General features: G+C 38.3%; 5 protein-coding genes and 1 non-coding gene across 8 annotated transcripts in view; 5 read left to right on the top strand and 1 right to left on the bottom strand.

Moving 5' to 3' along the window:
* LOC136233213 (probable LRR receptor-like serine/threonine-protein kinase At5g45780) overlaps positions 1-2,457 on the top strand; it is a 4,440-nt gene extending 1,983 nt beyond the window's left edge. For both annotated transcript variants that reach the window (XM_066022819.1, XM_066022820.1), the window contains 5 exons: positions 399-472; positions 546-692; positions 791-1,129; positions 1,351-1,742; positions 1,884-2,457. In XM_066022819.1, coding sequence (XP_065878891.1) covers positions 399-472; positions 546-692; positions 791-1,129; positions 1,351-1,742; positions 1,884-2,201 — 1,270 coding nt within the window. In that variant the 3' untranslated portion in view covers positions 2,202-2,457. The remainder of the gene's footprint in view (positions 1-398; positions 473-545; positions 693-790; positions 1,130-1,350; positions 1,743-1,883) is intronic.
* Positions 2,458-14,871: 12,414 nt separating this feature from the next.
* On the top strand, positions 14,872-17,749 carry LOC136233962 (uncharacterized). Its single transcript, XM_066023700.1, has 2 exons — positions 14,872-16,070; positions 17,193-17,749. The coding sequence occupies exons 1-2, from the start codon at positions 15,397-15,399 to the stop codon at positions 17,422-17,424; spliced, it is 906 nt and encodes a 301-aa protein (XP_065879772.1). The 5' UTR covers positions 14,872-15,396; the 3' UTR covers positions 17,425-17,749.
* An 11,551-nt stretch (positions 17,750-29,300) lies between these two features.
* TRNAE-CUC (transfer RNA glutamic acid (anticodon CUC)) lies at positions 29,301-29,373 on the top strand. The gene has a single exon. It is a non-coding gene; the product is annotated as a tRNA-Glu (tRNA).
* Positions 29,374-29,450: 77 nt separating this feature from the next.
* Positions 29,451-31,465, top strand: LOC136232280 (large ribosomal subunit protein uL5). The gene is made up of 5 exons (XM_066021339.1): positions 29,451-29,570; positions 29,656-29,763; positions 29,867-29,909; positions 30,020-30,215; positions 31,099-31,465. The coding sequence occupies exons 1-5, from the start codon at positions 29,568-29,570 to the stop codon at positions 31,295-31,297; spliced, it is 549 nt and encodes a 182-aa protein (XP_065877411.1). The 5' UTR covers positions 29,451-29,567; the 3' UTR covers positions 31,298-31,465.
* Positions 31,466-31,562: 97 nt separating this feature from the next.
* On the bottom strand, positions 31,563-33,358 carry LOC136232279 (SAP-like protein BP-73). 2 transcript variants are annotated; one of them, XM_066021338.1, is made up of 3 exons: positions 33,234-33,358; positions 32,304-32,594; positions 31,563-32,061 (listed from the first exon to the last, which is right to left on the bottom strand). In XM_066021338.1, the coding sequence occupies exons 1-3, from the start codon at positions 33,325-33,327 to the stop codon at positions 31,694-31,696; spliced, it is 753 nt and encodes a 250-aa protein (XP_065877410.1). In that variant the 5' UTR covers positions 33,328-33,358; the 3' UTR covers positions 31,563-31,693. The 2 variants fall into 2 exon arrangements, with proteins under 2 accessions (XP_065877410.1, XP_065877409.1); XM_066021337.1 differs by having other exon boundaries at positions 33,174-33,339.
* A 166-nt stretch (positions 33,359-33,524) lies between these two features.
* On the top strand, positions 33,525-36,543 carry LOC136232278 (pentatricopeptide repeat-containing protein DOT4, chloroplastic). Its single transcript, XM_066021336.1, has one exon. It carries the CDS (start codon positions 33,556-33,558, stop codon positions 36,178-36,180), a length of 2,625 nt encoding a protein of 874 aa, XP_065877408.1. The 5' UTR covers positions 33,525-33,555; the 3' UTR covers positions 36,181-36,543.
* Positions 36,544-71,714: the final 35,171 nt, after the last annotated feature.

Raw genomic sequence — 71,714 nt, 5'->3', positions numbered from 1 at the left:
TTAAGTGAGGATCACTATTTATTCAATTGATTATCAATTACTTAATCTATTGTATACCTCTCTGGACCATGTAATCAAAATCATCAGCGCTCTCTGATAGATATATGATGTTGATTTTGTGTGCCTTGACTTCAGGATTCGTCTATATCTGTATTAATTTGATGTTATCTAGCATACTCCCTTTCTGTCCTTAGAGAATGTTTTGATTCTAGATTTTGTTATGTTTTCCTCACTTTTAGTCCAAAACAAATCTTGTTACCCTGCTAGCCATGGTTTGATTGTGCTTAATAACTATGAGCCTATTTATTTTTAGCAGTACGTACCTATCTGTTTAGAATTGTAGTGTTACATATTTTCTTCTTCATCTGCATGAACATTTACATATTTTCTAATTGCAGTATTACAGGGAATAGCTTTCTTTGTTCTTCCTCACCTTCAAAGAATTGTTTGGCTGCTCCAAGGCTGATGAATGGTAAATGCACCAAACCTGTTGAATAGTTTTATTAAATTTCATTGAATCTAAATGCTTGATGTATAATTTGCAGAAACTGTTCCATTGCAGAAGGGTAGCAAGCACCATCATTGGGTTCTTTCTCTTGCTATGGGCGTCAGCTGCACATTTGTGATTTCCCTTATGCTGCTTGTTTGTTGGGTGCATTGGTACAGGTCTCGCCTACTGTTTAATTCTCACGGTATTTTCTACACCTGATTCTTCTTTTGCTTTTGTTTTTACTTTTATGAAATGACATGATTGACCTATGAGAAACTGTAATATGATTTCAACTTGCAGTGCAGCAAGATTATGAATTTGAGATTGGTCATTTAAAGAGGTTTCCATTTCGTGAACTTCAACATGCAACGGGCAACTTCAGCTCTAAAAACATCTTAGGTCACGGTGGTTTTGGAGTGGTTTATAAGGGGTGTCTTCAAAATAAGACCTTAGTGGCAGTTAAGAGACTGAAAGATCCAAATTACACTGGAGAAGTGCAGTTTCAAACTGAAGTTGAAATGATTGGCTTAGCTTTGCACAGAAACCTATTGCGTCTATATGGCTTCTGTATGACACCGGAAGAGAGGTTGCTTGTGTATCCCTATATGCCAAATGGCAGTGTTGCTGATCGCTTGAGAGGTTTAAACTCTCTCTCTCTCTCTCTCTATATATATATATATATATATATACACACACATGCATATATGTTATGTACATTTGTATGGATATCCTCTATCCATATGGAGTTTGGACTTTTTGTTCTTTTTAGTACTCTATTGTAGACTCAAACACATGTATAGTGTTTCTTTTTCCTTTCCTTTTCTGAGGTGCATCCTCATTAGCTGAATTCTCTTTAGCAGAGACTGGTCAAGAAAAACCATCTTTGGATTGGATTAGGCGACTTCACATTGCCGTAGGGGCATCCAGAGGACTTCTATACTTGCACGAACAGTGTAATCCAAAAATAATTCACAGGGATGTCAAAGCTGCAAACATTTTACTTGATGAAAGTTTTGAAGCTGTAGTTGGAGATTTTGGTCTTGCTAAGCTGCTGGATTGCAGAGATTCGCATGTCACTACGGCAGTGCGGGGCACCGTTGGACACATTGCTCCTGAGTATCTTTCAACAGGGCAATCCTCTGAAAAAACAGATGTTTTTGGATTTGGCATACTTCTTTTGGAACTCATAACAGGGCAAAAAGCATTAGATGCTGGAAATGGTCAAATTCAAAAAGGAATGATTCTTGATTGGGTTAGTAGTTTCTCCATATAGCTCTAGTTTTTGTTCTTACCATTTATAGATTTTTAGTTCTTCCATATATGTTACTGGTTATTATCAGATAGTCGTAGAAATCCGAGCATGATTCATTTAAGTAATGGTTATATTTTGCAGGTTCGGACCCTTTACGAGGAGAAGAGATTGGAGGTTATAGTAGATAGGGATCTAAAGGGATGTTATGATGTTGTAGAGCTGGAGATAGCAGTGGAGTTAGCTCTGCAATGTACTCAATCGCATCCGAACCTCCGTCCAAAGATGTCTGAGGTCTTGAAAGTCCTTGAAGGGCTTGTTGGGCAGTCAGGAACAGATGATCCACAGCTTGCATCCAATACTTATGAGGCAAGAACTTGCAGTTTCTCAAGGCATTACAGTGATATCCATGAAGAGCATTCATTCATCATCGAAGCAATGGAGCTTTCTGGACCTCGGTGAGCTAATTCGACTTTCACTTCAATTGTAAATCAGTTTCTCATTCACAAATGATACAAAATTCAGATTAATTGGGTATATATCAGGTAAAAATGAGTTTGAGAAGTTGTGGTTGTGGATATTGGGATAAATAACAACAGTTGTTACCTTAGTTGAGGCATTTTCTAATTTCTATTAAATGTATAGAGCATACTGAAACTAGCATTGTATTTTTTAAACCCTTCGGTATCCTAAACTGACGGTCCAGCCTAATCCAGATTTGAACCGAATAGTTGTCTTTGAAAGGTAAACATCCAAATAGGGCTGGGCACAGTTTGATTCAGTTCGGGGATTCAAGAATCTCTAGGATTGGATTGAACTTCGGGGATTCCTAAAAATGAATCTCCAGGATTGGATTGAAAATTTCGGTCCGGTCCAATTCGGAGATTCGGGAATTCAGTTCTGATCCAATACAGTACAGTTATTTGACGAGTTAAATAATAAAATATCTTTACTTTTACCAAAAATAAATTAAAAACATAATTTAAAAGATAATAAATATATAAAATTCTTAATAAAAAATAAACATGTGTTACAATACCAAATATTAATTTCAACCTAAATAGAACAAATGAGTGACTTAGTTTCAAAATTAACAATTTTAAGAAATGCACAACTTAAGCTAAACAACAACAAATTAAAGTACAATATCAGAAAATACTATCAGATTCTACCAAATTAATTGATTTATTTTGATTGTCATATGTACACAAATTTTAGGATTTAACCAACAACAAAAAGAAATAGTAGAAGAAACAATACCTGAAATTGAAATCGCAAATAATTAGATTTTACTTTAGAAAGGAAATAGAGGAAATGATGTATTCTGGTGAACTAGGATTCTCGTGAACTAGAATTTTAGAATAGGAAGAAAAAAGAATGAGAATAGAGAGAATAGAGAGGAGAATATAGAAGAAAAAAAAAAATTCATTAATCAATTGCATAATCAATTAGTACAAGATGATTCTATTAAATAGGAAACAGAACAAGAAAAGTACAGTTGGTCTAACAATTCACCGCCCTAAAAATTCTAATATACCTTAAATAAGAATAGGAAATATAACCTACTTTAAATCACCCTAATAATTCCAACCTACCTTAAATAAGAATAGGAAATACAATCTACCTTAAATAAAAATAGGAAATACAAACTTCACTAAATAGGAAAAAATAAAACTTCATATAAAATATAAATTTAATATGATAAATCTTCAATTCTTTCACTCCAGTTCGGTCCAATCCAATCCAATTCGGTTATCGGTCCAGTTCTGGATAATTTCGATCCAGTTCGGTACAATTCTTTGATAAAAAGTCAACAGTCCAGTTCGATCAAGTTCTTAAAAAAAAGTCAACAATTCAGTTTAACTCTGAATCTTTTTACTCGGATATTCGGTCCAATCCATTTTCTCCAAGATCCGCGTCCCAGTCCTAATCCAAACCAGTTGTTTGGCTGTATCGGTAGAGTTGTAATAACTAAAAGACAGCTACTTTTGATTGATAGAAACTTGAGTGAGGACAAGAAGCTTTCGTGGACCCTGAAATTATTCCTCTTGTTGGATTTATATGAGAAGCACAAAGAGAGGACTATATCTAATCTTCAAATTACACTAATATCTAATAATTACATACAAGTTGATCTTTACTACTATTAAATATTAAATTTTGCATATTCTTTCTTTCTGATTTCAATTGGTGTAAAAGTCAGGTTCCAGCTATCAATTAAATCATAATTCAATTCATAATTTGTACTTGTGGACCTTACTAGTATTAATCCTAAAATTACTCTAGCCTAAATTCTATATTAATTGCTCTTAAGCTTTAAAATCCATTTATCTTCTTCCCTCTCATGTAAGTGTTCTATTAATTTTTTTTTTTAAAATCTTAAAACTTTTTTTTTTATTATTATTATTATATCTCATCTTGCATGAAACTCCTTCGGTTTTCTTATAATGAACTCTCGGCAAACTCAAATAATCAATTTGAGAAGAAATTATATTCTTTTTATTGCAATTTTTGCGATCCATTTCTTTAAAAGTTTATACATTATGATGGATTTGTAATAAGTTTTCTTGATTATTGATATCTAAACATCCAAAAGTTTATACATTATGATATCTACTGTATTTATAAATAATTGGGATGTTCTTGATAATTGGATTAACAACTTAACCTAAACATCCAAAACTTTGATCTAATCTCTTTAAGAAATCCTAAATCCGCTAATATCATGTTGGGATCATGTAATATATTTACATGTCACGTTTAATTTAATAGAAATTACATATAAAACTATGGAAGTTTCAAGTCGAATTTGTAGATAATAACTAATTTTATTAAATTTATCAATTAAGGTGGTGTAAAAATATAAGAAAATATAATAATGATTTTAAATATTGATGTCATTTCTTAGTTAACGAGTCAATTAAACTCAATCCAAAAATTTATGTATAAAATTAATATGTGAACCCAAAAATAACTCACTATTTATTAACAATAAACTAACCTATTAAATTAATATTAGGATAATTAATTTATTACTCTGTATTTTGACAAAACACATTATTTAGTTCTTGTGTTTTCAAAAACACATGGTAAGGTCCCTAACCTTTTTCTCGGTGAACTGTTTAGTCCTTCTGTCTGTTTGTTAGATTGTTTACCGTTTATGAATTCGAAAATGACTAAATTACCGTTTACTATTTACCTTCAAATTTCAGAAGAGGAAATCCAATTTAGAAGAAGAAGCTATTTGTAAGGAGAACAAGAAAAAGAACAAAGTCCCAATACTTACGAATTTGAACGATTAAAAAGAAAATCAAGAAGAAGAACACTCAAAGTTGATTTTAGATGCAGTAGAGTCTAAAGGAAAGGAAAATAAAGGAAAAGAAGAACGCAAAGATTCTTATATAAAAAAAAACGCATAGATGAGAAACAATGAAGATAATAGTCTTATATATTTGATTTTGTGGTAAAGGGTAGTTAAGACATTACATTTTTATTTTAAATAGATTTTGACTCAAATCCAAATTGACTAACAGAATCTTCATGAGAGTCTAACGGCAAGGATTAAACAGTTCATCGAGAAAAATGTTAGGGACTTTACCGTGTGTTTTTGAGAATACATAGACTAAACAGTGTGTTTGATCAAAATATAGGTACTAATAAATTAATTACCCTTAATACTAGGTCCTCATTGTATTATTGAACGGTGTATATAATTATCACCTCTCATTTAAATGAATATCTGCTTGGGATTTTTGGATATGCAAATTTGTTATTGTCAGCAAGTGATTGGAGTTTGGTTAAAATGATGTCAACAATTTATTCTCTTTATTATCTACATATAGCACCAATTAATCTTAAATTTGGAATATAGTGCAATTTTAGACTAGAAATGGAAGAAAGGAAAGCAATTGTTACAAGATTTTCTCAGTGAGAATTGTATACCCCAAAATTAGAAAGAGTAATGTTTCCATACTATCCAGTGAGAGGGGCCTCAAAATGTTTTTTACAATTCTTGCAAATAGTTGGTGTTCATCTGTCCTCTAGATTACATGGCTTTTACCAAATGATTTAATCCAAACCTGAAATTTTACGGCTACAATAAGCGTTGTAATTGATTCATGAACTAAAAACGCACATCCCATAAGGGGAGGGGGAGAGGCTATTGAGGAGAGGGAGCAATGAGTTTTATGTGATACTGATTATGATTATGTTAAATTTTATATTTAAATATGACATTATGTTCTATTTATATACCATTTATTAGGATTAAACCTAATCCTAATAGTACTATACTTGGCATATTCATGTTACGTACATATAATTAATTAGGCCTATCGACTCAATTAATTAATTCATACATCTCCCACTCGTATATAACAGAAATATATACCTTACATCATCTTGTTCGTTTTGGCAAATAGTTTATGCGATCGACATACTATCAAGAGCTCTAATACTGTATACTCGTTGGAGATATACAGTCTTGCGTATACCATGTATCAAACCAAGTACTATACACTCGTTAGAGATATAACCATTTTTTGATGAACATGTGTTATAGAATATAGTTGTATGCTTTATCCTAGATTATACATCACATTCAATGTAATCAATCTTATCTTGACAGTTTTCTATTTTCACAATTATGCCACTAAGCATAACTGTTTGGACTGTGCAACATAGAACGTTGAAGATGTGAACATGTGAAATATTTCCCTCTTATTATGTTCTTTCCATCATAATTTAGCTCGCTTGTATAGTCGGTCTATTTCCAGACTGAATTATCATATAGCCCATGAGAGCATCCTTCTAAAGTAGCCATTTTAATTTATACTTCCAGAACTAGTTAAGGGTTTTGATGATAACATATTGAAAAATCATAGTTTCACAGTGAGTCTCACACTAGGAAAATGTTGATATCGTTACTTTTCCATCTCGTGCTCGGTAAGCATATATGATATGCAAACATGTGTTATGGTGTTCATATCCTTCCATTTTAAAGAAGCGCATGTCTTTTAATCAAATAACATTATATCAAAGCATCGGTTTAGATGTGTCAGAACATCTAACCTTAGTCCATTCTATTGAAGGACTACCTTCGGCCATAAGGAAAGAAAGGTCCAAGTCACGTCGCAGCTTGACCTTGTAGATTGCACGTAATCTCATATATACAAGCGTCCTTATGCATGTAAACAACACTCTTGTATTTTAATTAAGTCATTTTCATAGTTTAACAAGATGACCTCTATTATTGAACGAGCTCTCGTTTGTTGAAAAACAACTTCATCTTTATCTTTGTCATCATGAGACAAAATAAGGGTAAATACCCGTATGAGTGAATCACTTCTCTGTGCAACATGCATAATAATTTGTAACAGTAAACATTAACAGATAACATATCACACATCTATTATAATGAATTTAAAGAATTTATTGGATAATAATGTTCATAAAATTACATGAAATAGATGTTTAGATCCTACAGAAATCTTAGATCTAACATGTTTTACATAAACATCCCTCTTGACATGTTTTGTCAGAGGATCAACTACCATGTCAGGAGTCAAAATATATTTCATACTAACTTCTTTGTGGACAATTAAATCTCTAACAAAGTGATACTTTATCTATACATGCTTGGCTTGCTATAGAACCTTATATTTAGCAAAAGCAATATCAGATTGACTATCACTGTAGTAACATTCAGGTGATCCAAGAACCTATTCAACCAAGAGGCCTCCTGATCTACAAACGAGTATGACACACACTCGACTTCCATAATGAATAATGCTATACAAGTCTATTTCTTACTTCTCCATAATATGACCCCATTTCCTAGCAAGAAAACATAGCCAAGCGTGGATTTCCTTTCATCTAAGTCTTTCACCCAATCTGCATCCTCTTATCCTTTCCTTGCTAACATATAGAATAATCTCCAGTTCCTTTGTGATACCTAAGTATTCTCTTTTACAGCAGTTCCATGTGTTTTTCTAGGGTTGGACTAATATCTACTCACCATACCAACCATACGACAATATCGGGTCTAGTGCACAACATAACATACTTAAGACTACCTGAAACACTAACATAAAAGACATTTTTCATCCGCTCAATTCTTGTTGTGTTTATGGGCACACCTCAGAGCTAAATGTTAAAATCCTTGCTCATTAGGCTATGAATGGGGTTACAGTTTTGCATATTGAATCACTTAAGACCTTTGTTGATATAAGACTTTTGAGACAAGACCAAAAATTTCTTGGAACGATCTCTTGTGATCTTAACTCCAATGATATTAGCGGCTTCACTTATATCTTTCATCTCATAACTTAAGCTGAACCAGGCTTTGGTTTGATGTACGCAAGTCATGTCAGTTCCCACTATGGGAGTGTCATAAACATATAATGATAAAATGACAAACTCAATTTTGGAGCGCTTGGTATAGACATAGTGGTCTTATTCAATGAGATTGAAGTTGTTTGATATCACCTCGTTCTGAAATCAGATATACCATTGCTTTGAAGACTTGTTAAGTCCATTGATCCATTTAATCATTTATAAACCTTTTGTTCACATCCTTTTTCGATGAAACTTGTTTTCCCATGTAGATTTCCTCGTCTAATTCTCCATTGAGAAAAGTAGTCTTTACATCCATTTGATGTAGCTCCAAGTCCAAACTTACCATAATGGATAATATGTGCCTTATAGACATAGCTCTCACAATAGTCAAGAAGGTCTCTTCAAAGTCTATCACTTCCTATTGTATATAACACTTAACGATCAGGCAAGATTTGTACATTTTGATACTGCCATTATCCTTTCGCTTTATCTTGAGAACCCACTTGTTCCCAACCGCCCTTCTACCCTCTAGTAAACCAACCAATTGTAAAACGCGGTTGACTTTCATAGATGTCATTTCTTCTTTCATTGCTTTAACTCATTTATCCTTTTCAAGTCATGAGAGAGTCTTCTTAATGTTTTTAGGCTCAACATCATCTTGAGGAGTTACTAAAAGAGCCGAGTCTTTGACACTGAACCGTCGATAATTGTTTTTTTTTTGTCTTTTAATATGACACTACTCTTAATCTTGGTAAAAAAAAATAATATGAGCTGCTATATACCACAACTTTTTTTTCATCCACCGCACCCTTTTGACATTTATGCCCTTCTCATTTTATTTTTTTCAAAAACTCAAATTTTTTTCTCTCTTTCTCTCCCAAGCCTAAAAACCCGAATTTGACGAAAATGGACCCGAGTATTTTCGAAGACCATGATTTCGAACACGAAGTAATCTTACGATATAAATTTAAATTAAAAATTCGTTTTTTAAATTTTGAATTTTTTTTAAGGAATAAGCCTAAACGGATGCGCCACCCGTTCCACCATCAGGTGGAACGAGCGCGGAACCCAGTTCCACCTTACGGTGGAATGGGTGCGCCACTCGTTCCACCTGATGGTGGAACGGGTGCGCTATACTTTCCACCTTACGGTGGAAAGTATGGCTGACGCCGTTGCCACCACGGGCGGAACGAACAGTTCGTCCGTTCCGCCCGTGGTGGCAACGGCGTCGGAGTTCCGTTTAGGCAAAAAAAAAATGGGTTCCGCCTCCGATTTCGGAGGCGGAACCCGTGATTTCGGACATATTTAAAAAAAAAACTTATCGGAAGATTCATTAAGCCTTTTTCCCTTCCGTCCTTTGGCGGCATGTCGTTTTAGGTCGGGTTTTATGAAAAGCTTCAAAAGCTAGAGAGGATTTGAGAGTTTTTGGTTATTGGTTTGAAAATGTGAGGAGGACATAAATGTCAAAAGGGTGCGGTGGAAAGTATAACCTTTGCGGTATATAGTAATACCCAAAAATAATTCATACATTCATCAAGATTCAAAATGCTTCCACTTGGACCAACTTCCATATACTCATTGTAGTTGGAAATAACACTGTGGCTGGAACTCGGATCTATATCATTTATAATGTTTTGAGGTACTTTATCTTGTTCCTCAAAATGTTGAGATACATGAACATTTTCACATTCTTTAAAAATTCCCCCACTCGAATGGAGAGATCTGTCAGAATCTAGTTCCTCATATATAGTGTTTCAATGGTCAACATCATCTAATTTTAGAAACTCGTTCTCCAAGAAGACAACATATCATGATTTGAACTCTGTCACTATTCTGTTTACATTCTCTCTCACTAGGATATGTCCATTTGATGCATCCAAGTACCTTACAAAAATACACTTTTTACCTCTTGGGCCTAGTTTACTAAACTTGTTTGAGGTATCGTGAAAGAAAATAGTGCAACCCCAAGGTTTAAGATAATGTAAATCGGGTTAGTGTCCTATCCATAACTCGTATGGAGTGGAAGTGACAGACTTATAGGGCACTTAGTTTAGGACATGTGTGGCTGTGAACAAGACATCTCCCCAATAAGAAATAGATAAATTTTCTTCATCCATCATTGACCTAACCATATCAAGAAGAGTTCTATTTTTCCTCTCGACAACACCATCTTGTTCCAGAGTGTAACAAATTGTTGACTAATGTTTAATTCCTTTTTTATCACACAAAACTTTAAATTCATCTGAGAGATATTCTCGATCATGATCGATTCTGAAAGCTTTCATTTTTCTTTCCAATTGATTCTCAGCTAAGCTCATAAACTTTCTAAAGCAATTTAATGCTTGAGACTTGTGAGACATCAAATACACACTACCATACCTTATATAGTTATCAATAAAAGTGATGAAGTAGTAGGCCCTGTGCCTAACCTTCCCATTCGTTGGACCACATACATCTGAATGGATTAGTTGTAAATGATAGTTGGCTCTAGTAGCATTTCCAAAAGGTTTTCTAAATATTTTCCATTTTAAGCATGATTCATATAGTGACAATTCAACTTTGTTTAAACTACCTAACATGCCTTCCTTAGCTAATCAATACATTCGATATTAGTCTATGTAATTTAATCGAGCATGCCATAATAAAAAATCTTTACCATATGTAGAAGAAGAAGTAGTATGAAAGGAAACATAATTGATATTATAATTGCTAAAATCAATATCAATAACAATTAAACTATTTGAAAAATATTCAAATCCATAAGGGATCTTGCAAACATAATTTTAAACTTTTATCATTGAGTTTTTTTTTGAAACCTGTGTTCATTAAAGTGAAACAGAAATGATATTTCTTTAAATCTCAGGACCATAAAGAACATCATACATGAGGAAAACTCAATCATCTCGTAGATTCAATCTATAGGTTTTGATCCCTCGAACTTCAACCTCAGAGTTGTCTCCCACATATAGCCACCTGGATCCGATTGGAATTCGATGAAGGCATCTTGATCCTTTGTCACATGGTTCATGGAACCTGAATAGAAATCCATAGAGGATTAAATTGGATTAGAAGAATAGTACGTAGTAGATACACAAATTTGACTCACGCGCGAGTTAATGGAATGTACCTTAGGACAATGCAGTCATTTGCATCATGCCTTTTCTACTAGTAACTGAAACATTTCACATGTAAGATGTTATACGTTTTCTTGTTCTCCGACCTTTTGTTCTTATTCTTCTATGGTTTATTGGGCTCCTTGGCCTGTTGTTTTCCCTTTTTATAAAAACACTTGCATTTCTTATCTTGATCGTTGGATTTATGTCCAATTGAGTGTGAACCACCATAGTTTAGAATTGATCCTAAAAGATGCTAATTGGTCTTCCTCAAACTCAAGATGATGATTCGTATCCTCAAAATTCTTGACGGATGTAGAGTGAGTTAGGTGCACCTTCATATGCTCCCAACTATTAGGCAATGAGTGGATAACAACCTGGACTTTCTGCTCATCGGTCAACTTATGACCTCCTATATTAAGCTCACTAATCATGTTGGATAACTCCCTTAGATGCTTTCTCATAGTGCGACCAACTTTCTTCTTGTAAGTATCGAACTTAATCATTAAAGACTAGAGATTTATCAAAGATGAACCTTCGAACCCGTCCTTCAAAGAAGTTCGTAGGTAAGTCCATCAGTTTCTGGTATGATACCTGGATTGGAGACAAACCGTTATTAGAGGTGTGTAGCTCCCCCCCCCCGCCTAGTAATGTCCGTAACTGGAGAATTGCCGATGTGGTGGACTCTGAGGGGGACTGGATCTGGTCAAAGTTTGATACTTTCTTTAGCCTGGAGACTCTCCTTAGAATTAGGGTAGTTAAGATTAGTAATCATGAGGAAGACAAGGATAGGCATTACTGGGCCCTGACTAACAATGGTGCTTATTCTTGCAAGTCAGCATTTGAAGCTTTTACCCCTAACAGGGCCGATCCTCTCTCGGATACTTGGAAATCCATTTGGGCCCTTAAAGTCCCTTACCGTATTAGGAGTTTCCTGTGGCTGGGAGTCAAGGATAGGTTGCTTACTAATTCGGATAGGCACAGACGGCACTTGGCGGATTCAGGAGCTTGCAGTAGATGCAGAGGCCATGATGAAACTTTGTGCCATGCTCTGAGGGATTGCTCTAAGAGTAAAGAGGTGTGGAAGAAAATTCTCCCACACCACATTCTTTCTTCCTTCATGGCCCACTCTGAGTATGACTGGTTCTCTGATGGTGTTAGTGGGAAATTACTGGCTAACATGGAGCATGGTGACATTTTCTTTGCTATCATCTGTCACCAAATTTGGAAGTGGAGGAACGAGGAGATTTTTGCTGATAAATCTGTCTTTATTCCTGACTTACCTAGTTTCTTCTAAAAAAAACTCTCTATTATTACTGAGAGCTTCAAAGGGGATCCCCTTACCAGGTCTACCCAGAAAAGAGAGGTCCACCTTGTTGGATGGAGCAGGTCGAGAGAGGGGGTGGTAAAGTTGAATACGGATGACTCCTATCTTAGCAATGGCAAGATTGCTACTAGAGGAGTTCTTCGAGATGCGGGTGGCGCCTGGCTGTCTGGGTTTACCCAGAACCTGGGGTTGGGTTCTTCCTTTTCAGTGGAACTTTGGGGTATTCTCTCGGGTATCAAGCTTGCCATTAGCCTGGGTGTTAAGAGGTTATCTGTGGAGTCTGATAACATGGAGGCCATCAATTTGATTTCTGATAATCAGGCTATTTGTCTTAATAGCCGAAACCTTATCAAAGCTATTTTAAGGCTTCGCCCTTCCTTTGAGTTCTTAAAGTTCAGCCACATTTACAGGGAACATAACCGGGTCGCGGATCGCTTGGCGGCAGCTGGGCATGAGGGGATGTTAGGTGTTTCTACCCTTTCTGATCCTCCCATCTTTCTTTCGTCTCTTCTTTTAGAGGATAAGATTGGGCCTTCCTAGGCTGATCCCGGGTTAGTTTTCTTTGTTTGTTTGTTTTCCTTTCCTGTTTCTACAAAAAAAAAAGAATCATCAGTTTGAAACTCCTAAGTGAGGTTATGCATTTCACTGAGTAAGATGAGACGAGTTGTGGAATTCTTCTTTTTCCAAGCCACACACGCTTCTTTGCCCCTCATATTATGAGCATTAGCTCCATCCGCAAGTTCATCTAAGGTCGTTTCTAAGGTGTCGAGGACCTCAAAGTCTTCCAACATTAGTAGAAATCTTCATTCTTCCAGAAAACGAGCCTCCAAAATTGACAACAAACATCCCTATTTAAAATAAGACCCAGATTCGAACAGAATTTATGAAGGGCTAGCACCTCCAGCCCGAAATTTGATGATAATTGATTAGGGCTTAGATGAAACTCTTCTAGCACTGCCACAATAGGTCCGGCAAGAGGGAAGATCATCCCATATGACAAATTTCGAGTGTAAATGCCAACAAAATCCTAATCATCCTTACAGAGCCATCATTGATACGTTGTCCGAGGCCAAGAAGATGTGGCGCCAAAGCCTCAAGGAACGGATACTCCACCGATAGATTGGCCAATTAGGTAGCTGTTAGACTCGAGCCTTGGTCCTAGGCTTTAGGGTTTTGTTTCTTTTCACTGGGTACCTTCTTCCCCTTATAGGGCCCTCCTTTACTCTATTTTTGAGGAGCCATATTCTCGTTTTCACTAGAACAAGAATGGACAAGTTTCCTTGAAGATGAAGGTTTAAGGGAGTTCTTCCATTTCAGAGCTTTTGTGAAGTAAAAAAAAAGAAAAAAATGGAAGAGGAAGAGGAAAAGAACTTACCGTTGCTAGAGATGGATGAAGCTCTTCATTTAGAAGGAAATGACAGAAATCTTGAAAAGAATAACCGAAAAACCCCTTGAAAATCGCAAATCCCCCCGCTTTCTCCTACTTAGCCTTGAGCGTTGCAATTACACATGTCAAACTTCAAGTGGAGTTAAAAGAGCTACCCATGCTCTTTAAAGGAATTTTTTTTTGTAACCTTGGGGATAAAGCTGGGCCAAAAGCGCTTGTCATACAAATTATTTTTTTGGTCTCACCAATCCCTCCTCCGTGTGCCTCAGTTTCCAATTTAACAAATTTAACGGGGATAATCACTGTTGTAACCAAAAGAAGTAACAAACTATAATTAGTAACATCTGTCATAGTGATTCGTCACAACGAAATTTGCTAAATAACAAAGAAGTTAGCTCCACTAGAGCTGCTCTAATTGTTTAGCTTATGAATTTGTGGTTTTCACTTGGTCAATCATTGTTAGATCAACTTATTAAAATCCGATGATGGAAATTAAAATCATACGAAGTCTAAATTTAATGGCAATTGACCAAATTAATTTAGTCACCGATTGGGTGAAAATTACCAACCTCCGAACATCTCAATCCATCCAATTTTCCAACAAACTAGTTTGAGAGATGTTATGATTTAATAAAGATAAATTAGAGTTGTATGAAACACAAACATTCTATTTAAAACTTACGTTATACACTAATACATTGATAAGATGCAATTAAATGTTACTAATTAATGCGAGAATTGAAATGAGAAAAAGACATTATTGTGTTATTCCTTTCTTCATAATCAACAAGGAAAGGAAACGTATCAACAATGGCAAACTACAAGTAAAGAATTTCTAGGTTCAATATGAACAAAGTCAAATATTACAAGGAAGACAAACTCATAAAACGACATCAACATCCAGATATTTTTATATTTTGTCCTTTATCCATTCAAGATATAATCTTTTTCCTAAAAAGAAATTAGTTATTGGTTGGAGCTATAATAATGGGATTGAAACAAAAAATCTCCCTAAATTTTGTTGTTAGCGTTTACTTTATCTTTATCTCATTCATACGCAATACACTTGTAATGTCAAGGTGAAATTTCTCCCACAAAAACAGTAACTATATCTCAATCTCAACTGAAGAAGAAGAAGAAGATAGATCCATTTATCAATATTTGTGTGTGTTTGCGTCTATTTCTCATCTTTTCTTTATTATCTCATATGATTAATAAATTATCAATCACAATAATTCCCTCTTTTTAAATTCAGATCCCATTTCTGTTTTTTAATTTATTCTCACTCCACCTGTTCTTATCTTCCTCACTATATCCACTCACTGCTCTATTATTGAGGTTTTATTGTTTGTTTGGAGTAAGTTTTAATCTGGGTTATCATTATTCTTTCATAAAGCAATGTCCTTTCTCAATTAATTTCTGTTTTTAGGCTTGTTTTTAATTGATTCAGTTTTATGGAGTACTTAGGATGATTTGTTTGTTGGAGATTCAATAATGGATGTTGTCAATTTTCGTCGAGATGATCTAGGAAACAATGAAGGTTCTTACAAGAAGAATTATGAGATTGTGTTGAGCAATCCAGTTGTTTTAAATTCAGAAGAGAATAGAGGGGAAAGCAGGAATGATGGGAAACGAATTCGTTATCCAATGGATGAAGAAACTACTGGGAATTTGAGTGATTCTGAGGTAATCAATTCTGGAGAAATTGGGGGTGTTAGAGAGAAAAACAAGGATATAGGTATTAAAATTGATGAACTGTCAGATCAGGAAACTTGTGCTAGAGAAAATGGGGAGTCGTTGAGTAGAGTTGAGCAAAATTCAGTTGATAAAGGTGTGTTTGAGACAAAGATATTGGTAAATGATTCAGAAGAGAATCATCAGTCTAATCATGAGGGAACTTTGAGATTGGATAAACCGATGATGAAAAATGTGTGTGAAAAGAAGAAGCAAACATGTGTGATAGATGTGAGATGTGGAAATGGAGGAGTTAAGGATTGTGATGGAGAAAGGGTATGTAGGATTTGTCAATTGAATTCAGAAGGGTTAGCAGAAACCAAAGCTACTAACTCTTCTATGGAACTGATTCAACTTGGTTGCGGCTGTAAAGATGAACTAGGCATTTCACATGCTTATTGTGCAGAGGCCTGGTTTAAGCTCAAAGGAAACAGGTAAACCAGTATTTTAATATGAACTCTGCATTTTGCCATTGTTTGGATTGAATTAGTAGCTGTGTTCTTATTTTATTTATGGTGCTTATAATCTGATTCATCTTAATTGAGTTTTAAAGTTGGTTTGGGGTAAATTCTTCAGTTTTCAGCTCAAATAATGGCTTTAGGTTACTAATATGGATTTATTAGTTGCAGTGATGCTTGAAAGATGTCCATTTAAATGCTTGTTTTCAGGTTCGATATAGAAAATGCTAAAGGGTGATTTTTAAGTCTTCAGTTCATGAACTGAAATACAGTTTATGCTACTACAGTTAGAGTTGTAAACGAACTGAGCCGAGCTTTGGCTTGCTCATGCTCGAGCTGAACATTATATTCATGAGCTGCTTACGAGCTTGTTCACGAGCGGTTCGTTAATTTTGTTCATAAACTTTGGTCGCTAACAACTCGTTAATTAATATTCATAAGTTGGTTTACATTTCCCACTTTATAGAAGCACTATTATTAAAAAAAATTAACCGAATATGCTTGACCACGAGTGTGTTGATAACACTATAATCGAGCTTGTTAATGAAATTATAACCGAACTTGCTTGAGAGCTCGAGTCAAGTCTCACCGTACTCAAACTCGGCTTTTATAAATTGAGTCGAACACCGTCGAACTTTTATTCAGCTGGACGCAAACGGCTCGGCTCATTTACAACTCTAATTGCAATTGAAGTTCTTGGATCATTGTTATTGAGTAAATTAGTCTTAAGAGCCTATTAAAACTTGTTTGCTTATTTGATTTCTAAGGTATTTTTACACTTGTGATAGATACTTTGGAATATGAAAAGGTTTTCTATATATGCAGAACTTATGAAATCCTGCCATGCCATGCCTGCAATTTTTAAATGTTTGCAGCACCAGCATGATTTTTGAGACAAAACTCCTCCTTATTTTAGTTCTGTTTGTTTCTTATTCATAATTCAATGGCTATTTCATCACTTTGTTCCCTTTCACCTTGTTGCACATTATGTTGATTAGAAAGCAAAAAATCTTCCAATGAACTTTTTCAGAATGGCTTTAAAAATGGACAAAAGTTTCATAAAAGCACACTGATATAGTGTTATATTTGGTGATGCAGAATATGCGAAATATGCGGGGAGATGGCGAGGAACATAACGGTAACAACAGGGATGGGAGATAACAGATTTATGGACGAGTGGAATGAAAGGAGATATGTAGGCAGCAGTATAAGTATCCCACCAGATGGAAGCAATGGATGTTGGAGGGGACAACCTTTGTGTAACTTCCTCATGGCATGCCTAGTTGTTGCTTTTGTACTCCCTTGGTTTTTCCGCGGAAACATGTTCTAATCCGGCCAGTACTTGATGATCACACGCGAGCGACATTTGCGTTCGTTATTGGATTACGGTCTGCAGTTCCCACTGCATATTTTTGAGGTCTTAGGATTTTGTGTTTGAAAATTAAGCAATGAAGATTGGAGGGTGTTACTGCTTTCCTCTCAGCTTATTCTACTTGTAAATTCCTCTCATAGTTGCAATTCAATGCTGTAGAATGTTTTGTGCTCTCCTGATTTTATTGTCAAGAGAAAATTTGTACTTGAAAAGTTGTCATTACACTACACACATTGTTTGCCATATACATATAAATGGAAATGTTTGTTTTCCTTTGCTTTTATTTCCATCTGCTTCAATTTTAATCCATCGTGTAAATGATCTGCTTTAGTTTGTTTGAATGGAACTTAATATTTCATAGCTATGTTGTATGAAAAGGGAGCGGAAACCAAAACTAAAACTAAAATGGAAACTGAAAACATTATTTAACAAAAGAAAATATAGCTAAGAAATGGTAATGGAAATAAAACACGAACATACTAATGTAAAAGAGTTTCCGATACAAAATAGTTCCATAGCATATTTGAACTCGAGGGTCCTAAAATAATCTAATAATTATTAAAATCTTAATTGTGAAAAAGGATTCTCATGAATAATTATTATCATATATTTAATAGTAATCATATATATCAAGTAAGGATGCAATCTGTTAAAATGAAATTGAAAGTCAACAACACTAACACACATTGTCTTTTTTTTTTTTTTTCAAGCACTGCTGGTTAACAACAGTAGCATATGAGGGGGCCTTGAAAATTTATTTCACAATTTTTCTCTTAATAAAAATAGAAATAGGTTTTAGCAATGTGATTATGATGGAGAGCGAATTTGACTTTTACGTACAAAAACGTACAATTTTAAGTCTAAAATTTATTAGAAAGTTAAATTTCAACTGTATTTTTTTATTAATAGAAGATCAAAGATTTCAAACCTTATTGAGTGATTAGGATGCTAGAGACTCAAGGCTAGCCTGGACATGAAATTACACAATAAAAAAAGTGAATTACTATATCCAGCCCCGTGAAAGGACGAAAATACCCTTTAACAAAATTTGAAAATTCTCAAATCCTCTCAAACTCTCAAAACTCTCTTGGATCAAATCCGAACTAATTTATCAACAAAAACATGGATCGGAAAAGGGACGGCAAAGGAAAAGGACTAATGTTACGAAATTCTGTTTGATTTTTATTGATTTTTGGACGTTTTGTTTATTCCAATTTGGATTTTTGGGGGATTCGGATTCATTACGTGGGGCGTGAGGCTATCACGCCTCCACCTATGGTGCGGCGTATGAATATCACGCCGCACCATAGGTGGAGGCGTGATAGTCTCACACCCCACCACAGGAGACGACGTGATATTCATACGCCGTCTCCTGTGGTAGGGCGTGATAGCCTCACGCCCTCACCTATGTGAGAGTGTGATGGCCTCACGCCCGTGTGAGCAAAATTCAATTTTTTTTAAATTTAATTTAGTTTTTATTAATTCAATTTTGCCTTTCTGACACGCGGGCGTGTGGCTATCACGCCCCACCGTGCGGTCGGACGTGTGGCTATCACGCTCCACCGTGCGTTCGGGCGTGTGGTTGTCACGCCCGACCACACGGTGAGACGTGTGGCTATCACGCCCGACCACACGGTGAGGCGTGATAGCCACACGCCCGTGTGACGGAAAGGCAAAAAAATAGCCTTTTCCCACCCAAAACTCATGAAAGGGAATTTTCATCCTTTCACGGGGCTAGAGGTGGGAATTTGAGGCTGGATATAACAACACCCTAAAAAAACTCATATTTCATTAATTGAGCCTTGACAATGAACCGTTTGGCAAACGTTAGACTTAAAATTGCAATGTTTTGTATGTGGAGGCTAAATTTATTCTTCCCCAATAACCATAAGGATAAACTTATACTTTATTGTTAAAATTGATTTTTATTTGGTTCTTCTTGATACAGTTAAGAATTAATTAAATAAATTTTAGATTTGTAAAAAAAATTGAATGAGAGCTGTCTAGGGCCTCTAAAGCATTGGAACCGTCCATGTCGATAATACTAGGTTTAATATATATTTATACCCTCAAACTTGACACGTTTTACCTAATGACATCCTAAACTTTTAAAATAACCTATCACATTCTTATAGTTGGCTTTAAAAACTTATCACACACCTATAATTGATGATAAAAACCTATTGCATACCTATAGTTGGCTCATTCGGACCTTCTGCACACGAAATCGTTGATTGGTCATTTTTGACAGATGAGGTGGCATACAGAACGAACTCGTGATAGGGGTCAAAAAACCCCTATCTTTGGGTACGGTTTTAGGACTGGTTTTAGTGTTGTTTAGTTAATAAGCGAGCAATTCTCGCATTTAAATGCTTTTGTGTGAGTAAGTTAGAAATTGCAAATGTTTTATTTACTTTTCGTTGTTTAGGCTCGTTTTGTGATCAATTTAGGCAAATACGGCCAAAATGGCATGCGTATAATAATTCCGTTATCTTTTGAAGCTAATTGATCCGTCAAAAGTCGCACCAAACGAAGCGTTTGCTCAAAATAAGCGATTGGCGGGTCAATTTAGCCTTTGGACTAATGTTATCTGGAGTTTTTGTGCATGCGCAGGGATAAATTCGGGCGAAAAGCACGTTGTTGGCGTTCGACAACCGAGCGGAGGCGTATCGGGCAAGACGGCTCGATGAACTGGCCTATTTTAGGCCAGCTCGCCGAGCTGGCTATGCCAGCTTGCCGAACAGGCCCTTAGGGGCCTGCTCGGGCGAGTTGGCGCGGCCAGCTCGCGGCAAGCTGGCCTTCGTAAGCCAGCTCGGCGAGCAGGCCCCTGGAGGCCTGCTCGCCGGGCAGGCCGGCAGAGGGCTGCTCGGCGAGCAGGCAATGCCTGCTCGCCCTGCTCGGCGAGCAGGCCTACGGGAATTGGTCAAAAAGACCAATTCCGCCCCCACGACGTCACGATGGACCCCACGACTTCCTACCTGCATAAGGACACGAAATAGGTCAAGAAAAGAGGCCGAGCCGCGTCTATAAATAGGATTTTTCCAATGTAAATTAGGCATCTTTCATTATTTGTAAATTACTTTAGCTTTCCCCTTGAATTTCCTCTCCATCTCCTCCATCTTCTTCGACCTCCATTGAAGCTCCTTCAAAGCTGTTCTCGAGGAATATTCAAGGTCCGTCCTTAAGACCTAGGAAGCCGATTGCAGAGTAGACAGGTTCCTTGAAAGGGATTTTCGTATCTCCTTTTACTTTACGTTGTTTGTACTCTTTGATACAATCTATGAATCCTAGGCTAATTGTATCCTGTGACATTATTCTTCATCTTTAATAATACTTTAGCTCTTATTTTGTTCTATGCTTATTGATTTAATCTTTGTCTTACGCTTTATTCAACCGGTTTAACTCATTCAAAAGCCCCAAAATCGAGTAGGCACATATTGTGAGCTGAATCTGACCTAGTCAGAGCCTAGGAGATTGACGACCTCTTAGTTGATTAAGCCCAAATTGCTGAGCCTTAGACCTAGTTCGGCCTTACAAGGGAATCACGCACTAGGAACTTCAGGAGGGTAAGTAGGGTTAATCGCCTTGAATACAAGTGACTTAGATTAGGTTTTTAATCAATAGACCTAATAACCTAACTTCATTATTATCGTTCATACCATGTTCCTTCGGGTAATTGCATTAGTGAAAGATCAATTAGGAGTAGTTTAACTTAATTAGGAGTAGTTTAACTTAATTAGGCGTAGAATAACTTAGTTAGAACTAGTATAACTTAGCTAGGAGTAGCGTAATTCAACCTAGGAGTAGATTAACTTAAGAAAACAAACTCAAAACCCACAAAGCCTAGATAACACCTGAGACCAACTAATTCGATACTTGTGGTAAATAAGTCCTGTGGATTCGATACCTGGACTTTCCAGATTTATTACTTGATAACGACGGGGTACACTTATCCCTTAGTGAGTCTTCTTCACTGAAGGCGCATCAAGTTTTTGGCGCCATTGCCGGGGATTTATTTCTTCTACAATATCGAACCAAAGGTCGATTTGTTAGTTTAGGCATTCATTGTGAATATCTTTGTTAATATCAACTATACTTATTTATACCTATACTTGTTAATATCATTTATACTTGTGTATATATACTTGTTTATAATAACTATACTTGTTTATACTTATACTTGTTCATATCATTGTTTATACATATACTTGTTTATAATAACTATACTTGTTTATACTTATACTTGTTCATATAATTGTTTATACATATACTTGTTTATAATAACTATACTTGTTTATACTTATACTTGTTCATATCATTGTTTATATGTACTTGTTTATAATAGTTATACTTGTTTATACTTACGCTTGTTTATATTCGTTTATACAAACGTGTATTTATACTTGTTTATCTTTACTAGTCTGTACCATGTACATCAACCCATATATGTCAATATAAACCGATACTTGTACAAAACTGTGCAACCTTGTATGATATGTATAATCTTCCTTCCGCTTTCATTTATTTCTTGTATTTATTTCTTCTCAGCGTATGCCTACAAGATCAGCAAGAATACCGTGTGTCCCTCTTAACCCTGAACTTGAACGTACTCTTCGCAGGAGCAAACAGATCGGAAAGCTGAAGCAAGACGAGATCATCGAGCCTATCAAAATGACTGACAATGAACGGAACAATGAGCGGAACACTGAGAACACCGGGCCAGAAACTGACACTCGTCTGATGAGTGAGATCCTGGCGCCACACCGACACCAGCATTTGTCCGGCATTGCCGCTCCGAATATTCCAGCTAATACTTATGAAATCAAGTCTGGTATAATTCACTTGATCCAATAGACCGGATTGTTTGGAGGGGAAGCACATGAGAGCCCGAATGATCATCTGGATCGCTTCCTAATATGCGCAGACACTACAAGAACAAATGGGGTTCCCCAAGATGCTGCTAGGCTGAAGTTGTTCCCGTTTTCTCTGACTGGGCAAGCTTTGGAATGGCTGAGAACACTGGAGCCCGGATCAATCACGACTTGGGCAGGATTGGAGAAGGAATTCTTGTCCTACTACTTTCCTCCCTCGAAGACAGCAATGCTCAGGGGTGAGATCACATCCTTCCACCAACCCGAGCACGAAGCGCTCCACACATCTTGGACCCGATTCAGGAAAATGCTGCGCATGTGCCCTCATCATGACATACCCAAGCATCAATTGGTGAGCGTCTTCTATCACGGATTGACACCCACCAACAGGGCTATTGTAGACTCCACAGCGGGTGGAGATTTATTTAGGAAGACAGCAACAGAGGCATATGACATGATTAATGAGCTGGCCAGAAAGAGTGTGCAGTGGCAAGAACAGAAGCTCGCTGGCCCCACAAGGCAGCGGGTATTTGCTGTGGAAGAACAAGAACAAAATCCGAGTGTTGCGGATATAAGTAGGAAGATGGACGTCCTGTTGGCTAAATTCAGCCAACCTCCCACCTGTGTGCACTGTGGCGGCGACCACCATGGAAAGGAATGTCAGGCAGGTAGCCCTTTCGCTGGAGACGGCGTGGAGATGGTCAATTATGTTGGGGGACAGCCGAGGTACAACCAGAACTATAACAACTACAACCCTAACAACCACAACTCCTACAACAACAACAACAACAACTATAGGAGGCCTCAACACCCGAACCTATCTTACGGGAATTCAAATCAGAATGTGCTTCAACCTCCTAGCGGTTTTGTTCAGGAGCATAGAGATCAGGGGCTTGGCATGCCCCCATATCAACAGCAAAATCAAGGGCCAATGCAACCTCCTAAGGAATCTGACGAGGTGGTTACTCTTTTGAAGGAGATCTCAGCTAGGCTTGCCAACAATGAAGCTTTCTGCAAGGATTTGATCAATCAGGTAGCTCAGATCAATAGGGACAGGTGAGAAAGGCCACAGGGTTCTCTCCCAAGCACAACGGAGAAGAATCCAAAGATCCTGAGAAAGGATTGAGTAAGGGGGAGGAATCGAGTTCTCCTCGGTTTAAATTCAAAGCTTGAACAATTACTTCTGCAGTTTCCTTTTCTTTTATCTTTGTTAATTTTGGTTTTTAATTTTTAATTCACATTTTTCTCTTTCTATTTATTTACATTGTCAAGTTTTGCTCCCCATACTCTCTCAAAAAAAAAGATATTCGTCCAGCCCGGGCGAGCTAGGCACTGCCGCCCAGCTCGCCGGGCTGGTCGGTCGAGCTAGTCAGCTCGGCCGACACGGGCTGTTCGGGACTTTAATCCCGAACCAAAGAAAAAAAGAGAGAGAGAGAGAAAGAAAGAAGAAAAGAAAAAGAAAAAGAAAAGGGGGGGGGGGTGACTCATCATCCCCTTCCCCCACTTTCTTCTTATTTCCTTTCTTTCTTTCTTTCTTTCTTCCATTATTTCTTTCTTCCTTTCTTTCTTTTCTTTTCTTTCCCTCTCAAAACCTAACCCCCCAAATCCACCATACTAATCCGAATTCAACAAATAAAGTATGAATCTTTACCCATTTTTGATTTCTAACATGTTTTTAGGCTTAGATTTTAATTTAGGGGGTTAATTTTTGAGATTTGGGATAAAGCCTAAGTTTTGGTTTTTTCCCCTTTCTCTCAAATAACCTTTTATTTGCTTTTAATTCTTGATATTCTTGCAATATATAATTACATTATGATCAATATGTGGTTTAGGTATGATTTTTGTTCTTAATTTGTGAATTTTTGGAGAAATTGCTAAATTTGGGTAAAACCTCCCTTTTAGCTCAAAATCCAACTATTCGGTTTATGTTTTAAAACTTGTCAATAGAACTCTGTATCACACTTTTAGCACATTTTGGTCACTGGGCATTGTTAATTTTGCACGAATTTGGAATTACGGGTAAAATACTTAGGGACTGAAAGTTCATGGTTTTGGTCCCTAAGCTCCTAAGCTATGGTTATGCCTAATTGTTGGTTGTTTGGGGATTTACGTTTGTGTGAAGGGATTCTAACTAGTCCGTTTTGGTCTATCTCTCAGGTACGATGGGAAGGAAAGGCAAGTCCAAGATAACGGTTGACAATGAAGCCGACTCGGACGTCGAATTCAGTGATGTCCTGCAAGCTAAGTATAACCCACCTTTTGGATTAGTAGATGAGCGAGAGGGATTGTTATATCAGTGGTTTTCTAAGCAAGAACTTGCCACCTTAATCATTGTTGACCAGAAATATCTAGCATCTATAGGTCTGGAAAAGGACTTCAATGAAGTCCTAAAATTCCATGGTTGGCATAGACTGGCCACAAAAAGGACCCTGGTGTACTATAATTTCACTGTAGAATTTCTGATCACTTTGAGAAAAGAGCTACCCGCGGGGTGTGGTAAGCATTCTTTTAGACTGAACGGTGTCCCCTATCGTCTCAATGACACTACATTAGCAGCCTTGATGGGAGTCTATAACCATCCAGAGGCAGTCTCGGGTTTTGAGGAACCCATGACAAAAGATAAAGCTTGGAAGCAATTAACAGGCTTATCAGAATTTGACTCCCGCACTGCTAGCCCAATCTCTCTTAGAGACCCAGTGCTAAACCTTGTACACAAGTTTGTGGCTCACAACTTGTTAGGGAAAAATGAGAGCAATAAAATCTCACAGACGGAATTGCTCAAACTATGGTGTGTGGCCAACCAAAAACCCGTTGATAGTATCAAAGCCATCTTTGAAGGCTTTTCAAGCCAGACAAGTAAAAAACGCGGGTCCGTTGGCCTTGGACATTTGGTTACCAATTTCCTTGATAGCCAATTCAAAGATTTGGACATTCGGGAAGATGGTTTCCACCCCACCTTGCTTAACGCCACATTTCTAGGAAAATCTACTTTCCATTCAGTTTTGAACAGGAACCCATCTGGAGGAGCAAGCTCAAGTGGAAGGGCAAGGAAACGGGCAAGAAACCCACCACAACAAGGAGAAGGAAAGCACAACGAACATGAGGAAGAAGAGGCTGCAGCAGCAGATGACCAAACGGAACACCAAGCGCCGGGGACGGAGGCCCAGTTCCAAGCCATCAACACCATGATGGCAGAAATGCGAGATCTTAACCTACGGACCTTTAACACTGTTCAACAGATGGACCAACGGTTCACTAACTTTGAGCAGAATATGGACCGAAGGCTTTCGGGTCTTGAATATGTAGTGGCAGACTACTGCGAACGCTACAACATGCCTTGGCCATACCCTCCGGCCGATCAGTAAGTTGTCTTCTCCACCCTAACTCTTTACACTTGCTCTTTATGATTTGTGATGCAATGTTGGAACTTATTGCATATTTTTAGTGTGAGGAGGAGGGGTAGACAAACTTACAAAAATTGTATAATTTTTAAAATTTTTATTGCGTCGTGTCTAGTTTAGTTTTGCGTTTTTCGGGTTTTATTTATGTTTTGCATGTTTAGGACCTAAAACCGTGAACCTCCTTCGAATCTAAACTTCGTTATTTGTCCTTGAGGGCTGAGAACCGAATCTAAGATTGCATGACAACTAGTTTAGGTGTAGGACACAATCCTTGTATCTGTAAAAGCATGAGCTAAAGTTTGCATTTAGACCCTACTTTTGAAGAAATGTCAAAATCATTACTTAGGTAGATAACTTAAGAATTGAAGGCATGTGATGTTAAACTTGAGTTTGGGGAGAACTAGTAAACACAAAATTGAAACCCAAAGAATTGTGAGTTGAATTTGAGCCTAAGAGCGAACATCAAAAAGCTCTTTTTCTTGACATTTTTGTGTGAATGCTTTGACTTGTGGAAGATTACAGATTTTGCACCTAATACTGTGTTGAACCTACATGCAATGATTTGAGATGATAAACGATGAAATCATCCTCATTAGAATTAACCTTTTTCTTTACCTTATTTTCTCTTTTTCATCCACTCTAGGAAGCCCCTTTGAGCCTATATTTTTTGTAGTTTATAGATTTTTCTTTCGTTCTAACTCATTTTTGCAAACCATCACTTGGTTTGCTACTTAACCCAAATTTTTTGCAAAGCTCACATCGAGCCTTTGTCGTTCTAGCGCTTTATCTTTGTTTATGGCATCATAGTAGCAAACCAAAAGGCTAAAAAGTGAATGAGCATCACTATCCCAAAAAGAAAAAAAAAAGAAAAACAGAAAAAGAAAAAGAAAAGAAAAGAGACGAACAAAAAGGGGAGAACTTCATTCCCCAGTTCTTAAAATCAAAACGTCTCAAGAAAACTTCCTAAAAAGAAAATAATGGATGAATAAAAAGCCCAGTCACTTCATATTTGCTAAAGCCATTTGAACTTTGTTTTTCTAGCGCTATAACTATTAACCCTTGTTGTACCTTTAACCCTCTAACCACATTACAACCCCAATTCGAGGCTGTTTTTGATATCATCAGAGTCATATAGCATAGTAGAGGAACTCGGATGAACGTGTAAAATCAACGTAATCCTAAGCAAGAACATAAGCCGAGAGTAAACACTTTAGCCACCAAAATTGTGTGAAATGAGTGAACTACCTATGGTGAGGTGTTTTACTTAGCGATCCCCTCAAGCTCGTTTTATTGAACATGTGTCCTTTTTCTTAAAAGATATGACCTATGATAATTGAAATGCGGCTTTTGGATATCGTGTCTCTACTTTGTATTTCCGAATGCATGTGATTACAGATGCTCGAAATTATGTCAAACACCTAGTCAAGCCGGGAGGTTTTCTAGTTTGTTTTTGATTACAGGTTTAGTTTTTTAGTTTACTTGGGGACAAGTAAAGTTTTAAGTGCGAGGAGGTTTGATAGGGGTCAAAAAACCCCTATCTTTGGGTACGGTTTTAGGACGGGTTTTAGCGTTATTTAGTTAATAAGCGAGCAATTCTCGCATTTAAATGCTTTTGTGTGAGTTAGTTAGAAATTGGAAATGTTTTATTTACTTTTCGTTGTTTAGGCTCGTTTCGTGACCAATTTAGGCAAATACGGCCAAAATGGCATGCGTATAATAATTCCGTTATCTTTTGAAGCTAATTGATCCGTCAAAAGTCGCACCAAACGAAGCGTTTGCTCAAAATAAGCGATTGGCGGGTCAATTTAGCCTTAGGACTAATGTTATCTGGAGTTTTTGTGCATGCGCAGGGATAAATTCGGGCGAAAAGCACGTTGTTGGCGTTCGGCAACCGAGCGGAGGCGTATCGGGCAAGATGGCTCGACGAACTGGCCTATTTTAGGCCAGCTCGCCGAACAAGCCCTTAGGGGCCTGCTCGGGCGAGCTGGCGCGGCCAGCTCGCGGCGAGCTGGCCTTCGTAGGCCAGCTCGCCGAGCAGGCCCCTGGAGGCCTGCTCGCTGAGCAGGCCCTCAGAGGCCTGCTCGGCGAGCAGGCCGGCAGAGGGCTGCTCGGCGAGCAGGCAATGCCTGCTCGCGACGAGCAGCTCGCCCTGCTCGGCGAGCAGGCCTGCGGGAATTGGTCAAAAAGACCAATTCCGCCCCCACGATGCCACGATGGACCCCACGACTTCCTACCTGCATAAGGACACGAAATAGGTCAAGAAAAGGGGCCGAGCCGCGTCTATAAATAGGATTTTTCCAATGTAAATTAGGCATCTTTCATTATTTGTAAATTACTTTAGCTTTCCCCTTGAATTTCCTCTCCATCTCCTCCATCTTCTTCGACCTCCATTGAAGCTCCTTCAAAGCTGTTCTCGAGGAATATTCAAGGTCCCTCCTTAAGACCTAGGAAGCCGATTGCAGAGTAGACAGGTTCCTTGAAAGGGATTTTCGTATCTCCTTTTACTTTACGTTGTTTGTACTCTTTGATACAATCTATGAATCCTAGGCTAATTGTATCCTGTGACATTATTCTTCATCTTTAATAATACTTTAGCTCTTATTTTGTTCTATGCTTATTGATTTAATCTTTGTCTTACGCTTTATTCAATTGGTTTAACTCATTCAAAAGCCTCAAAATCGAGTAGGCACATATTGTGAGCTGAATCTGACCTAGTCAGAGCCTAGAAGATTGACGACCTCTTAGTTGATTAAGCCCAAGTTTCTGAGCCTTAGACCTAGTTCGGCCTTACAAGGGAATCACGCACTAGGAACTTCAGGAGGGTAAGTAGGGTTAATCGCCTTGAATATAAGTGACTTAGATTAGGTTTTTAATCAATAGACCTAATAACCTAACTTCATTATTATCGTTCATACCATGTTCCTTCGGGTAATTGCATTAGTGAAAGATCAATTAGGAGTAATTTAACTTAATTAGGAGTAGTTTAACTTAATTAGGCGTAGAATAACTTAGTTAGAACTAGTATAACTTAGCTAGGAGTAGCGTAATTCAACCTAGGAGTAGATTAACTTAAGAAAACAAACTCAAAACCCACAAAGCCTAGATAACACCTGAGACCAACTAATTCGATACTTGTGGTAAATAAGTCCTGTGGATTCGATACCTGGACTTTCCAGATTTATTACTTGATAACGACGGGGTACACTTATCTCTTAGTGAGTCTTCTTCACCGAAGGCGCATCAACTCGCACGCTTTTTTCTTAAGCACGCACATGCCACATCATCTACTAAAGATGAGAGATCGACGATTTTGTATGTAGATGATCCGAATGAGCTAACTATAGATGTGTCCTAGATTTTTAAATCTAACTATAACTATAGATGCTTGATGAGTTTTTATAGTAAGTTTTTAAAGCCAATTATAGATATATGATAGGTTATTCTAAAAGTTAAGGATTTCAATAGGTAAAAGTTGTTAAATTTAAGGGTGTAAATTAACTTATAATATTACGATTTAGATCCACTTTAGATATATAGTTTCGGACTATATCTTTATATAAAATCCGTTGTAGTCTAGTCGGTCAGGATATTCGGCTCTCACCCGAAAGACCCGGGTTCGATTCCCGGCAGCGGAAATATTATTTTTGTTTTTAGGAGAATCCTTTTTGTATTTAAGAAAAGGGTATTAATGTCATTTGCTTAACTACACATTAGAAAACCCTAGCCCTTACTGCATCGTTTATTAAAGAACCCTAACGACCCATCTCTCACACTTTCCTTACTACAACCCAACTTTGCCTCCGTCAGAGCTCGCCTCCAACCCCTAAAAATGGTGCATCTCTTTTTCCCTATCTATATCTCTTCTTCTGAATTTAGTTTGATTTCTTTACTCACTGTTTCTATGGCTCTTCATTCAGGCTTCGGAGAGGAAGCTATCGAACCCAATGAGGGAGATCAAGGTGCAGAAGCTCGTCCTCAACATCTCAGTTGGTGAAAGCGGTGATCGTCTCACCCGTGCCTCTAAGGTTTCCTTTCTGTTTCTCCCATTTTTCTCAAACAATTACAAAAGAGATTATTTTTCATTTTTTTCTGCTGATTTTTAATAATCCAAGATTTAAATCAATATAGGTTCTTGAGCAACTAAGCGGTCAGACTCCCGTCTTCTCAAAAGGTACCGCTTGTTGACCTGTGGAAGCTCTATTGCCTTTTTTTTTTTTTTAAATTCTGCTACTATTATTATTATTTGAATTAATTCGTTGTCTTGGACAATTGTATGAGCAGCTAGATATACTGTTAGATCTTTTGGGATCAGACGTAACGAGAAGATTGCTTGCTATGTCACTGTAAGGGGTGACAAAGCTATGCAGCTGCTTGAGAGCGGATTGAAGGTAAAGGAGTATGAGCTTTTAAGAAGGAACTTTAGTGATACTGGTTGCTTTGGTTTCGGCATCCAGGAGCACATTGATCTTGGAATCAAGTAAGTTTTATATATATGCAGTGATTTTATATCCAAACACAGTTTATTTATGCTACAAGACTATAATATGTTTTAGTCATTTATGTAATTGGCTTGGTTTTGGGTTGATTAATTGTTATGCTTTATAGTTTTACTGCATATAAGTATGGTAGCCTCAAAGATACATATACACACAAGTTAGTTCTGATTAGTTTGGTCTTAATTCACTAACCATTAGACATTGGAAGGTTAGGTTGTTGGTTAAGGTGGAAGTCTGGTGACTAACTGTGTTTCCCATTTTTGTTCACATTGTGTCTTTGACAAGTCATATGAGATCCCGAATTGTTTCAATTGAAAACTGTCTAGTCTGTACTTATGTTTTCAATTGTAGCACACCATCCCTAGGAATATGGGTGCAGTTCTTTTTCTTTTGTATTTGAGAAGCATTCAGCTAGAACTAAAAGCTCTAGATTATGTTATGTTGTGAAGATGTAACCGGAAATTGGGAAGTGAAACTTTTGTTGCAATTTGCTGTGGAATCTGCAATTTATTTTTTCTTTGTTTACTCTGGTGAAGGGTAATGTGCTGAGCCTAGAGCAGCACTTGATATTTAATGTAGGATTGAAGATAAATGATGTGCTTCTCTAGATCTCTTTAATAGATGAATCTCATTGCACAAGGAATAATTGAAGGCATCCTAGCTTTGTTTGAATTGAATAATTGTACTAGTTATTTCTTGACAATTAAGTATTCTTTTGTTGTTTTTGATCTTCTTATTCAAGTTTTTCACTTGATATACTATTATATTAGTTATTTCTTGACAATTGTACTAAGGCCAATAGTTTCCATGAGTGAGAACAATGTTTCATTTTTGTCAACTGACTGATCCTTGAAACCTTTTCAGGTATGACCCTTCCACCGGTATCTATGGTATGGATTTCTTTGTTGTTCTTGAGCGTCCAGGTTATCGTGTTGGTCGCCGCAGGAGATGCAAGTCCCGTGTTGGAATTCATCAAAGGGTCACAAAGGACGATGCAATGAAATGGTTCCAAGTGAAATATGAAGGTGTCATCCTTAACAAGGCACAAAATATTGGAGTTTAAAACTTAGTGTTTGAGTTCAAGTTTTGAAGTTTTATATTTTGCATAATCTTTTTTGTTCTTTTACAATGTTGGTGTTAGAACCGTGCCAGAAGAATTTTTGAATTGGTAGAATTTGGAATTTCTTAGTTTGCTTTTTCAGTTAAGCTATGGTGGTCTATATTATCCCTATATCTGACGCATATGGCTTTATGTTACCCTTGATGAAAATGAGTTGAGAACAAATATTGATTAATGTGGTGGAAAGTTTATGAATTGATTTCTACGAATGAGAACTAAAATATTTATATTTCATGAAGTTTATGGGGAATAAATAACCCTGGTAAGTAGTGAGAAAGCAACCAGATAAAAAATTCCTAAAGATCTTGCTTTCTAACTAGAGCTTCACAGTAGTCTTAATCATTGTTCAAGTATTTGGGAGCTCAGCAATTCCAAAAGTTGGCTTTTCTTCAACTTGGAATAACCTTTAATAGCTCTAGACTTGGCCAGCTCCTTCAACTGGGTCAGTTTCATTTCCTCTAATGGCAAAGTTGGCACCTTGCCATGATCTGTAGTTACTGAAAAACCGCTGTTTTCCTTGATTTGTTTTCCTCTTGGAATCGATGGAGATGGTATTGGGGACTTCTTCACAAAATTTGATGGTGGGCGGGTAATGTTAATGCTTGCTTGTGAGTGTTGTGTGCTCTTTTGCATCTTTTCATCCTTGTTCGGAACAAGTTGTTTCTGTGACAACACTTGAACCTTTTTCCTGCTCTTAGTAGCAGTTGCTGCAATTATAAAACTCTAATTCAGGTATGGCCAATGTCAAAGCATTAAGTATCCATTTGGAATGGCCTGTGTCAATGCATGATATGGTCAAAAAGTGCTGTTTTTTTTACACAAGAATGAATAGGGAACTTTTTTTTTTCCCAATGCAAAGCAAGCAGATTTGGATGAAATTTTCCAGTACAATTCAAAATATGAGATGTAGAATGACAAAAGTTCCACCATTTCAGCTTGTAAAATTTACCTTTATTTGGTTTTTGTGGTTGACGAGGAACCTTTGGAATGGATTCCGTCGGAGACTTCTTGGCGCGCTTTGCCTCAGCCTTTGAGATTGAGGACAATATTCGTCTGAACAGGGCAGTTATCTTCTCTTGTTTAACTGACTCGGGGAGTTCATCATAAGAGGATAGAGATGTTTCATTGTCATCCTCCTTTTCTGATCTTCCTGGTTGAAGAGGTCTGCCTCCATCAGAATTCGCACTCCTAACACTAAATTTAAGCACATTCTTTTGCCAAGTGACAGGTAGACGCCCATCTGCAATCTCAGCCAAATTTAACAAGCTGCATCAAAAGCGAGCTCTCAGTTTGAAGTTCATCAAATTTCACCCTCACATCATTACGCTGACTTCATAACCATTTCATGAAATAAGAAGGGATAAACTATAACCTAGAAAGATCAACCAAGCAAAAATGTAAAGAAAATAACTTTGATCTCCACATGACAATAGAGATGCAGAATGCAATGTTTTTATACTCCAATCAACTCTATTGATGAAGGGGAACTATTGCAATCTCTGCCCTCACCCCAGAGAAACCATGGAAAAGGAACTGGCTATGTTGATTACCATTATTGACTAGTTCATGGTTAATCATTAAAGTTTAAGCTACAATTATGAAACTGCATCATCACATAATTGTTCAATCACTAGTTCATCACATAATTCAATTGTAAGTTTGACAAGGGCATTTTATGCATTCGTTGAATAACAATCAGAGAAGGAAGTTATCATATCCATAACAACAACAATCAGCAAATCTATCACTATACAGAGTCAATTACTTCAAAACAAAATCAATTCAACCGGCAATTTAATATTCAGAGAAAGAATAGCACCTAATTGAAATTCACGAAATTGGGAATTGCGAGGAGGGTTTAAGTCAACGAAGGTGATACCATTCAGAGAGAAAAGGGGATTCCTCAGCCTGATTTGCTTGCTGTAAGAAAAATAAATTGGAGTTTTGTGAGCATAGAGATTAATTCCATTCATAATTTCAGGGAAGAAACCTCTTCGATTCTTAATTTGCAGATAGATGGAGTAGATTCAAAAGATGATTTGTTTATTCAGCAAGGCCACATCTTGCTTTGGCGCGTGTAAGCCACATGGTTTATTTATGGACACAAAATTGGTTTAGCCGTGCAGAAAAATCAAATCTTTCTCTCTCATTCTTTAGTCCTTCTTGCTAGGATTTCATTTTCCCGCCTTGTCCTGTATTCAATGTTGATTTCCATAGCCGAAACCGCACTGCCAAAGTTCTTTGTCTCTCCACAAAACAATGCCCGCCGAGAAACATCTCAAAATGCCTTATTGTTCAATAGACTACATTCCAGGTCTACTTTATCATCAAATCTGCACATTTGTTATACCGTATTGCCCGTGTCTCTCTCGTTTTCTACAGCGGAAGAACATAAAATCTCGGATTGCAACAGAAAAATCTCTAAATTGTGTGAATTGGGTAATCTCAGAAAAGCCATGGAATTGCTGGACGTGTCTCCAGTAGCCAAAATTGAATCAAGCACTTACTGTGAAATTTTGCAGCTCTGTGCTGATAACAACTCTTTAAAAGATGGGAAACACGTTCATTCTATAATTTCCTCAAGTGGGATTTCAATTCACGGTGCTTTGGGAGCAAAACTGGTATTTATGTATGTGACTTGTGGGAATATCAGAGAAGGGAGGCTAATTTTTGATCAGATTGCTAATGAGAAAGTTTTTCTTTGGAATTTAATGTTAAGCGGCTACGCAAAGATTGGTGATTTTGAAGAAAGTGTGTATTTATTCAGGCGGATGTTGGATTTAGGAATTGAAGTAAACTCTCATACATTTTCCTGCATTTTGAAGTGTTATGCGACTCTAGGAAGTTTGAAGGAAGGTGAATGTGTTCATGGGTATTTGCTGAAATTGCGTCTTGCCTCCAATACTTTTGTTGTTAATTCTCTTATTTCTTTTTACTTCAAGATTGGAAAAGTTCAATCTGCACAGAAGGTGTTTGATGAAATGAGTGACCGAGATATTATATCATGGAATTCAATGATAAGCGGCTGCGTATCATCTGGTATGCCTGAGAAAGGACTTCGGTTTTTCCAAGAGATGCGAGATTCGGAAGTTAGCATCGATTTGGCTACAATGGTTAACGTTCTTGCAGCTTGTTCAAACTGTGATGATGTTATATTCGGCAGAGCTGTTCATGCTTTTGCAATAAAAGCCCGTTTGGATCAGAGATTAACATTTGCTAATACATTACTGGATATGTATTCTAAATGTGGTGATTTGGATGATGCAATTCGAGTATTCGAAAAGATGGGTGAAAGAAGTGTTGTATCTTGGACTTCCTTGATTGCAGGTTATGCTCGAGAAGGCAAGTCCGGAGAGGCTATTAGATTGTTCCGTGACATGGAAAGCGAAGGTGTTCGACCCGACATTTTTACTATCACAGTGGTTCTTCATGCTTGTGCTTGTAATGGGTCATTAGAAGATGGAAAGGAGATCCACAATTACATCAAGGAAAATAATATGCAATCAAATCTCTTTGTATGTAATTCTCTTATGGATATGTATGCAAAATGTGGAAGTATGGAAGAAGCTAATTCAGTGTTTCTAGAGATGCCTGTAAGGGATATTATCTCATGGAATACTATGATTGGAGGGGCCTCAAAAAATGGTTTTTCTAATGAAGCTCTTACTCTTTTCGCTTCGATGGTACGAGAATCGAAACCTGATGGTAGGACGGTGGCGTGTACTCTTCCAGCTTGTGCTAGCCTAGCTGCTCTAGATAGAGGCAGAGAAATCCATGGCTACGTACTGAGAAATTGTCATCTTTCTGATCAACCTGTTGCTAATGCACTTCTTGACATGTATGTGAAATGCGGGGCAATACCTCTAGCTGAAACACTCTTCGATATGATTCCAGTGAAGGATCTGATCTCGTGGACAGTGATGATTGCGGGGTATGGAATGCACGGACTTGGAAAAGAAGCTATTGCTACCTTCAATGAGATGAGACAAGCAGGGACTGAGCCTGATGAAATTTCCTTTGTCTCTGTACTATATTCTTGCAGTCATTCCGGGTTGCTTGATGAAGGATGGAGATTCTTTAACATCATGCAACAGGAATGCCATATTGAGCCGAAATTGGAGCACTATGCCTGCATGGTGGATCTTCTTGCTCGAACTGGAAAACTTTCAACAGCATATAAGTTCATAAAATCAATGCCGATTGAACCTGATTCGACTATCTGGGGCTCTCTCCTCTCCGGGTGCAGGATTCACCATGATGTCAAATTAGCTGAGAAAGTGGCAGAACATATCTTTGAACTAGAACCAGAAAACACAGGATACTATGTACTCTTGGCAAATATCTATGCTGAGGCTGAAACATGGGAAGAAGTTAAAAAACTGCGCGAGAAGATTAGCCAGCAAGGTTTGAAGAAAAATCCTGGTTGTAGTTGGATAGAGGCGAAAGGCCAAGTTCATGTATTTGTTGCTGGAGATAGCTCGCACGCACAAGCAACAAACATCGAGCAAATACTAAAGAGGTTAAGGTCAAGGATTAAGGAAGAAGGCTACTTCCCTCAAATGAAATATGCAATGACTAATGCAGATGACATGGAGAAGGAAATGGCACTCTGCGGACACAGTGAGAAGTTGGCCATGGCTTTTGGAATATTGAACTTGCCACCAGGAAAAACAATGCGGATAACCAAAAATCTAAGAGTCTGCGGCGACTGTCATGAAATGGCGAAATTCGTCTCCACCTTAGAGAGAAGGGAGATCATAATGAGGGACTCTAGTCGATTTCATCACTTCAAGGATGGTACTTGCTCTTGCAGAGGTTTCTGGTAAAGCTAGCTTGCCTCTTTTGTTGAGTAAATTGTTTGTGGATAAATTTTTAGGAAACCAATTTCTTAGATCAGTATTTTATTTTATGTATACTAGGTTTGAATGGAAAATTAACAGATGATAAGTTCAAAATTTTGAGTCTCAAATTATTGACAAACTCTTGTGTCCTTTGAGATTAAATGAGATAATGATTTTATCAGAAAAAGCATTGTCATTTGGACTACATAGACAAAGAAAAATGAAACTGAGAAATCTAGTTGTTGTGACCATTCGAGTTGTAATGTATCTATATGTTTTATATAATTAAATGTATATGATATAAATGTAAGAAAAATGATTATTCTTGTGCCAAAAGGTTTGTCTATGTAGATCATGTGAGCAATTGTTAACCCCTTAAGAAAGTACATCTAAATGTATTGGACTATTTTAAAACTATTGAACAGTTAGGAAGTGAAGAATGAGAAGCTGATAAAACCAATAGATGATTTAAGTGGCAAGGATTAAAATAATGCCATCCTAACGGAGTCGTGACCAGTTCATACTCGGCTCGGCAGAAAATGGACGAGCTCGAGTTCAAGATCACATTCGAGCTCGGTGTATTAAGAAAATTATTCTAATCGTGAGCTGCTCGTTTATTTGTTCACAAGTTTTGCTCATTAATTTTGTTCATATGAATTTTCATCGTGACTAAGGCTTTGTTGTTGTTGTTGTTGTTGTTGAATTTTCATCGTGAATAACTCATTAATTATGTTCATAAGCAAGGCTCACAAAAAACTCATTAATTTTGTTTAAAATGAAGAATTGAAATCGTAGAAAGGATTTCAATCTTATTTGAAATTTCTTTAACGTAAACTTACATCGTTTTAAAGCCTAGAAAACTAAATTTCACACAAAATTGCTTAGTTTTACATTTCGAGCTGAGTTTGTTTAGTTTTACATTTCGAGCTGAGTTTGTTTATGAATCCGTTCATGAACATTACAATGGAGTTTGTTCACAAATCTATAACCAAGTCTGTTCGTGAACTTTCGAGTCGAGTTTTGTTGTACTCAAGTTAGACTCGTTTATGAATCGAACTTCAAAATGGTATTCAAACTGACTGTTTATAAATGGAGCTGAATACAGCCGAACTTTTATGGAGCGAACGACGGAACTATCATGAGAGAGGTTTGCTAATTTACATGACTAATCCTAATCATATACAAGTATGTGTTTCATGATTTGTTATTATAAGCCGTATTCCTGACAGCTCATGAACTTGAATATCCAGCAGGCTGAGCTATAGTTGTGTCAGTGGGTGGTATGATTATATGGTGGGGAATAAATTCAGGAAGGGGAAGAAATCGCAATCATTATCTTCACTTTAACTGTCCAAATGACACTGCTGATCTGTGGTATTGATTGAGCTTTGTCCAACTAGTAATTACTGATTGCACTTTTCCACCTCCAGCTTCTTCTTTTTTTACTGAAATGTTGATAAATGCAGGTTTCTAGAACCCAATTAGGAGTGGCAATGAACACCCCTAGTATATATGAATATTGGAAAGATCATTGTTTTGAGAATGAAAGAGGGCAGAGAATATGTAGCTTCACTTGATTAATTAACTGTACTTTAAACGAGAACTGATTAAAAACTGACAGAAACAATCCCTTCTATATTGATCACAAACCATTAATAAGAGAGAATTACAAAACTGCGTGAAATGGAAGATCATTTATGTATTTAGATCAATTACTCAACCCATTACCTATTTAGACTATATATTTATCACTTTCCCAAAATGCCCTTCATATATATATAATAACTTTAGCAAATTTTCCTTTCTTCTTCTATAACGCGAACCTTGCGAACACAACGCGACGAACCTTGCGAACACAACCCGACATTTCCAACGACAAAATCTCTGCATTTCTTCTTCCAAAGTCTTTCAAATCGATTTCAATGGTAAGAATCGGCAAGACGATATGTGTTTTTGCGATTTTGGATTCCAATAGCAATCGTTTCAGTCCCTCTTATCGTATATTACTTCTTTTGCAAAATGAAACTTACAAATAGTTCAAAACAGTTAGGTCGACTTTATTTTGCAGAAATTACTACTTCGCAAATGAATTTGATTCGCAGATTTCGCAATTTGCAAAGCAAATTCATCTTCGTGAAGAGGAAGAGAGAGGTGTTTCACCGATTCTAAAATTTGCGAAGTTACAATGCCCATTGTGGATTCGCATATTGGCTTCTAACTTTGCAGATTTCTCAATATGCTAAGCAAATCCATATTCGTCTAGTATTATGTTTCACAAATTATAAAATCTGCGAAGTTACAAGTAATATGCGAATTCGCATATTGGCTTCTGCATAACCTCAAATTTGCGAAGTAAGCAGGGATTTTGTAAAGTAGTATTTTATTCATTATTTGACTAATTTGAACTACTTTTTGTTGAAGGCTGATCATTCCAACTCATTTCAAAAAGAGGAAAAGGACATTAAGTGAGAATAGTACAAAAGACATCGCTTTCAAGTACCCCAACACATGGAATACAAAAGCTACAATCATAGTGAGGGCTGATGCTGAGGTGATGAAGAAAGTGAAGGAAATGTTATTAGACATGCAATTGGATATGTTGAGGAATCTGTACTTCGAAGGTAGCCCAAGCTTAATTCCCAGAAATATATTTGAGACATTCTTAGGCATAAATTGGGGAGAGACAAACAACGATGATGCAGTCTCCATGGTTATGTTGTTCATTATGTTGAAACACAATTTTCCAATAGTTTTTGATTTTTATAAAAATAATCTAATCAAAATCCCAAAATTAAATTAATCATGAAATCCTAAAAATAAAATTTATTTTATTAATCAATAACATTTTCTTCAAGTGATTGAGATACTGGATGCATAAACCTATAGTTATATTCGTTTCCACGAATAGAACAGGTCTTAGACGTTTCATGATTATCAATCAACGGATACTCCATACATGTTTCATAACACAAGATATAAACATTATGAATTATTTTCTTTATTCATATACCACATATACAATGTATTCAAACAATATACAAAATGTCTAATACATATTCCAGGACCAATGCCTATGAACTAGGTCACACTAACAAACTTCTTATTACTTGTAAATTTTTTAATGAGGCAATGGACTTCTAATGGGAGATTTATGAATTTCCATAAGTGTAACCACTGTCACTCTTCATAACTTTTCATTCCTTTAATATTGTAACTCTCCATTTCTTTCATGTTTGTAATTCCACAATTTATATTCTTATATAACCTACATATATTTATAAGTCTATAAATATAAATTTCTTCTTACGTAATTGATACAAGTGAAATACAATCATAGACTTACCTTTTCTCTATTATTCTTATTCCATTAGATAGTATCTTACTTATTCTATAGGTACCGGACATGCATCGGCCGCCATACATAGTCTTACAACTTTGTGGAAATCTGTGTTTTTTAGTAAACATTCGCCTGGACCCGGTTTATATATATATATAAATAGATTTAAAATATATAGAGAAAATGGAACTATATAATAATAATAATAAATAATAATAATAATAATAATAATAATAACAATAATAATAATAATATAATAGTATGGAAGTGGATTGTTGGTGTTGGTTTGGAAAGACATTCCTTCTATATTTGAAGAAGAAACAATATATAATTAATGCGAGGAGAAGACAACTTTGTTTTGAAAGTTTTGACATTTTGAAACTTTTAAAATAAGTTGGTTTTAAAAATCTATAATATATTTATAGTTGACTATAAAAATCGGGTTAGACTATGCTTATTTTGTTTTTAACAAAGTAAGTCTTACTTTATGTGTTTTTACCATTAGATGAATTTTACACCCTATAATCCAATGGTGAAAAATACAAAGTAAGGATTACTTTGTCAAAAACAAAGTAACCATAGAAGGTGCCCTATAAAATTTATTAGATACTAATAATTGTCTCATTCAGATCTCATGCATATAAAATTGTTGATCTATGATTTTGACGGATGAGATCACATGTACGTGTTATAGAAAAAAAGAAAAGAATCAAATTCATTTTGTATGTCACCTAATCTGTCAAGATGACAGATTAACAACTTTGTGTGTATGAGGTCCAAATGAGTCAATTATAAGTATATGGTAGGTTTTTAAAGTCAACTATAGGTGCACGATAAGTTTTTAAAGCTAATTATAAATATGTGATAAGTTATTTTAAAAGTTTAGGATGTCAATAGATAAAACATTTTATATTTAAGGATGTAAATATGTATTAAACCAGAAATAAAAAGGTTGGTAGAGAAGTTGGTGAATGAGGATGGATGACTTCTTAAGTTACTCTATAGGATTTTAATTTGATCAATATTTTAATAAATAAATAAACAGAGATTCAATTCAAATGAAAAGAGGGCTTTACCTTCATAGTCTCCATCCCCTCAAAAGCATAAGATAGTTAAATTTCTATTTCTATATTAATTGTTATTTATTAATATTATTAAATTAACTCCCTCAAAAAAATATTATTAAATTAACATTACTATTAATATTAATTATTTCTCTTATAAATTGACATTTTTCTTTCATTCTTTCATTCCGAAAGAGAAAAAAGGTATTTTACTATTAATAGATAATTAAATAATTTTTTTTGGTTAATTTCAAGGTGGTAGTAGGTAAGATGTTACCTTTACCCACTCAATAGTCGATACGTGACCTTCAACCTTGAAAATTTTGTTTTCTAATTGTACCTTAGATAATCGCTTGGTAGGGAATATATCAAACTATTTTTTAGATTAATATCTTGAATATAGTCATCATTATGATTATTATTAGGCTTAATTGAATTTGTCATAAAAAAAATTTGATTAACTCACTAAAATTAAAATTATAAAGTGCCTCTTTAACATTCTACTCTAAACTTGTTTAATTCTTACAATCAGTCCATACTCTTCAATTCTTCCTAAATCAGAAACTGACTTAAGTATCAGAGTGAGTTCACTGGATTCCGGTCCCATCTGACCTCTGGTTCTGCTTTATAGGTTAATACGATGGAGGATTGTCAACACGACTTGGATACGTAGATAAGTTCAGATGCACGGATATCACGTGGTTTCACGTTTTTGTAGATCAGTACATGTGATGTTATTTGCTCCAAAACAAATCATGTGGTTTGCGTCTGTTGGGGGTAAATGTAATTTTTACATTTTTACCATAGGTTATAATTATAACCTATAGTTTGTTATTTTTATTATTTTTATTGTAAAAAATAAAGAAAAAAAATAAAGGATATAAAAGAATAAAGAAATAAAGAATATAAAATAAAAAGGAAATGGTCAAAAGAAGAGGAAAACATGAGTTAGTGGGTGACAAAGTGAGAATGTGTCATTAAACTAATTTAAATATGTAGAAAAATCCGAAATGATCACTGACTACTTTTGATTAAATTATTCGGGAAGCTAAACGTTCAAGAACATCAGAAGTAAGGTTGGATCCAGAAAATAGACGTCCCCAGCTTTCTGGATCCATCTTCAGCATCATCACAAGACGAACACAGAGAGAGCATGAATTTTTCGAAGTCAGCTGCAGAAACACAATATAATTTCGGATCAAAGCTACACAAACCAAGTTGAGGCCTATAATTAAGGAAGCACAACCACATTTTGTTCAAAGTGGAATCATGACATGAGTAGTGGGTAAGTGTGTGCTTAGTAGGCACAAATTTCACCTATAAATAACCTTCTCCATCTTCATTCAACCCCCCAATCAACCCAACTAACAAACAATCAATCAACAAATTAAACAATACAAACACATAACACATATCAACACTTTTCTCTCATATATATTCAGCCTATTCATATTTTTCTAGCCAATTCGGTCCCTTTTCGATCCAAATTCATCCCTAAATTCAATTCTCAAGCTTCCAATCCAATTCCAATCGTTAATCCTTCATTCTTATCATCAATTTTAGCTACAAACCTTACAATTTCAGACTTTCGTTCATCATTTTGAACACCAATTTTCAGCAGCCCCCTTTGTCCAAATTTAGCCATTAAAATCGTCCCTCTCGGTCCCTGATTCGGTATAATTTGCTCAGTTTCCGATCAAACACAAATCCGATTCATTTTCCTACTCAAATTCACACCTAAAAACTCAATTTCCTAGCCAAAATATCAGTTTTATCACGTCAATTCCGATTTACCTATACTCACGTCCAATCAATTAAGCCCACTAAACACGCATTTCACTCAAGTCAAGCATCGGTCTCGGGATAACGACCTCAGACAGACACGATGTTTCAACGCGAAGCTTTGACGCAACCGCTCACCGTTTCGGTTAATTCATTTCAATTTCAATTACATTTATTGCTTTTGACATTGTGGATATTAATTTTGCTATTTGTCTAGGCTGTAATTATTTCTATTCGGCTTATTGTAACCCAAAACTCTTATTTTAAAGTAAATATAAAAGAAAAATTCCAAAACTCTTATGTTTGCTTTATTATACTCATATTTTTACTTACTGAAAACTATTGGTCCAATTCTAGTTAAAGTTGTGCTGACGGTAACTAGGAACCCAAGGAAACATTTTCACAATCTTTGCTTTTCCCGTATAATTATTTGATTATTAGTCATTTTTCCATTAGATATAGACGCATATCTACAAAAAACCGTTTTCTTAAATGTAGGTTGAGAACCTAATTCTCTGGCATGTCCACATCTCCCCGCACGAGTCAAGGTTGTAAAGGGAATATTTTTGTTTCTAAAAAAATATCGCTAACAGCGTCGTTAGCAGAATCAACACAAATCCTTAACATTGTTAAAATTGCTGACGTGGCATGGTTTTTTTTTTTTTAACTCTTTGATACAGATTATTTCGGGACAAGTTAGTTTTAATCGTAAACTAATAAAGAGGTTCTTCTCTAGCTAAACTAGAAGGAGTTAATCCCAGAGTTTTACGGCTAAACCATAAGGAAATCAAAGATCCCCCATTATTGAAGGTTTGAACCTTAACAAAAACTTCACAAAGAAGAAGATAATTTTGTATTGATAAAAAGTTGAATATTACAATAGAAAGATGTGAATTTATATCATCTCAAAAACCCTAAGAACAAATTACATAAAAGGGTAAAGACATATAATTAATTGTATAAAACTTAAAAGGGGTAAAATTGGGTAAGAGTAAAGGGGTGGTATGGTTGTAAATAAGGAGTGACATAGGTTGTAATTAGAGAGTGGAAGAGTTGTAAATAGGAGGAAGCTGGAGTAAGGAGCAAGACTGATCCACGAGGCTTTTTAAGTGATCCCAAGCGGAGCGTGGAAAAAGTCAAGCGGGGTGTGAGTTAACTCACGCGAAGCATGGGAAAAGCCAAACGGAGCGTGGATTGGCTGTTAATCCAATAAGTGCCACTTTCTCCGGATCACTCATACTCCACGTGGAGCGTGGGACTGTTTTTGGCCCCTTTACTCACTTGATTGTTTGTGCTTGGTTCATCCTCCGACTTCCCTCGTCCAGACCCGATCCTCAAAGGAGATGCTCCGCATCATACACTATCTCTTAAAAAGAACTTGACCCCAAGTTACTTGCCACGTATTGATGAGACGTGTTAGCTTTGAGCGGACCCTAAGATCTCAAGTCGAACCAATTAGGGGTGGGCAAAAAACCCGATCAAACCGGTAACCGAACCGAAAATCGGTAATCTGAATCGAAAAAAGGGGTTAACCGAACCAGTGGTTTTTTTAATGGTTAAAAATAGATAGGTAGCGATTTCGGTTTTGGGTTAGCGTGTTCAAAAACCGCGGTTAACGGTTAACCGAACCGTTTAATAAATATATATTTTTAAAAAAAATTAATATATTATATAACATAGATTATAAGATATTAGTGTGCTTTAACATAGATTATAACATATTTATAACATATATTAATATAAATATACAACATAGATTAATAATGCGTTATTTTTTTTTGAAACAATAATGCGTTATTTTAAAATAAATAAATACAGTTTTTGAAAAACTAAAACCCTATTCAAAAAACGTGGCTGCTTTATACTATTATTTGTTCAAAATTAAACCCTATTATGTAATGTTGTAAATGTAAACTTGATGGATTGTTTTTTTAGTTCGGTACTTATATTTCAATTTTGAACTTTTATATGAATTTGTTTCGTTTGAATTTTTGAAATTATGTGTATTTTAATATTGTTTAAAAATCTAGGTTTGGGTAAAAATTATGGTCAACCGTTGATTTTTGGTTAACTAGTGAGAATTGGTTAAAAACCGTCAACCGAAAAACCTAACCGAAATTAATGGTTAACCGATTGTATGGTTAACCGGTTGTATGGACCGGTTTTGGTTTGGATGGTTAAAAAACCATTAATAACGGTTCGGTTAATTTTTTTACCTAATGGACCGGTTAACCGAACCGTGCCCACCCCTAGAACCAATGTGTTGTTCAAAATGAATTCAAGAAGTCCACTCCATCTATTGACGGATTCTCCTTCTCCTTGAACCGTCCCCCACATCTCAACTAGTACCTCACCCCGATTTTCATCCTCAATTGTACTCATCTCCCAACCTCCACCGGTATCGAATGGAACATCTTGCGGAGTTGGTCAAACCAATCCTCCACAATGTCTTGGAGGCTCTTCCACACTCCCTCGACATGTTGAACCGACCAAGCCCGGACCCCTTGGAGCTCCACTTCATGATAAGTCCTTAATTTACGTATTTATGCATGCATATTCATATTTATATTAATGCATTTAGCTTAGTTTAGGATAGGTTTTGGAAAGATTTCACTTGTTTGTTCATGATTTCTACAGAGATAGGTTTGAAATACATAAAAGCTCAATATAAAGAAATATCAGCAAGGAACAGATCAAAGACAAAAGAAAAGAGCCAAATTAGGGCAAAAACATCTGTCACGAATGTGACCCCCTGTCCCGTTCGCGATCATGCCCGAAATCAACCATTGACAGAAGATCATCTGTCGCAATCGTGACAGAAAATTCCACCAACTGTGCATGGCAAAGTAAAGTTACGAACGTGACACTCCTCTCTCCATTCAACATACAGAAAAAGAGAAGAATAATATAGACATAGTTACAGAAAGTATACTATACAAGACAAGAAGCAAGAAGATTCTAAAGCTTCTATCTCCAGCATTGAAGGAAGCAAGATCGAGAGATACACTTCCTCGAGATACAAGATACGAGATACAAAAGAAGAAGACGTCCATGTTGAAACACCTTTCCACATGATTTTGATTTGACAAAATTATTTATGTGAATGATAAAAATATTCTAACACATTAAATTTAAATGCTTTGATTTATTCACACTAATGTGTTTGTTCAATGTTGAGTTATTTGATTTATAAGACATTAAGATAAAAAGCCTAAAGGCCCATAAGTGGAAGTCAAGCCCAAGTCAACAGATCAAGACCTCACGGCCCAGGAAGACAAAACGCAGTCGTACTAATTAAAATGCCAGCTCAGCTTGATGAAGGATCGAGAAGCCTTCATCGCAACGACTTCAAAACGAAGCTGCTGAGTTGAATGACAAAAAGTATAAGTCAGCGGCAGAACAGAATAAACTTTGAGACAAAGTATTTCTACTTTGGGTAAAGCTCAGAAGGCGCAGGAAGCTGTCTGGAAGACTTTGCCATAAATATGGGAACATTCTGTTTTATCTGACGAAAAGCTGCTGAGCACTGGCGAAGACAAAAGATACAAGAATATGATTGGCCGAGGACGCTGAGCACGTACTGAGTGAAAGCGACAGGAAGCCGTTTGGCTCCAACGGTTATTTCGAAATTCGAAATCATCGGTGCTTGAAGTGTCACTATAAATAGGCCTCTCAATTGCTCCATTCTATGCAGATCTTCAATTAAGTCGAAACGCTGACCAAATTCATACTTGAAGTTATGTGAGAAAAGCAAAGCAAATCTTACACCAATTCCAATCTTGTGTAAAAGTCTAGAGTGATTTTATTCATCTAAAGTGTCTTAGCAATTGTTGTTTAGGACAAACACTTATCATTTCTAGAAGTATAGAAAGGAGAAGCTGAGTACTCGGTTATAGTACTCAGCGGTAGTAATAGGAGTGAGTAGAGGAATAGAGGAAGGTACTCTTGTATACCCAGCTTCTGTTGTAAAAGGTTTCGTGCTCTACCTTTAAAGAGCTCAGTAGATGATTCAAAAAGCTCGGAACGAGTTCCGGGGACTGGACGTAGGCGGAGAGGCCGAACCAGGATATGTCTGCTGAGTAACACATTTCTAACCCTTAACTCCTTTATATATTGCTTGCTATAAAACTGACTAAGTAACGAACTCACGCTGAGTTAAGTGCATTGAGAAGCTGAGTCCAGGAATAGACTCAAGTGCTATCTCCTGACTCAACAAAAGAAACAGACTTAGTCACCAGTTGACTAAGCTTGTGTCTTAAACTACTCAGCACTGTTGTGTAAACCTTTTCTTAAAGAAAAGAAGTCAGCCTTAACGGATAAATTTTTTTGAATAGTTCCTATCCCCCCCTTGGAACTAATCTTGTCACGTTACATGGTTCCAACAAGTGGTATCGGAGCTTAAAAGCTCACTGAGCAAGATATAACTATCTTGAGCTGATCCCCACAATGGCTGAGAACAGCACTCGTTTCCTCCCAGGAAATCAGACAACTCAGATTCTTCCTGAGGGACTGTCCATTACTCGGCCCCCTCTGTTCTTCGGGTCTAACTACACCTTTTGGAAGAACAGAATGAAAAACTTCATTCAGGCAACAAATATGAGTGCATGGCTTTCCATAGTCCAAGGCCCATTTGTTCCTGTTGAAACTGTTGACGGCCAAACAGTTGTTAAAGCCAAAACTAAGTGGATAGAGGATGACCTCAAGAAGCTACAAAATCATGCTTCGGCTATAAACATGTTTCACTGTGCGTTAGATGCTGCAGAGTACAACAAAATTTCAGGTTGTGAGTCAGCACAGGAAATCTGGAAGAAACTGGAGGTCACCTATGAAGGAACCAACAAAGTTAAGGAGTCCAAGGTGAACCAGCACATGAGGTTGTACGAGTTGTTTGAAATGAATGATGATGAAGGAATCTCTGAAATGAACTCAAGATTCATAAACATAATCAACGAGCTCAAAAGACTTGGCAAGATCTTTACTGAGGAAGAGCAAGTCAAGAAGATACTGAGGAGTCTTCCCAAAAGCTGGCAAGCCAAGAAAACTGCTATTGAGGAAGCTCAAGACCTGACCACCTACAAATATGATGAACTCATTGGATCTCTGCTGACCCATGAGATCTCAATGAAGAACTTTGAGGTGAAGGAGAAGTCTGAGGACAAGAAGCAAAAGTCTCTTGTCATGAAAGCTGACTCCACTGATGGGAGCTCAACAGACGATGAAGAAATGGCCATGTTCACTAGAAAAATGAAAAGGCTATTCAGAAAGAATGACAAATATTCCAAGAAGCCTTGCAAGAAGTTTGACAAGTACAAAGCTGAGTCCAGCGACAGCAAGTATAAGAAGGACAGCTTAAAGCCCATCACATGCTTTGAATGTCATCAAACTGGCCATATCAAATCAAGCTGTCCTACCTTGAGGAAGGAAAAGAAGAACAACAAGAAGGCAATGGTGGCAACCTGGAGTGACAGTGATGATTTATCATCATCAGAAGCTGATGCCACTGAGTCAGCAAAGATTTGCTTCATGGCTGATGAGCTTGCTGAGCCTTGTGTTTCTGAGCATGCTGACCCTTCCATTGCATCTGACGATGAGGCACACTCAACTGAGGTAATATCACTACCCCTGCTCAGAAATGAAATGATAAATGCCCTGAGTGACCTCTACACACTTATCAAAAAGTGTAACAAGAAGGTTAGAGCACTCAGCCGGCGATGTGACGAGATTGAAGAGGTCAAACTCAGTGACCTTTGATATCTTCTCTAAGACAACTCAACTTTGCATAGCAACATAGAAACTATGCACAAGTTTGTCTTAGAGGTCCAATCAGATTCTAAGAAACTGAGAAAGGACATCACATCTATTCAGAACCAATTCAAAGTTCCGAATAAAAGAAATATTCCTCTGAACACTCAGTACCGAAGTACTAGTCAGCAGAGATGGAATCCTCAGCGGAATGTCCAGTGTGACTTCTGTGGGAAGAAAGGACACACCACAAAGGTGTGCTGGCATGCTCAGCATTGGGGTGCTGACCAGTCAGTGAGATATCCCCAACGGAAGGTCAGCTGTGACTTCTGTGGGAAAAATGGGCACACTATCCAAGTGTGTCGTCATAAGATTAAATATGATGTTTTACCTGCTGAGCCTAACAAACAAGGACCCAAAAAGACTTGGGTACCTAAAGATAACTAGCTATATTGCAGGTAAGCCTGAGGTGTGCTGAGAAGTAAAAAATGTGGTACATTGACAGTGCATGCTCGAGGCATATGACTGGTGATGAAACTCAGTTCATCACACTTGTGCGTAAACGAGGTGGAAGCGTAAGTTTCGGAGACAACAAAAAGGGTAAGATAGTAGGGTCAGGAACCGTTGGTGGTAATCCTACTATTGAGTCAGTCTCCCTAGTCAGTGGACTTAAATATAACTTACTGAGCGTAGCTCAGCTGTGTGACAACGGCAGAAAAGTTATATTTGATAACACTGGATGTAAAATACTCGAGGGAAAAACAAATGAATTAATTTTAACTGCCCCTCGCGTTGATAATGTCTTTATGCTGAATTTGGAAAAGAAATTTTCAAAAAATGTAGGCTTAGTGTCAAAGGAAGAAAATTCCTGGCTATGGCACAGGAGACTTGGTCATATAAGCATGGACCTCCTGGCCAAATTAGCAAGAAAGCAATTAGTTGAGGGACTGCCAGAACTTAAGTTCGAAAAAGATCAATTATGCAATGCTTGTCAGTATGGAAAACAAACTAAAAAATCTTTTCACAGTAAAAACATTGTCTCAACCAAGCGTCCACTCGAGTTGCTACACTTGGATCTCTTCGGACCAGTCCAGCCGCTGAGCTTGGGTGGTAGGAGATTTTCCTTGGTCATTGTAGATGACTTTTCTCGGTACACTTGGATCATCTTACTGAGTAGCAAGGATGAAACCTTTGAGATGTTTTTAACATTAGTAAGAAAACTTAAAAATGATAAAGACCTAAAGTTAGCTCACATCCGAAGTGATAATGGTGGAGAATTCAAAAACCAACAGTTTGTTGAATTCTGTGAAGCCAGCGGCATTGACCATAATTTTTCTGCTCCTAGAACGCCTCAACAGAATGGGGTAGTTGAGAGGAAAAACAGAACCTTGGTTGAAATAGCCAGGACAATGCTGAGTGAGAATAGGCTTCCGAAGTACTTTTGGGGAGAAGCTGTCAACACAGCTTGCTACATACTTAATAGGGCTCTAGTCAGACCCATATTAAAGAAGACTCCCTACGAACTTTGGAAAGGACGAAAACCCAACATTGGATACTTTCGTGCCTTTGGCTGTAAATGTTTCATTCTAAATACTAAAGACAACCTTGCTAAGTTTGATTCAAAAGCTGATGAAGCTATCTTTTTAGGCTACTCAACAAACAGCAAAGCATACAGAGTTTTCAATAAACGAACTTAGGTCTTAGAAGAGTCCGTACATGTTGAGTTCGATGAAACTAACCCTGCAGGAAAAAACAAGCAGCTGACTGAGGATGATCCATACTATAGCAAAAGAAAAATTGGGATAGGATCCTATAGGCCTCCCCCCTTCCAAATCGGACGTGAAAGTTTCCTTTCATCCGGCTCAAGTAGTTAATAGTTATACAAAATAGAAAGAAAAGGGTTCCCGCTTCAGCACCTGCTGACCAAGAAACAGCCGCTGAGTCACTACCTCAAGGGCTGACCAAAGGTAAAAGCGAAACTCAAATTGTCTTCACTGACCAATCTATACCTACAGAGATTGTTGAAACACAACCAGCTCAAGACATCACTCTACCAAAGGAGATCAGAATACCAAGAGGACACTCTGAGAGTGCTATTCTTGATGTTGCTGAAAACACCCTGATGACCAGAAATCAACTCAGAAGATACCTCAGCAATGTAGCATTCGTCTCAGTTCTGGAACCAAAGAACTTCTCTGAAGCTGAGCACGATGAGTTCTGGATGGGTGCAATGCAAGAAGTGTTGAAACACCTTTCCACATAATTTTGATTTGACAAAATTGTTTAAGTATAATTAAAATACATATTCTAAACACACCAAGTTTAAATGCTTTAATTTATTCTACTAATGTGTTTGTTCAATGTTGAGTTAAAACTATTATAAGACATAAGGATTAAATGGCCCAATCCCATTACGAAAGCCAAGGCCCAAGTCAAACAACTCAGTACACTCGGCCCGCGTATGTCAAGACGTTGCCGTTTTGAAACAAAATGCAACTCAGCAAACGGAAGGATCTAGAAGACCTTCGGGAACAACTTCAAGATGAAGCTGCTGAGTAGTCTCGACAAACGTACAAGACAGCAGCTGGCGAAGGAAAACTTCCAGACAAAGTGTTTCCTCTTTTGGCAAAGTTCAGACGACACAGTATGCTGTCCAGTTGACCTTACCATAAAAGGAGAGACCATCTGCTGAGCTGACCGAGGACAGAAGATACACGATTGTGATTGGCCGAGAGCTCTGAGCAAGTCAGGATGACAACGACATATAGCCGTTTCCCTCTAACGGTTATTTCGAAATTCGAAATGACCGATGCCCAGACGTCTCTATAAATAGTGCCATCACAAGCTTCATTCTACACAGAACTTGATCAAGCAGTTACGCTGACCAAATTTCTACAAGTTCTGCAAGCAAAGAAGCAAAGCAAATTCTTACACTACATTTGTTATATCTGTGTAAAAGTCTAGAGTGATTGTCAAATCGTCTAAAGTGTCTTAGCACATCTTTGTATTAGGACAAAACACTTATCATTTCTAGGGATAGAAAGGAGAGGCTGAGTACTCTGTTTTAAGTACTCAGCGAGAGATTAGGATTGAGTAGAAGTATAGAGGAAGGTACTCTTGTCATACTCAATTGCTGATATTGTAAAGGGTTTGAGGCTCTACCTTTAAAGAGCTCAGTAGAGGATTTGAAATCTCGGAACGTGTTCCGGGGACAGGACGTAGGCTTAAAAGAAGCCGAACCTGGATAAATCTGTTGAGTGAAGTATTTCTTACCTTTAACTCCTCATTTATATTGCTTGCTTTAAATAATCAAAACTGACCAAGTAAAGAGGTCAAATTGAGTTGTGCGCGTTGAACGTCTGAGCTCAGGAATAGACTCTAAGTGCTATCTCCTGACTCAAGCTAAGAAACTGACCTAGTCACCTGTTGACTAAGCCAGTATCTTGCTGTTTACTCAGCGCCGCTGTTCAAACCTTTTTCTTTAGAAAAAGAAGTCTTCCCTAATTGCGAAAAAGTTTAAATAGTTCCTAACCCCCCCTTGGAACTATACTTGCAACCTTACAAGGGACCAACAAGTGGATGTCAAAAGTGCATTTCTTAATGGAGTTATAAACGAGGAGGTTTATGTAAATCAACCTCTAGGTTTTGAGGACCCTAAGTTCCCAAACCATGTTTACAAACTCAAAAAGGCTCTGTACGGCCTCAAGCAAGCACCACGTGCTTGGTATGAGAGGCTGACCAGTTTCCTGCTGACTAGAAATTACGTCAGGGGTAAAGCTGATACAACCTTATTCATTAAGAAAAAGGGTAAAGATACCCTGCTGGCCCAAATTTATGTTGATGATATAATATTTGGTGCAACTAACGAATCAATGTGCAAAGAGTTTAGCAAACAAATGCAGAATGAGTTTGAAATGTCCATGATGGGAGAACTCAACTTCTTCCTCGGTCTTCAAATTAAACAAGGAAAGAATGGCATCTTCATCAGTCAAGCCAAATATGCCAAGGAGATATTAAAGAAATATGACTTGGAGAATTGCAAGCCAATATCCACTCCTATGGGCACTGACACTGTCCTCTGCGCTGACGAGAATGGTAAGTCAGTAGACAGCAAATTATATCGAGGTATGATAGGCTCTCTACTTTACTTAATAGCCAGTAGACCAGACATTCAGTTTTCAGTATGCTACTGTGCTAGATATCAATCTAACCCTAAGGAATCTCATTACATTGCTGTAAAAGAATCCTTAGATACTTGCAAAGCTCAGTGAATGCAGGTTTGTGGTATCCAAATACTCATGACTTTACACTCATCGGATACACTGACGCTGACTATGGACGAGATAAGCTGGAACGAAAAAGCACCTCTGGAGGATGCCACTTCTTAGGAAGCTGTTTTGTATCCTGGTTCAGCAAAAAGCAGGCGTTAGTAGCCTTGTCTACCACTGAAGCTGAGTACATTGCTGCTGGTCATTGTGTTGCTCAAGTCCTATGGATTAAGCAACAGCTTGAAGACTATGGTGTTCAAACGAAGACAATTGAAGTCAAATGTGACAACAAAAGTGCAATTGATCTTTCCAAGAACCCAATTCAACACAGCAGAATGAAGCATGTCAGCATCAGACATCACTTCATTAGAGACCATGTACTCAAGGGTGAGATAAAGCTGACCTTTGTCCCAATGGACGAACAGCTTGCGGATATCTTCACGAAGCCACTGGCCCGTGAGCAGTTAAGCATACTGAGAGAAGCAAATGGTATGTTTAATCCTCTTCAGTAAATTCCTGTGCTAAATGAATATGAATGCTGAGTGAATTACTATGCTGAATGATTGATTGTTTGCTGAGTAACTCATCGAAACTGACTGAACATCAAATACTGAGTAACTTGCACACTGAGTAAATTAGTTTTAAACTTAAACTTTAAAATCATCCGTAAATGTATTACTGACCACTCAGAATATCAAACGCTTGACATTCTAAATACTGAGTGTTAGATCCGTTAGCATAAATGCAAAGCACGCGTATAGCCCTAGGATGACGTATTCGCCGTATGTGTCATAAATGTCAGGATCTTTGTCGGGACACAATCCCAAGGCAAAACTGACACATGGATTCGATTAAGATCCACACCGTTCATTTCGTCTATAAATTATGGGAATTTCCCCATCTTTTATTTTTTACGCTTAATCAATTCTAAAGGCAAAGAAACTACCTTGAACTTCTTCTCTCTCAAATTCCTCTAATTTTCTCATCTTCGAAGAATGACTAAGTTATCCTTCAACGTCTCCGGTGCCGGTCACCAAAAGGCCAGCTCCGATGAACCTATTGGAAATCCCCCTACGCCGAGCAAGGGAAAAACTGGCCAAAACTCAAACTCTGGTCAAGGAAAGACTGTGAAAATCCGAACCTACTCCAAAGTGTTTGAGAACGTACGTGAATGGAAGGTTGAGCCCTCCAGATGGGTTTCAGAGCACTTCGTACAGAATGAACAGCCATTTGCCGAATGGATTTCCAAGAATGAATGGACTGGGCTGTTCTCAGTCAGGGATGAAACTTATCCTGACCTAGTGAGGGAGTTTTACCACAACCTCAAGGTTGCCAGTGACTCCACCGACTACCTATGCACTGAAGTAAGAGGCAAAACCATCTTCATCAACCCTCTGTACATAGGAAACCTTCTCCAACTGAAAACTGAGGGAGCAAGGCTGAGAAAATCGAGAGATCAGGACAAGACAAACTATGTACACAGCTTCTGCAAACCTGAGGGCTACTCAGGAGAAGTCTCAGCTTCTTCGATGGGTCAGCACCAGAAAATGGCTCACTACCTGCTGAGTTATTTTATTTACCCGAAGATCAACTGCACTACATCAGCAACAAACTTTGAACAGTGCTTCATATGGCACATGCTGACGTACACCCCCATCAACATGCCGGTCTTCTTAGTTGCTGGGTTCCTACGCAGCACGGGTACGCCGAGACTTGGGTCACTCATAACTAGGATCCTCATTGACCACAAGATTGACCTCCAAGGTGAGGAATCTTACCGAGGATCTGAGATAACAGCATCCTCGCTGAGGGCGCTGAAGTTTGGACAGCCTTTGAAGAAAGGTAAAGCTGCTGCTGCTGATGCTGGCCAAGCTAAGGAAACTTCTGAGCCAAAGAAAGGGCGAAGAACTAAGGCCCCAGCTTCCCGCAAGAGGAAAACTGCTGAGACTCCTACTCCAAACGTTGAGTCTCCAGTAAAGAAGCAGAAGTCACCTGGCAAGACAGCTGAGAAAAGAACTAGGCAAGGTGAGCCTGGAACTGAGGACGCTGCTGAGCAACCTCAGAAGAAGCAGAAAACTTCAACTTTGACTCCTCTGGAAGCCATACCGACCGACTTTATTGTACTGGGTGACTCTCACTTCACCTAGTGTCAAGGTACCAATGCTGAGTCTAAGGAACCTGAGGTCCAGTTAGATGACCACTTCATCTCCCAAGTTGAGGAAGAACTTGATGGAAATAGTACTGAGGAAGAAGATGAAGAAACCAGCGGTTAGGATGACGCTGAGGATTCTGAGGAATATGCCAGCGAAATTGAAGCTGAGGATGCTAACACTGGGTTAGCTGGTGGAGATGTGCATGTCGACACCGAGTTGGCTGCGGGAGTTGAGCAAGTACTTGACCAACACACTGTTGATCAAGTTGAAGAGCAAGCTGACCAGACTCATACTGAGCAACAGGGATCCTCTCCTACTCACTCAGAAGAACCTGCTCCTACTGACACTCCACTTCGCAGAAGGCAAAAGTTGGTCAAGGCCAGTGAAAAACCAGTCATTGAACTTCCTATGCAACTTCCAACTCTTCCTAACATTGTCCTCTCTAAGACAACTAAGGACCCTTCTACCGTCCAACTTAAATTCTTCAATCGCCAATCCACTTCCACTACATCGGCGCAATTGGAAAAAACAAGCCTCTGTTTCTTCTCAACAGGAACATGCCGACCCCAATGCCTCAGCAACATCAACCAGTCAGGTTGAACCGTCCACTGTTCATACTGTCTCCTCAAGCATGGTGCTGACTCCCCATCCTTCCGCACTCAGCACAGACAGTGTTCAGGTTATTACTTCCACAACCAACCTCTCTGCTGATCAATCAACAATTCCTCCAACTCAAGTGCAGATTGAGCAAACTCATCCAGTCACTGACCAGGGTACTCCTTTTACTCCACTTCCTTCTGGTCATACTGATGTCCATCTGAATGCCATTGAGTCCGACAAAAAGATCATCGACTCCGTGCAAGCATTAATCCGGGAACTTCAACATTCCACTCCTCCTACTGCTGGTTTTACTATTCTCGAGACTACCCAGCTCTCTCAGGTCACTCAGCTTCTAAATGAAGTTAAGGGACTTAAAGATTTGCTGAATGTCGTCTTATCCTTCCAAGCCCAGCAAGCTAAGCAGGATTCTATTGCCAAGTTGGCAGAAATACAACTGACAACAGTTCAACATCTGAACTCTCTCCATCACCAAGTCCAGAAGTTGTCCGCTGTAAACACTGACTACGCCACTTCCTCTGAACTCAAAATGCTCTTTGCTCAGCTTCACACTGAGCAACTGAAGACCAACGAGCAAATGGTGTCATACAGTCAGTGCTCAGTAGAGCAAATCGGTGAGGCTATAAGACTGCTTAATCTAAATAAGCAAGAGATGGATACTGACGCGTTGAAGCAGAATGAGTTGCTGTCTCTCACACAACAATCTTTCAACCACATCCGTCATAACAATATCCAATGTCATCATTATGACTCAGCTCTCTTGAAGACATTCCACCAAATCTTTGCTGGCCTCTCTGAAGCTCTTATCTGGCAAGCCAAAGCTCAAGCTTACAGTGTAAATATGCTCAGTGCTGCTGATCTCCGCATACCCGTAGAGGTCTCAGCAGATGGAGTTGCCATTTTTGATGGCATAAATGAGAGCGCTGAGAAGCTAAAGGAGCTTTCTCAGGAACTGACTCGCGCTGTGTTAACCGATGCATTCAAGCTCCCTGAAGTTGACAAAACGGGGGAGAAAGCGCAAGCAGCTAGAGCTCAGTATGAGCGACGTCAGTATGAGCGAAGTCAATCTTCACAACACAAGAAAAAGAAATAGATAGGCTAGCTCAGTATATAGTTGTAATCTTTTGTTGCCTTATCTGTTTATGTGTTGCTGTGTAATGAATGACTTCCATCAATATATCATATCCTTATCTTCATCTTCAAATCTTAAGTTACGATATATATGTTGCTAATTACTGAGTTATTAAGTATCTTCAATTAAATCAGCCATGTTTAACACTTGTAAAATTATTTGACTAAATCAAATGCTGATAACATGTTTGACATTGACCTATGTGTTTATAAAACATTCTGATAAGAACTCATTGAACAAATAATTACTCAGCGCGCTCTATATGATTAAACCTTCCGCTTAATGCTGAATAGATAGAATATGTTGAAATAGCTGACCTATAATCTGAAAACTGACCTTAAATTTACTCATGTAAACCCTTACAAGTTTCAAGTAAAACTTAAGTCAGTAGCTCAACCCTTACGGGGGAGTTTGCTAAATTATACTAGGTCAACTATCATGGGGGAGCTCATACTGAGTTCCTTGCTGAATAGTTTTGCCAACATCAAAATGGGAGAGTTTGTTGAAACACCTTTCCACATAATTTTGATTTGACAAAATTGTTTAAGTATAATTAAAATACATATTCTAAACACACCAAGTTTAAATGCTTTAATTTATTCTACTAATGTGTTTGTTCAATGTTGAGTTAAAACTGTTATAAGACATAAGGATTAAATGGCCCAAGCCCATTACGGAAGCCAAGGCCCAAGTCAAACAACTCAGTACACTCGGCCCGCGTATGTCAAGACGTTGCCGTTTTGAAACAAAATGCAACTCAGCAAACGGAAGGATCTAGAAGACCTTCGGGAACAACTTCAAGATGAAGCTGCTGAGTAGTCTCGACAAACGTACAAGACAGCAGCTGGCGAAGGAAAACTTCCAGACAAAGTGTTTCCTCTTTTGGCAAAGTTCAGACGACACAGTATGCTGTCCAGTTGACCTTACCATAAAAGGAGAGACCATCTGCTGAGCTGACCGAGGACAGAAGATACACGATTGTGATTGGCCGAGAGCTCTGAGCAAGTCAGGATGACAACGACATATAGCCGTTTCCCTCCAACGGTTATTTCGAAATTCGAAATGACCGATGCCCAGACGTCTCTATAAATAGTGCCATCACAAGCTTCATTCTACACAGAACTTGATCAAGCAGTTACGCTGACCAAATTTCTACAAGTTCTGCAAGCAAAGAAGCAAAGAAAATTCTTACACTACATTTGTTATATCTGTGTAAAAGTCTAGAGTGATTGTCAAATCGTCTAAAGTGTCTTAGCATATCTTTATATTAGGACAAAACACTTATCATTTCTAGAGATAGAAAGGAGAGACTGAGTACTCGGTTTTAAGTACTCAGTGAGAGATTAGGATTGAGTAGAAGTATAGAGGAAGGTACTCTTGTCATACTCAATTGCTGATATTGTAAAGGGTTTGAGGCTCTACCTTTAAAGAGCTCAGTAGAGGATTTGAAATCTCGGAACGTGTTCCGGGGACAGGACGTAGGCTTAAAAGAAGCCGAACCTAGATAAATCTGCTGAGTGAAGTATTTCTTACCTTTAACTCCTCATTTATATTGCTTGCTTTAAATAATCAAAACTGACCAAGTAAAGAGGTCAAATTGAGTTGTGCGCGTTGAACGTCTGAGCTCAGGAATAGACTCTAAGTGCTATCTCCTGACTCAAGCTAAGAAACTGACCTAGTCACCTGTTGACTAAGCCAGTATCTTGCTGTTTACTCAGCGCCGCTGTTCAAACCTTTTTCTTTAGAAAAAGAAGTCTGCCCTAATTGCGAAAAAGTTTAAATAGTTCCTAACCCCCCCTTGGAACTATACTTGCAACCTTACAAGGGACCAACAAGAAGAACTTGATCAGTTCAAGAGAAATGAAGTATGGGACATAGTGCCAAACCCAAGAAGCCAGAAGACCATAGAAACAAGATGGGTCTTCCGCAACAAGCTAGATGAACAAGGGAACGTAGTCAGGAACAAAGCAAGACTTGTAGCTCAGGGCTACAGTCAGCAAGAAGGTATTGACTACGGTGAGACCTTCGCCCCAGTGGCAAGGCTAGAGGCTATAAGAATTTTATGTGCATATGCTAGTTATATAAACTTTAAGTTATTTCAAATGGATGTTAAGAGTGCATTCCTTAATGGAGTTATAAACGAGGAAGTCTATGTTAATCAGCCTCCAGGGTTTGAGGATCCCAAGTTCCCAAACCACGTTTATAAGCTCAAAAAGGCTCTGTATGGTCTCAAGCAAGCACCACGTGCTTGGTATGAGAGGCTGACCAGTTTCCTGCTGACTAGAAATTACGTCAGAGGTAAAGCTGATACAACCTTATTCATTAAGAGGAAGGGTAAAGATATCCTACTGGCTCAGATATATGTTGACGACATTATTTTTGGTGCCACTAACGAGTCCATGTGCAAGGAATTTAGTAAGCAGATGCAGACTGAGTTTGAAATGTCAATGTTGGGAGAACTCAACTTCTTCCTTGGACTTCAAATCAAACAAGGGAAAAATGGCATCTTCATCAGTCAAACCAAGTATGCTAAGGAGATATTGAAGAAGTATGAACTTGAGAACTGTAAGTCAATATCTACCCCAATGGGCACTGACACTGTCCTCTATGATGATGAAAATGGTAAGTCAGTAGACAACAAATTGTACCGAAGTATAATTGGCTCTCTACTCTACTTAACTACTAGTAGACCGGACATTCAGTTCTCAGTATGTTATTGTGCTAGATATCAATCTAACCCTAAGGAATCTCATTACATAGCTGTAAAAAGAATCCTTAGATATTTGCAAGGCTCAGTGAATGCAGGTTTATGGTATCCCAACACTTATGATTTCACACTCATTGGATACACTGATGCTGACTACGGACGAGACAAGCTTGAATGAAAAAGCACCTCAGGAGGATGTCATTTCCTTGGAAGCTGTCTTGTGTCTTGGTTTAGTAAGAAGCAATCGTCAGTAGCCCTGTCAACCAATGAAGCTGAGTACATTGCTGCTGGAAGCTGTGTTTGTTGGTCCCTTATAACGTAACAAGTTAGTTCCAAGGGGGGGATATGAACTATTTAAAATTTTAATACGTTAAGGCTGACTTCTTTTTCTTTGAAAGAAGATTACACAGCGCGCTGAGTAAATTAAGACACTAGCTTAGTCAACTGGTGACTAAGTCATCTTCTTTCTTTGAGTCAGAAGATAGCACTTGAGTCTATTCCTGAACTCAGATACTCAATACAACACAGCTCAGTGTGACCTCTTTACTTGGTCAGTTTTGTTTAAGCAAGCAATATATATATTAAGGAGTTTAAGGTTAGAAAGATGTTACTCAGCAGATTTGTCCAGGTTCGGCCTCTAAGCCTACGTCCTGTTCCCGGAACACGTTCCGAGCTTTCGAATTCTCTACTGAGCTCTTTAACCGTAGAGCATCAAACCTTTTACAACTTAGAAGCTGAGTATAACAAGAGTACCTTCCTCTATACCTCTACTCACTCCTAATCTCTCGCTGAGTACTATAACCGAGTACTCAGCCTCTCCTTTCTAATCTCTAGAAATGATAAAGATTTGTCCTAAACAACAATTGCTAAGACACCTTAGATGATTGAATAATCACTCTAGACTTTTACACGAAAGATATAGAATTTGGTGTAAGTATTTGCTTTGCTTTTTCTCACAGAACTTTGAGTAGAATTTTGGTCAGCGTAATGGCTTGATAAAGTTCTGTTTTTTGAATGAAGCAACTGAAAGGCCCTATTTATAGAGACGTCTGAGGCATCAGTCATTTCGAATTTCGAAATAACCGTTGGAGGGAAACGGCTTCTTGTCGTTGTCACTCAGTCCTGCTCAGTGCTCTTGGCCAATCAGATTCAAGTATCTTCTGTCTTCGGTCAGTGTTGAGCAGCTTTTAGTCAGTCCGGCAGAATGTCTCTCCATTTATGGTAAGGTCAACTAGACAGCTTTCTGTGTCTTCTGAACTTTACCCAAAGTAGAAATACTTTGTCTGGAAGTTGTTCTTGCTCAGCTGCTGTCTTGTACTCTTTGTCGATACAACTCAGCAGCTTCGTTCCGAAGTTGTTCAACGAAGGTCTTCTCGAACCTTCTCTCACTGAGCTGCGTTTTGTACACAACGGCAGCGTTTTGCACACGCGAGCCGAGTGGTCTTGATCTATTTGACTTGGACTTTGACTTCCGTATTGGGCTTTAAGCCTTTTAGTCTTTATGTCTTATAAACAATTTAACTCAACATTGAACAAACACATTAGTATAATAAATCAAAGCATTTAAACTTAGTGTGTTTAGAATATATTTAATTTTACTTAAATAATTTTTTCAAATCAAAATCATGTGGAAAGGTGTTTCAACAAACTCCCCCATTTTGATGTTGGCAAAACTATTCAGCGAGGAACTCAGTGTTGAGCTCCCCCATGATAGTTGACCTAATATAACTTAACAAACTCCCCCATAAGGGTTGAGCTACTGACTTAGTTTTACTTAAACATTTTAAGGTTTAATCGAGTAAGTCTAAGGTCAGTTTTCAGATATAGGTCAGCTCATGGAATATATTCTATTTTACTCAGTGTTAAGCGGAAGATTTAACATTCAGAGAGCGCTGAGTATTTTATTGTTCAATGGGTCTTATGAGACAGTGTTTAATAAGCATACAAGATGATGTCAAACATTTTATCAACATAGCATACAATCAACAAGTATTATAAACAGTAAACACAGTTGATGTATTTGAAGATACATACTAACATAATATTCAGCATCATATAAAATAACTCAAGTTTGGATAAAAGATGCAAGTATTGTATTGAAATAAAGTAGTCAGCATATACAGCAAAAAAAAAAAGATAAGCAAAAGGTACAAAGTAAAGAACAAGACTGAGTTAGCCTATATCTATTTCTTCTTCTTTTGCATCTATTTCTTCTTCTTTTGCTTAGACTGACTACTTCTAGCAGCCTCCTGCTAAGTTCTAGCTTGTTCTTTCTCCCCCGTTTTGTCAACATCGGGAGGAGGAATTCTAAAGGAGTCGGTTAAGACCGCGTTGGTCAGTGTGCCGGACAACTCCTTAAGCTTGTCGGCACTTTCATTGATGCCGTCGAAGACAACAACGCCTTCATCCAAGACCTCTTGAGGTATAACGAGTTCAGCTGCGCTGAGCATGCTCAGTATGTAGGCTTGAGACTTACCCACCCAAGTAATTGTATCTGACAGTGCAGCAAAAACTTGATGAAATATCTTCAGCAAGGTTGAGTCATAATATTGACGCTGGATATTGTAGTGACGCACATGGGTGAAGGTCTTTTGGGTAGTGACTAGTATCTCATTCGCTTCATCTGGTCAGTGTCCATCTCTTGCTTATTCAAGTTTAGCAGACGAACGGCTTCGTTAAGTTGCTCCACCGAGCATTGAGAGTAGGAAGCCAGCTGATGGTTGGTCTTGTTTTGCTCAGTGTGAAGCTGGGCAAAGAGCATCTTAACTTCAGCAGAAGTTGCATATTGAGTGTTTGAAACTGACAAGGTTTGGAATTTCTCTTGAAGAGTGTTGAGATGTTGAGCCATTATCAGTTGGATCTCAGCCAGCTTCGTGATTGAGTCCTGCTTGGGCTGTTGTGTTTGGATGGAGATCACAACACTTAGTAAATCCTTCAGTCCTTTAACTTCATTTAAAAGCTGAGTGACTTGGGACAGCTAAGTTGACTCACTGTTGGTAGACCCAGCAGTAGGTTCAACATTTTGATGAAGATCCTTGATTAATGACTGCACCGAGTTGATGAGTTGACTACCAGACTCGGTGGCATGCAGATAGCTGAGTGATGCTTCATCAGGTTTCCGAGTTTCTTCAGTGTGACCAGTTGATAGAGGAGTAGGATTTTTCTCAGGGACGACATGGTCAGTGACTGGAAGGGAGTTGTCAATCTGCATTTGGTTCTCTTGTAGAGATGATGGTTCGGCAGGAATGATTGTTGTTGCAAAAGTAGGCTGAATGGGTTCAGTGCTGACAGGGGCAGGAATTTCCTTAGTCAGCACAATGCTTGGAGCATCAGCATTAGCGAGAACTTGCTCGGTTTGGCTTGAAGGGTTGGTAGAAGCGTTCAAGTCGGCTTGTTCCTTTGGTGAAGAAACAGAGGCTTGCTTTTCAAGAGAAGCTGGTTGAGAAGAAGAAGTTTGTTTACTGAAAAACTTTAGCTTAAGTGTAGAAGGATCTTTGGCCGGCTTTGGAGCAGGAAGGTCAATGACAGTTGTCTGACTTGCCTTTACTAGTCTTCTTCTTCGTGGAGGAGGAGTATTGTCAGCTGGGATAGACTCTACTGAGTGAGGAGGAGAAGTTTCTTCTTGTTCAGCATTGAGCTGATCAGCTTGTTCTTGTTCTTCATCTGCAGCCAACTCAGTATTAGTTGGGTCAGCAGCTTCCTCTTCACTGACTGTCTCCTCAGTGTCATCTTGACCACTTTCTTCTTCCTCCTGTTGATCATTCCCTTCGTCTTCTTCTAGACCTTCTTCAACTTGTGTGATGAAGTGATCATCCAGTTGCACATCATCTTCTTGATGCTCAGCTTCAGTTCCCTGACATTGTGTGAAGTGAGAATCACCAGGAACAATGATGTCAGTGGGGATAGCATCAATAGGGGTCAGCTCTGAAGACTTCTTCTTTTTTAGAGGTTGCTCATCATCATCCATTCTTTTTTCTGTATCAGGCTCATCTTGCCTGCTTCTCTTCTGAGCTGACTTAGTTTTCTCCTGACATTTTGGAGCAGCTGACTTCAGCTTCTTGGCTGGAGACTCAGCATCTTTTGAAGGAGTCCCAACAGCTTTCCTTTTGCGGGCAGCTGGAGCCTTTGTTCTTATGTCCTTCTTTGGGACATTCTCCTCAGCAGGCTGATCACCACCTTTGGCTTTCTTAACCGGTTGGTTAAACTTCAAGGCACGCAGCGTAGCAGCTGTTATCTCAGAGCCTTGGGCCTGAGTCTCCTCGAATAGGTCAATCTGATGGTCTATGAGGATTCTGGTTATGAGTGAACCCAGCCTTAAAGTTCCAGTGCTTCTTTGGAAGCCAATAATTAAGAAAACTGGCATATTGATGGGCTTGTAGGTCAGCATATGCCATATGAAGCACTGCTCGAAGTTTGTCGCTGAGCTGGTGCAATTAATCTTGGGGTAGATGTAATTGGTCAGCAGGTAGTGTGCCATCTTTTGGTGCTGGCCCATTGAGGAACTGGAGATTTCTCCAGAATGGCCAGGAGGCTTGCAGAAGGTGGCTAAGTACCCAGTTCCTTCATGATCACCAGTTCTCCTTAGTTTTGTCCCTTCATTCTTCAGTTTCAGCAAGTTGGCAAGGTAGGTAGGGTTGACAAAAATTGTTTTCTCTTTTACCACAGTTACTAGGTAGTCCTGATTATCGTCAGCAACCCGTAGATTATGGTAGAATTCCCTTACTAAGTCAGGGTAAGTTGGATCTCTGATAGAGAACAACTCCATCCATCCATTTTTCGATATCCATTCACAGAATGGTTGCTCGGTTTCTACGAAAGCCTCAGAGAACCATCTTGAGAAGTCTATCTTCCACTCTCTAACGTCTTCGAAGACCTTAGAATAGGTTCTGACTTTGGTCGGCTTTCCTTTGGAGGAAGTGGCTTGGCCCTCTTTGCCTTTGCTCGGTGTAGTGGCTTTAGTCGTTTCAGGCAGAGTAGTATGCTTGGAAGGTTCATCGGAACTGGTCTTAGGGTGACCGGCACCGAAGATGTTCACTGAAATCTTAGTCATAGTTTCAGAGAGGGGTTTGGAAGTTTTGAGAGTTTTTAGAGAGAGAGTGCTTGTGCCAGAGAATTCGGTAAGTGTAAAGAGATAAAAATGGGGATTTGCCCATTATTTATAGCGGTGTGAGGTGGATCTTATCGAATCCATGTGTCAGTTTTGCCTTGGGATTGTCAACCAACAATGATCCAGGCTTTTATGACACATTCGGCGCATACGTCATCCTAGGTGGCTATTCACGTGCTTTAGCATTAAATGCAACAGATCTTATACTCAGCGTTTAGAATTCTAAACGTCCTATATTCTGAGTAGTCAGTTTTATACAAACGGATGGTTCAAGTAGTTGGTTGCTCAGTTTGAGATAACTACCCAGTGCTCATATTTGCTCAGTATGTGATGTTCATTCATTTAGCATTAAACACTCAGCATACATCAATTCACTCAGCAAATAATATCATAAGTCATTCAGCATGGTAATTCACTCAGCATGTTTATTCACCCAGCATGAATATATATTAAGAGCTGGAATTTACTGAAGAGGATTAAACATACCAATGGCTTCTCTCAATGTGCTGAACTGCTCACGAGCCAGTGGCTTCATGAAGATATCCGCAAGCTGCTCATCCGTTGGGACATAGGTCAGCTTTATCTCACCCTTGAGTATATGGTCTCTAATGAAGTGATGTCTGATGCTGACATGCTTCATCCTGCTGTGCTGAATTGGGTTCTTTGATAGATCAATTGCACTTTTGTTGTCACATTTGACCTCAATTGTCTTTGTTTGAACACCATAGTCTTCAAGCTGTTGCTTAATCCATAGGACTTGAGCAACACAGTGTCCAGCAGCAATGTACTCAGCTTCAGTGGTAGACAAGGCTACTGACGCCTGCTTCTTGCTGAACCAGGATACAAGACAGCTTCCTAAGAAGTGGCATCCTCCAGAGGTGCTTTTTCATGCAAGCTTGTCTCGTCCATAGTCAGCGTCAGTGTATCCAACGAGTGTGAAACCTTGAGTGTTGGGATACCATAAACCTGCGTTCACTGAGCTTTGCAAATATCTAAGGATTCTTTTTACAGCTATGTAATGAGATTCCTTAGGGTTAGATTGATATCTAGCACAATAGCATACTGAGAACTGAATGTCCGGTCTACTTGCTGTTAAGTAAAGTAGAGAGCCTATCATACCTCGATACAATTTGCTGTCTACCGACTTACCATTCTCGTCAGCACAAAGGACAGTGTCAGTGCCCATAGGAGTAGATATTGGCTTGCAATTTTCAAGATCATATTTCTTCAATATCTCCTTGGCATATTTAGCTTGACTGATGAAGATGCCATTTTCCCCTTGTTTGATTTGAAGTCCAAGGAAGAAGTTGAGTTCTCCCATCATTGACATTTCAAACTCAGTCTGCATTTGCTTGCTAAATTCCTTACACATTGACTCATTAGTAGCACCGAAAATAATATCATCAACATATATTTGAGCCAGCAGGGTGTCTTTACCCTTTCTCTTAATGAATAAGTTTGTATCAGCTTTACCTCTGACATAATTTCTAGTCAGCAGGAAACTGGTCAGCCTCTCATACCAAGCACGTGGTGCTTGCTTGAGGCCGTACAGAGCCTTTTTGAGTTTATAAACGTGGTTTGGGAATTTAGGATCCTCAAACCCTGGAGATTGATTAACATAAACTTCCTCGTTTATAACTCCATTAAGGAATGCACTCTTAACATCCATTTGAAACAGCTTAAAGTTCATATAACTTGCATAAGCGCATAAAATTCTAATAGCCTCTAGCCTTGCCACTGGGGCAAAGGTCTCACCGTAGTCAATACCTTTTTGCTGGCTGTAGCCCTGAGCTACAAGCCTTGCTTTGTTCCTGACTACATTTCCTTGTTCATCCAGCTTGTTGCGGAAGACCCATCTTGTTCCAATGGTCTTCTGACACCTTGGATATGGCACTAACTCCCATACATCGTTTCTTCTGAATTGATCAAGTTCCTCTTGCATTGCGCTCATCCAGAATTCATCGTGCTCAGCATCAACGAAGTTCTTTGGTTCCTGAACTGAGATGAAGGCTACGTTGCTGAGGTATCTCCTGAGTTGGTTTCTTGTCATCAGGGTATTCTCAGCGGCATCAAGAATAGCACTCTCTGAGTGTCCTCTTAGTATCCTTATCTCCTTTGGTAGATTGATGTCTTGTGCTGTCTGTGTTTCAACAATCTCTGCAGGTGTAGACTGGTCAGTGAAAACAATTTGAGGTTCACTTTTACCTTTGGTCAGCCCTTGAGGGAATGACTCAGCGGCTGTATCTTGATCAACGGGTACTGAGTGTGGATCATCCTTGGTCAGCGGCAGATATTTTCCTGCAGGGTTAGTTTCGTCGAACTCAACATGTACTGACTCTTCTAAGACTTGAGTTCGTTTATTGAAAACTCTGTATGCTTTGCTGTTTGTTAAGTAGCCTAAAAAGATAGCCTCATCAGCTTTTGAGTCAAACTTAGCTAAGCTATCTTTGGTGTTTAAAATAAAACATTTACAGCCAAAGGCTCGAAAGTATCCAATGTTGGGCTTTCGTCCTTTCCAAAGTTCGTATGGGGTTTTCTTTAGTATAGGTCTAACAAGAGCCCTATTAAGAATATAGCACGCTGTGTTAACAGCTTCTCCCCAAAAGTACTTTGGAAGCCTATGCTCACTCAGCATTGTCCTGGCTATTTCAACCAAGGTTCTGTTTTTCCTTTCAACAACCCCATTTTGTTGAGGCGTCCTAGGAGCAGAAAAATTATGGTCAATGCCGCTGGCTTCAAAGAATTCAACAAACTGTTGGTTTTTGAATTCTCCACCATTATCACTTCGGATGTGAGCCAATTTTAGGTCTTTATCATTTTCAAGTTTTCTAACCAAATTTGAAAATGTCTCAAAGGTCTCATCCTTGCTACTCAGCAAGATGATCCAAGTGTACCGAGAAAAGTCATCTACAATGACCAAGGAAAATCTTCTTCCACCCAGACTCAGCGGCTGGACTGGACCGAAGAGATCCAAGTGTAGTAACTCTAACGGACGCTTAGTTGAGACAATATTTTTACTATGAAAAGATTGTTTGGTTTGTTTTCCAGCTTGGCAAGCGTGGCATAGTTGATCTTTTTAAAATCTAAGTTCTGGCAGTCCCTCAACCAATTGCTTTCTTGCTAATTTGGCCAGGAGGTCCATGCTTACATGACCAAGTCTCCTGTGCCATAGCCAGGAATTTTCTTCCTTTGAAACTAAGCATACAGTTTTTGAAAACTTTTTCTCTAAGTTCAGCATGAAGACATTATCAATGCGAGGGGCAGTTAAAATTAACTCATTAGTTTTACCCTCGTATATTTTACATCCAGTGTCATCAAATATAACTTTTCTCCCATTGTCACATAGCTGAGCTACGCTGAGTAAGTTATATTTGAGTCCGCTGACTAGGGAGACTGACTCAATAGTAGGATTACCACCAACGGTTCCTGACCCTACTATCTTACCCTTTTTGTTGTCTCCAAAACTTACGCTTCCTCCTCGTTTACGCTCGAATATGATGAACTGAGTTTCATCACCAGTCTTATGCCTTGAGCATGCGCTGTCAATATACCACATCTTTGACTTCTCAGCACATCTTAGGCTTACCTGCAATGTAACTAGTTACTTTTAGGTACCCAATTCTTTTTGGGTCCTTGCTTGTTAGGTTCAACAGGTAAAGCATCATATTTAATTTTATGGTGGCATACTTGGAAAGTATGGCCATTCTTTCCACAGAAGTCATAGCTGACCTTCCGTTTAGGATGTCTCACTGATTGGTCAGCACCCCAGTGCTGAGCGTGCCAGCACACCTTTGTGGTGTGTCCTTTCTTCCCGCAGAAGTCACACTGGACATTCCGCTGAGGATTCCATCTCTGCTGACCAGTACTTCGGTACTGAGTATTCAGAGGAATATTTCTTTTATTTGGAACCTTTAGTTGGTTCTGGATAATTGTGACGTCCTTTCTCAGTTTCTTAGAATCTGATTGGACTTCAGAGACAAACTTATGTATGATCTCCATGTTATCATGCAAAGTTGAGTTTCCTGAAGAAGGAATCTGAGGTCACTCAGCTTGACCTCTTCAACCTCGTCACAACGCCTGCTGAGTGCTCTAACTTTCTTATTACACTTTTTGACAAGTGTGTAAGGTCACTCAGGGCATTAACCATTTCATCTCTAAGCTGGGGTAGTGATATTACCTCATTTGATTGCTCCTCATCGTCAGATGCAATGGAGGGGTCAGCATGCTCAGAGACGCACGACTCAGCAAGTTCGTCAGCCATAAAACAAATCTTTGCTGACTCAGTGGCATCAGCTTCTGATGATGAAGACTCATCACTGTCGCTCCATGTTGCCACCATTGCCTTTTTACCGTTCTTCCTTTCTTTCCTCAGCGTGGGGCAGCTTGACTTGATATGGCCAGTTTGATGACATTCAAAGCATGTAATGGGCTTTGAGTTGTCCTTCTTATATTTGCTGTCGCTGGACTCAGCTTTATACTTATCAAACTTTTTGTAAGGCTTCTTAGAATATTTGTCATTCTTTCTGAACAGCCTTTTCATCTTCCTGGTGAACATGGCCATCTCCTCATCATCTGTTGAGCTCCCATCAGTGGAGTCAGCTTTCATGACAAGAGATTTTTGCTTCTTGTCTTCAGACTTTTCCTTCACCTCGAAATTCTTCATTGAGATCTCATGGGTCAGCAGTGAGCCGATGAGTTCATCATATTTGTAGGTGGTTAAGTCTTGAGCTTCCTCAACAGCAGTCTTCTTTGCTTGCCAGTTTTTAAGAAGACTCCTAAGAATCTTCTTGACTTGTTCTTCCTGAGTGAAGATCTTCCCAAGTCTCTTGAGCTCATTGATGATGTTTGTAAACCTTGCATTCATGTTAGAGATTCCCTCATCATCGTTCATTTCGAACAGCTCGTATAGTCTCATCTGCTGGTTCACCTTGGACTCCTTTACTTTGTTGGTTCCTTCGGAGGTGACCTCCAGCTTCTTCCAGATCTCTTGCGCTGACTCACAACCTGTTATCTTGTTATATTCTGTAGCATCCAGCGCACAGTGAAGCGTGATTTTGTAGCTTCTTGAGATCATCCTCTGTCCATTTGGCCTCAGCTTTAACAACTGTTTGGCCAGCCACAACTTCAACAGAAACAAATGGGCCTTGGACTATTGAAAGCCATGCACTCATATTTGTTGCCTGAATACAGTTTTTCATCCTATTCTTCCAGAAGGTGTAGTTAGACCCGAAGAATAGGGGAGGCCGAGTAATGGACAGCCCCCCAGGTAAGATCTGAGTTGTCTGGTTTCCTGGGAGAAACCGAGTGCTGTTTTCAGCCATAGTGAGGATCAGCTCAAGGTAGTTAAACCTTTCACAGTGAGCTTTTAGGCTCTGATACCACTTGTTGGTCCCTTATAACGTAACAAGTTAGTTCCAATGGGGGGGATAGGAACTATTTAAAATTTTAATACGTTAAGGCTGTCTTCTTTTGCTTTGAAAGAAGATTACACAGCGCGCTGAGTAAATTAAGACACTAGCTTAGTCAACTGGTGACTAAGTCAGCTTCTTTATTTGAGTCAGGAGATAGCACTTGAGTCTATTCCTGAACTCAGATACTCAATACAACACAGCTCAGCGTGACCTCTTTACTTGGTCAGTTTTGTTTAAGCAAGCAATATATATATTAAGGAGTTTAAGGTTAGAAAGATGTTACTCAGCAGATTTATCCAGGTTCGGCCTCTAAGCCTACGTCCTGTCCCCGGAACACGTTCCGAGCTTTCGAATTCTCTTCTGAGCTCTTTAACGGTAGAGCATCAAACCTTTTACAACTTAGAAGCTGAGTATAACAAGAGTACCTTCCTCTATACCTTTACTCACTCCTAATCTCTCGCTGAGTACTATAACCGAGTACTCAGCCTCTCCTTTCTAATCTCTAGAAATGATAAAGATTTGTCCTAAACAACAATTGCTAAGACACCTTAGATGATTGAATAATCACTCTAGACTTTTACACGAAAGATATAGAATTTGGTGTAAGTATTTGCTTTGCTTTTTCTCACAGAACTTTGAGTAGAATTTTGGTCCGCGTAATGGCTTGATAAAGTTCTGTTTCTTGAATGAAGCAACTGAAAGGCCCTATTTATAGAGACGTCTGAGGCATCAGTCATTTCGAATTTCGAAATAACCGTTGGAGGGAAACGGCTTCCTGTCGTTGTCACTCAGTCCTGCTCAGTGCTCTTGGCCAATCAGATTCAAGTATCTTCTGTCTTCGGTCAGTGCTGAGCAGCTTTAAGTTAGTCCAGCAGAATGTCTCTCCATTTATGGTAAGGTCAACTAGACAGCTTTCTGTGTGTTCTGAACTTTACCCAAAGTAGAAATACTTTGTCTGGAAGTTGTTCTTGCTCAGCTGCTGTCTTGTACTCTTTGTCGATACAACTCAGCAGCTTCGTTCCGAAGTTGTTCAACGAAGGTCTTCTCGAACCTTCTCTCACTGAGCTGCGTTTTGTACACAACGGCAGCGTTTTGCACACGCGGACCGAGTGGTCTTGATCTGTTTGACTTGGGCTTTGACTTCCCTATTGGGCTTTAAGCCTTTTAGTCTTTATGTCTTATAAACAATTTAACTCAACATTGAACAAACATATTAGTATAATAAATCAAAGCATTTAAACTTAGTGTGTTTAGAATATATTTAATTTTACTTAAATAATTTTGTCAATTGAAAATCATGTGGAAAGGTGTTTCAACAGTGTTGCTCAAGTCCTCTGGATCAAGCAACAGCTAGAAGATTATGGTGTTCAGACTAAAATGATTGAAGTCAAATGTGACAACAAGAGTGCCATTGACCTATCAAAGAACCTAATTCAGCACAGCAGGATGAAGCATGTCAGCATAAGGCATCACTTCATCAGAGACCATGTACTCAAGGGAGAGATCAAGCTGACTTATGTCCCAACGGATGAGCAGCTTGCTGATATCTTCACCAAGCCACTGGCTCGTGAGCAATTCCACATACTTAGAGAAGCTATCGGTATGTTTAATCCTCTTCAATAAAATTCTATGCTTAAATTAAACGTCGAGTGATTACCATGCTGAGTGATTCGTGCTAAATTAGTAACTATTGCATGCTGTATAACATGATAGGAAATCCCCCATGTTGAGTAGATGTACACACTGAGTTATTATCTTAAGCTGAGTTACTAAGCACACGAATAATTATTCTACGTAAAACTGACTACTCAGAATACCAAACGTATGACATTCTTAACGCTGAGTAAAAGATCCGTTGTAGAATTAATACTAGCACGCGCATTAAATAGACACCGAGGATGACATAAGCGCAATAATTAGAAAACACATGCGCCGATTGTGTCATAAATTCCAGAATCATTGTCGGTTGATTATCTCGAGGTCAAACTGCCACCTCAACGCTTCAGATCAACTCGACACCCCTATAAATAGCGGGTGAATTCCCACTTCTACCTCTTTACACTTAGAAATTCTGGCAATCAAATTCTATCTCTCTAAAAATCCCAAACCTCTAAAAATCTCTAAGAATCATGTCTAACGATTCTCAGAATATCTCTGATGCCGGTTACGATGATAACCGCTCCGATGAAAACCCTCCA

This window comes from Euphorbia lathyris, chromosome 6 (assembly GCF_963576675.1).
Source record: "Euphorbia lathyris chromosome 6, ddEupLath1.1, whole genome shotgun sequence".
NCBI classification, from domain to species: domain Eukaryota; kingdom Viridiplantae; phylum Streptophyta; class Magnoliopsida; order Malpighiales; family Euphorbiaceae; genus Euphorbia; species Euphorbia lathyris.
The sequence above is the reverse complement of the archived record's forward strand: the minus strand, read 5'-3'. Positions and strand labels throughout refer to the sequence as shown.

Coding starts and splice junctions, on each gene's coding strand:
- LOC136232278 (XM_066021336.1), top strand. CDS start 33,556: ATGTTGATTTCCATAGCCGAAACCGCACTGCCAAAGTTCTTTGTCTCT.
- LOC136233962 (XM_066023700.1), top strand. CDS start 15,397: ATGGATGTTGTCAATTTTCGTCGAGATGATCTAGGAAACAATGAAGGT. Junction 16,071..17,192: donor TTTAAGCTCAAAGGAAACAG/GTAAACCAGTAT, acceptor TTGGTGATGCAG/AATATGCGAAATATGCGGGG.
- LOC136232280 (XM_066021339.1), top strand. Junction 29,764..29,866: donor GTCTCACCCGTGCCTCTAAG/GTTTCCTTTCTG, acceptor AAATCAATATAG/GTTCTTGAGCAACTAAGCGG. Junction 29,910..30,019: donor GACTCCCGTCTTCTCAAAAG/GTACCGCTTGTT, acceptor TTGTATGAGCAG/CTAGATATACTGTTAGATCT.
- LOC136232279 (XM_066021337.1), bottom strand. CDS start 33,327: ATGAATGGAATTAATCTCTATGCTCACAAAACTCCAATTTATTTTTCT. Junction 32,595..33,173: donor ATTTCGTGAATTTCAATTAG/GTGCTATTCTTT, acceptor CTGAGATTGCAG/ATGGGCGTCTACCTGTCACT. Junction 32,062..32,303: donor ACCACAAAAACCAAATAAAG/GTAAATTTTACA, acceptor TTATAATTGCAG/CAACTGCTACTAAGAGCAGG.